The 72,089-nt window shown below is 43.4% G+C and overlaps 1 protein-coding gene and 1 pseudogene across 1 annotated transcript; one reads left to right on the forward strand and one right to left on the reverse strand.

Moving 5' to 3' along the window:
* Nucleotides 1-11,528: 11,528 nt before the first annotated feature.
* Nucleotides 11,529-41,929, forward strand: LOC147896688 (DNA/RNA helicase protein). The gene is made up of 3 exons (XM_087381651.1): nucleotides 11,529-13,324; nucleotides 13,557-13,863; nucleotides 40,973-41,929. The coding sequence occupies exons 1-3, from the start codon at nucleotides 11,747-11,749 to the stop codon at nucleotides 41,770-41,772; spliced, it is 2,685 nt and encodes an 894-aa protein (XP_087237777.1). The 5' UTR covers nucleotides 11,529-11,746; the 3' UTR covers nucleotides 41,773-41,929.
* LOC147896689 (uncharacterized) lies at nucleotides 13,963-25,233 on the reverse strand (annotated as a pseudogene).
* Nucleotides 41,930-72,089: the final 30,160 nt, after the last annotated feature.

Here is a 72,089-nt window from a genome sequence, read left to right on the forward strand (position 1 = left end):
ATATATATATGAAACCAAGCATAAATAAATATCTTATATGACTCTCTCTGTCTCTAAAACAACGCAACACATATAAAACTAAACACAAAATCTAACTACATTCCTTTCAGGCACCATAGATGAAGAGCTAGCTTAGCTAACAGGCTCAAGAAAAGTGGATTTTAGTCAAAACATGCCAGTAGGCCCCATGAATTCTACATTTGGCAACTTGAATTTCCTTATATCTTTAGATTTCTATAGCAATCTTCTCTGCTGTGACATCCCTTCATAACTTTTTTCCAATTGCAAAGCCTCTCTCTCTCTCTCTCTCTCTCTCTCTCTCTCTCTCTCTCTCTCTCTCTCTCTATTTGTAATAGCTTTGGGTTCACCTCCGATTCGATTTAGTGAGTGTCTTCCTCTACTCCAGAGTTTTACTCATCTCCAAGAATTGATGTTTTGCTAGAGATGTGTCAAGTTAGGCCTCGAGATTGTGGTAGGTTTCGAGTGAAATACCAAACCCACTTGGGGTCGAGAGTATTGACTCAAGAAATTAAAAGGATCTAAACTTAGTGATGTGTCATGTCACCACATCATAAATTTTAGGGGTTTGTCATCAAACAAAATATATCTACTTCTTGACAACCTTTCTTAATTTAGACTTATGTAGGGCACAATGGGTTCTATTTATACATCACCTGGTCACACATTTTCTGATGTTATTGCTCATCCCCCTCATGATTTGTGTTTTGCTAAGTGTGTTGCTTTGAACCTCAAAATTTGTAGCAACTATGGGTACTATCATCTTATCACACATTTTTTAACATTGTTGATTAATCCTCATATGATTGGTGTTCATTCGGGCATGTTGTTTGAGCCTCAAGATTTTTGATTGTTAGAGACTCACTGTTCCCACCTGTGAGCCCCCGTTTTGTGGGGACAAGGGGCAGTGAGGGTAAGATGGGATGGTAAAAGAGAGACTCAGCATCATTCTGGGGGGGCTCCATGCCTACCTAGAGGCAAAGGACTGGCTGCACAGGGCGCCCTTTTATAGGGCCCTGTTGCAGGACCAGTCGGTCCAACCAGGGCCACCGACCAGGGCCGACCCTGGTCGGTTTTACTGACTGACCTGGTCGGTCCCCAGTCAGGGAACCGACCCTACTGGTCGGTCAGACCAACAGGCCTGGGCAGTGCCTATAAAAGGCCCTCACTTCCCTTCATTTCAGCCATCCAGTGCAGGACAGAAAGCCTCTAATTTGGGCTGTGCTGTGCACTCAGACTTGGCATTTTCTGACAGAGAGAATTTCTGCAGTTTGTCTCAGCACTTGGCTGAGTTTTGTATTGCTCTCCTGGAGCCAGTTTTCTGCCCACCATCCGGTGGATGAATATATTCTCTCTTTGCCTAAGTTTTCTCTGAGTGAGTATTGTATCTGTGATCAGTTATCTGAGTTGAGTGTTGCTAGAGTGGGAGAGGTCTTGGCTGGAGGTTAGAGTGATTCTTTCCTTCTGTTTTCTAACATGGTATCAGAGCCATAGGCTCCCGACTCTTCCTCATCAATATCACTCTCTGAAGGAAGGAGTTCCTTGGCTGTAAGGCAACTCTGTTTTCAGCTCAGTTCAGTACAGAAGGTCAGTTCATTTATTTCTGTTTCAGTTTTTCAAGTTCTGTACCTATTCACTGAGATGGATCAGCGATCAGAAGCCTCTACATCCATTGCTCGTCCTTCCTCCTTCTCCAGTCATCTTCCTTCTTCATTTATCCCTAATTTCGGTGAAGCTGGAAAGCTTGATGGTACAAACTTTCCAATCTGGAAAGTCAAGATCCGAAGCCATCTGTTGGCATGGAAGTTGTGGAAGATTGTCAATGGTACTGAAGAAAAGCCGGAGGATATTGTGGACAAGAGAGGTGAAGTTCTAGATGAAGCAGATGCAGATGAACTCTGTGCATGCCAAGGAGAGGGATGCTCAGGCCTTAGCAATGCTTATAGGCACGACAGCAGATTCTGTTATTCCTCATATCCAGTTGGCAGAAACGTCTTCAGAGGCGTGGACCATACTGAAGGAGTTGTATGAAACCGATAATACAGCTCGTATCATCACATTGCAGCATCAGCTTTATAACCTTGATATGAATGAGGGTGACAGTGTTCATGATCATCTGACGAAGGTGAAAGTTGTGCGGGACCAGCTCGCAGCGGTTGGTCAGAAGGTGGACTCGAGTCAATTAGCATTATTCACACTCCACAAGTTGCCACGGAGTTTCAAAAGTTTTGTGACTACGGTCACTGCGGGTCAACGGACAAAGCCAATCAACTTTGAGGAGCTTTGTCCACTCCTACTTCAGGAGGAGGCCCGAGAGAAACTCTTTACGCAAAACGACGAAAAGGCATTGGTTGCCAAAGACAAGCCTGGCAAAGGCAAGTCAAAGGATTCCAAGAAATCAGAGGACGCTAAACGTAAGAAGAAAACGAAGTGCTTTTACTGTGAAAAGCTTGGCCACTCTGCCAAAGAATGCCGGAAGAAGAAGGCAGATCAAAAGCGGAAAAGAGAAGCCAAAAACAAAGAAGAGCCTAAGAGTGATTCTGCCAATGTGACAACTGGTCAGTTATTCTTGCTCAGTGAACATTGTTCAGCTTATGCAGTTAGTGAAGGAAAAGAAGGTTGGTATGTTGACAGTGGTGCTTCTAAGCACATGTCCAACAGAAGGACGTGGTTCAAAACCATGGACAGTACACACCTGGATTCCAAGGTTTCTGTTGGGGATAGCCGGACATGTCCTGTGAAGGGCATAGGTAGCATTCCTTTCATTACCACGGCGGGTGAGGAGAAGGATATCTCTGGAGTACTTTATGTACCCGACCTTTGCAAGAATTTACTATCTGTAAGTCAGATGGACAAAAACAACACTTTTCCAAGATGGCAAGGTCACCGTGACATCCAAAGGGAGTGGGCAAGTGGTAGCACAGGGTGTTGAAGAGAATGGACTGTACCGTCTCAGTGCAATGTTGGTTCATGATGATCACGGAAAGTCCAAACTTTGGCATGAGCGCTTCGGTCATGTCAGCTATGGAATCTTGGCTGAAATGTCAAAGTCAAAGATGGTGGATGGACTTCCACCCATTACAGGCAAGGATGATGTCTGTAGGGCTTGTCTTGAAGGCAAGCAGCACAGGGATAAGTTCCCACAAGAAGCTTCATTTCGGGCCAGCAAACCACTTGAGTTGGTTCACGCCGACATTTGTGGTCCAATGTCTACTGCATCATGGGCAGGATCCAGGTATTCACTTCTCTTTGTGGATGATTTCAGTAGAATGACTTGGGTATATTGTTTGGCTAAAAAGTCTCAAGCTTTTGAGAAATTCAAAGACTGGAAGGCTAGAGTTGAAAAGGAGACAGGGGAAGATGTCAAGACATTTCGCACAGACAGGGGGGGAGAATTCACCTCAAGTGAGTTTAATACATTTTGTCGCAAGCATGGGATCAAGCGACAACTCACCACGGCACATACTTCTCAGCAAAACGGGGTAGCCGAGAGAAAGCATAGAATCACCACTGAGACAGGGCTTGCTATGCTCCGAGGGAGAAATCTTTCTAAAGCCTATTGGAGTGAAGCTATCAATACAGCGGTACACATTCTCAACCGGACCAAGACGAAGGCCGTCAAGGACAAGACTCCATATGAGGCATTTTATGGTAAGAAGCCCTCTATTTCTCATCCCCGCATTTTTGGTTCTAAAGCGTGGGTGCATGTGCCCAAGGAAGATAGGACCAAGCTTGATTCTCGAAGCAGACCATGTATCTTTGTTGGGTATAGTGACGAATCCAAGGCCTACCGCCTCTTCGATCCAGTAAAGAAGCAAATACTCATCAGTCGTGATGTTGTCTTCGCGGAAAAAGAACCTAAACCCCAGGAGGAGCCTCAGATTGAGGAGGAGGAGATTGTTCAACCCCCGATCCCACCCCGTCCCAGATTGACCATTCAAGAGGTTACCCAATCAAAAGCTGATATTCCACCCGATACACAGGAAGAGCAGGATGTTCCCGCAGAGGTTCCCGTTCCTTCTTCCACAGAGAAGCAGAAAAAGTTGCCCCAATGGTACCTCCGGACATTGGAAGAGTCTCGTGTCACCTCGTTACCTAAGAGTAGCAGTTCCGGATTGCGTCGGTCTCAACGTCTTCAAAAGACCCCATTCGTGAATGTTGCTTTGGTGGCTCAGATTGTTGAGCCAAGAACCTTCGCGGAGGCGAAAGACAATCCCGAATGGCAGGCTGCCATGCAGGCAGAGATGGATGCTATTCTGAAGAACCATACATGGGACTTAGTGGCCAGGCCCCTTCGACGGAAAGTCATTGGCACTAAGTGGGTATACAAACTCAAATACAAATCTGACCGCAGCTTGGATAAGTATAAAGCCAGGTTGGTTGTGAAAGGTTTTGCTCAAACTGAAGGCATGGATTTTGATGAAACTTTTGCTCCCACAGCCCACATGGTTACTATCCGGACAGTGATTGCCCTTGCTGCCCATTTCCAGTGGCCTATTTTTCAAATGGATGTGAAGTCCGCATTCCTTAATGGAACCCTGGAGGAGGAGGTATATGTGGAGCAGCCACCGGGCTTTCAAGATCCAGTGTCCCCATTAAAGGTCTGCAGGTTGAAGAAGGCGTTATACGGGCTGAAACAGGCCCCCAGAGCTTGGTACCAAAGGATTGATATATTCTTTCAGAAGATTGGGCTCAGTCGGAGTCCTTCTGAGGCAAACCTTTACTTGTTCATTGAGAACGGATTGCGATTGGTACTCATCCTCTATGTTGATGATCTTATCTTGACAGGTGATCATGTCAAGAAGATTTCACAGGTCAAGGAGCTACTCATGTCTGAGTTTGAGATGACTGACCTTGGATTATTACATTACTTCCTTGGGATTGAAGTAAAGCAGGCTAAAGACAGGATTTTCATGTCCCAGGAGAAATACTGCAGAGAAATTCTGAAGAGATTTCAGATGGAGGATTGCAGAACAGCTTTAACTCCAATGGAGGTCGGCGGGCTGAAGCTAAGTGTTCACGACACATCTCAGCTGGTTGATACTCTTTTGTATCGACGATTGGTAGGAAGTTTGCTTTACCTTACCAATACGCGCCCGGATATTTGCTATGCAGTTGGATTATTATGTCAGTTTTCTACTTCTCCCAGGAAGAATCATTGGAATGCAGGTTTACGTGTGCTGAGGTATCTGAAGGGTACTTGCACCTTTGGGATCAGCTACACCAAAGGCATTGAACTAGGCAGGTTTTGTGACAGTGATTGGGCAGGTGATGTGGACACCAGAAGGTCGACGATAGGATATTGTTTCTTACTTGCATCTGGAGCCATCTCTTGGCTAAGTAAGAAGCAACCCACAGTATCCCTTTCATCTACAGAGGCAGAGTACAGAGCCGCGTGTACAGCCGCTTGTGAGACATTGTGGTTGCGGTGGATTCTGGAGGACATGGATGTGTGTCAGGAGGATGCGACAGTGCTGATGTGCGACAATCAGAGTTGCATAGCTATTGCAAAGAATCCAGTGTACCATGCGCGGACCAAACACATCGAAGTTCATTATCATTTTGTTCGAGAGCTCATCATCGACGACGTGATCGAGCTTATCTACTGCCCGACCGCCGACAATTTGTCCGACCTTTTCACGAAGGCACTCACTCGAGAACAGATGGAGCACCTCATCAAACGCATGGGGATTGGCCCACAGTTGTGACATTGAGGGGGGGTGTTAGAGACTCACTGTTCCCACCTGTGAGCCCCCGTTTTGTGGGGACAAGGGACAGTGAGGGTAAGATGGGATGGTAAAAGAGAGACTCAGCAAACAACAGCATTCTGGGGGGGCTCCATGCCTACCTAGAGGCAAAGGACTGGCTGCATAGGGCGCCCTTTTATAGGGCCCTGTTGCAGGACCAGTCGGTCCAAATAGGGCCACCGACCAGGGCCGACCCTGGTCGGGTCCCCACTCAGGGAACCGACCCTGCTGGTTGGTCAGACCAACAGGCCTGGGCAGTGCCTATAAAAGGCCCTCACTTCCCTTCATTTCAGCCATCCAGTGCAGGACAGAAAGCCTCTGATTTGGGCTGTGCTGTGCACTCAGACTTGGCATTTTCTGACAGAGAGAATTTCTGTAGTTTGTCTCAGCACTTGGCTGAGTTTTGTATTGCTCTCTTGGAGCCAGTTTTCTGCCTACCATCCGGTGGATGAATATATTCTCTCTCTGCCTAAGTTTTCTCTGAGTGAGTATTGTATCTGTGATCAGTTATCTGAGTTGAGTGTTGCTAGAGTGGGAGAGGTCTTGGCTGGAGGTTAGAGTGATTCTTTCCTTCTGTTTTCTAACACTGATAGCTTTGGGTTCACCTCCAATTCAATTTAGTGAGCATCCTCCTCTACTGCAGTTCTGCTCATCTCCCTCATTATATAATATAAATCTCTCTCTCTGTCTGTCTCTCTGTCTTTGTCTCTATCTCTGTCTCTGTCTCTGTCTCTGTCTCTGTCTCTGTCTCTCTCTCTCTGTGTCTCTCAAAAGAAAAAAAATTTAAATAAAATGTATAGATATATAATTGAAACTGAGAATGAAATGAATAAATAAATATCTTATATGATGTAAAATCAATCTCTCTCTCTCTCTCTCTCTAAAATAACACACACACATGCACAATATACATATATATGTATATACATATATATACAAATATATACATATATACATATATATATATATACATATATGTATATGTATATGTATATGTATATATGCATATGTATATGTATATGTATATGTACCTCATATGTATAGGTATATATATATGTATGTATATGTATATGTATATGTATACATACACTGACCTAACCAAGGGTCAAGTTGACCTAACCTAGGTTACAGGTCAACCCTGATGATGTGGCCCTACTGACTTGGCAATGATGACATGGCACGATGCCATGTGTCGGTATTGACGTGTCAATGGTGTGACGTGGCCTGGGTCCCAGGGATGCTGATGTGGTAAAATAGGGTGCCATGTGGCACTATTTTGACCAAGCCTAGCGGTGTGTGGTTGAGGTGGTCTCCTGGGGTGATGTGGCAGAGTTATCTGCCACGTGTCTACTTGCAAGTTGTTGGAATCTTCAAGATTTGACAGAATCCTTGAAGATTTCGTCTTCATAGTTGAATCGTGGGGCATTAGTCATTTGCTACTATGAAGGAGCTTGGGCGTCGCTTTGGCCTGTCGACTTTGAGCTCATTCATGGCTGGCGTTCATGGAAGCTTAGAAGGAGCTTGTGCAGGCCTTCGGTTTTGCTAAAGCCGTTATTGGTGGAAGGACCACACTAAGTCGAGGGAGGTGGCTACGTGGAGGCACAGTTGTGGAGCAGTTGGCATTTGCAAGATGCCTGTTATTGGTGCTGTAGACCGGAGGCTATGGAGAGACTGGCCTTAGGAGATGTGATTGCGCTGCAGGGAGTCCGATGGAGGGCGTTGTTTGCTGTGTCGTGGTCGACTTGCTAGGTCCGTCGGCCCTTGTTGAAGGAGCCTAACTGTGGCGTAGTGATCGTGAAGAGCCCATTTGGGTTGGTAGAATGTTGGCTAGGCCATGTTGATTGCAGGGTCGTGGCTTAGAGTAGCTTTGTGGAAGAGCGCATGCGGTCGAGTTGCTTCTTCGAGCATTGCTGGCTGAAGCGTTGTGTGTCCCGTGGGTGTTGGAGCCGAATGAGTTGTTGGAAGCCATATCTGGAAGCCACCTTGAGGTCACCCTTGAGTAGATGGTCACTACAGATGGTCGTGACTATCGGATAGCTGCCCATGTCCGCGTCTATGGCTCACGTAATGAAGGTCCTATGTGCATGCATACGAGCCCTTCACAGTGGTGGAAGAGCCGTTTGTAGGCTTTGGCTTTGCGAAAGGACTCGTTGAAGCTGTGCATGGAGCTACGGCAACTTCTGGATATACTTGCAGAGATAACGCCTCATTGATAGTTGCATGCAGCTAGAAGAGCGGCTGGAGGTTGGAGGCTGTAGTCAGAGTAGTCGGGCTTTGCTTTGGAGCAAAGGAGACGTTTGATGAAGGCACGGTGCTTCATTGCAGTAGTGCTTGGCTACAAGGTTGCTTGTAGCTTCTGTCACTTCATGTTGAACTCCCATGTTGAGCTGCTTGTTGTAGATAGCAAGGTCTCTGGGTGAGGCTGCTATTAGCTACTTGATATCTATGTCTCTATCTCTTTCAAAGGTTCAAAAAAGAACGTCACTCTCTCTGCTCTCAATGAGAGAAGTGAATGGAAATCTTTCAATGACTGAATGAAAGGTTCACTCAATAGTCTCTCTCTCTCTCTCAATAGGTGGAAGAAGTATAGATCTCTCTCACATACAAGAAGCTCTCAAACTCTCTTGCTTTCAATCGAAGAACTCTCTCTCACATAGAGATGAACGGAATGGACGAAAATTCTCTATCAAAGAATGGATGAAGATCTCTCATTGGAAGTGGACTCTCACGGAGAACACTCAAGAGAACTCTCAATCTCTTAGTTACTCTCACTCTCTCAAGAATCACAATGCCTCAGCGAAAGGCAAGGGAGCTCTGATACCATGACAAAATATGAAGAGGGGAGAGGAGAAGAGTAGAGATGAGGAGAGAGGGCACTGCTATAGAGCACACCACAAATGACTAACTGTACAAAAGATTTTGTTAAAAATGTAGAATACATACAAACCCATTTAGGGTTAGGGTTAGGTTTAGGGCATCTAACCCTTTCCTTTATAGCACTCTATATGTGTTAGTGCTATGCACATGTATTCACATGATGTTGAGTGTGGTCTCTCAATAGAGGGAGGAGATTCGAGTCTCTATCTAGGATTCTGACCTTATTCTGCTGATTTTAGAAAGACCAAAGTTACTGAAGCTCATTCGATAACAAGATTTGGGAGTTGAGAGAGAGAGAGAGAGAGAGAGAGATTATAAGATATTTTAATATTTAGTGTTTTATGTGCGTGTATGTGTGTGTCTTGGTATGTATGTATATGTTTTTCACAAATTTTCTCAAACTTCCTCAAAGTTTGAGATTCATAAATGAAACCTTAAATTTTATTAAAAGTAATCTATGATCGCAACTTTGAGACCTAGCTTAGTGGGGCTCTAGCCTGTCGTAGACGAGTCAGGTTACTCGTAGGAGATAATGCACATGTCTCTACACAACATACAATAGTTATTCTTTGAGATAATAAAAGTCTTAATCCACTAAGTAATGCAATCCATATTGGTGTATTCAAGAAAATAAAACAAACGCCTTCATCTAAAAGATATCATGGACATATTAACATAGAAAGATTGCTTCAATCCCTCATCAAATATAGAGAACAAGGAGGCAATTGCAATGATGTGCCAAATAGGAACTCCAACATTCTTCGTCACATTCTCATATGTCAAGCATATGTAATATGTTGTCTATCCACAATGTGTGAGGCGAAATCTAACAACAAGTACTTGCTATTGCTATGTTCATAAGCTTTAGCAAATCTAGTTTGTACTCCTTAATGATCATTTTGTACTCCTTAATGATCGTACTATTCTACACTAAACATGACTATATCTTGTGACATAAATTTGAAACCATGGTAGCCAACACGAATATGGTATTCTTGGCTAGAATTCACAAATATGCAATCACCTTCCCATTGAGAGCATCATAACTTTTGTTGATGAACACATAACATGTGATAAGTACTTTGTTAATGACAATATGAAAGGAATAAAAACAGACAATCACACATCAAGATACACCAAAAGTATACAAAATTTAGCATTTTTGGTAAACTTAAGCTCCCTCACCAAGTATAATTTCACATAAACTACTAGAAGAAAGATAAGAGAGACATACAAACGAATAAACAAAACGATTGTGAACACATGAATAATGTAACATCAAACACATGCATGCAATGGTTGAAGAAGGACCACTGTATCCTCTTAGTCTTTTTTTTTTTTGGGGGGGGGGGGTGCTGGACTTGGGCAAATTTGGGTCCCACTCATAAGGGATTAAAGGCAATAGGATATATTATTCTATTCAATCTTCATTTTTAAGGGCACTATTCGCCTAGAGTTACTTTGCCATATCCACATGCGTAATGTGTCTTCATGAGCCCCTAATAATATGTATTAGGAATGTCCCCTAGCGCACCTAATCACTATCGTGTTGATTTAGAGTATAGACTAACGGTGTTTACACACCGGTTGCGGTGCATGGGAGGAGGTGGATGCCACACTACAAATACCATTGGATGTGCAAAAGAAAGGTGGACAAAATCTTGGGTTCCCCGTCCATAACTCTTGAACCATGAGCAAATTCAACCAATAATCTATTGACAGATGTAAGCCCTGTTCCCATGCTCGTCCCCTTGGTGTGGAAGGCACACCGCCCATCCCACAAGTGGATGGGCAGGCATGAGGGCCCTCTCTAACCACCCTAATAAGATGAAATTTCAACCAAGGGTAGGTACAGACCGCCCATTGCTCGCTGAAGCTAGAAAAGGGATGGGCGGTATGTCTTTACATACCGTGTGGACATTCTAGGGGAAAAAAAGGGATGCATTGTTTGCACAAGCTAAGAAATGCCTAGCAGTTTCTTGGACATGGGCGAGGGCCTTTTTTGATGGAATGTGTAATTTTTTGACGTGTTATAGCCACGCAAGGGGAGTCCCCTAGCTTTTCATACTTAGGTGGTTGGTATGTAACTTGTCTAAGGGTAGTTAATGATTGCCCAATTGAGAAAATGCATGGGGAGGGCCTGGTTACACACTGAATGGACGAGCTAAGTAAGGTGCATTTGCCTACATGGTTTAGGCAAAAAGGGATGCGGATTGGATGGTGTGGGTTTAATTCCTCATATCTGACGCTGAGCGGGCCTTGGGTAGGGGATAATGGTTGCCATGATGATGGGCGTCCCTCATTTTGCGTGGCCAAACTCCTAGCTGTTGGACGCCACGTAGGGACCATCCCTCATTTTGGCGATTAAACACCTGGACGCCGTGTAGAGTGTTGCCCCTTCCAAGCACTGGGCGGGTGGCGGTGTGTAATAAGGAAGGGTTCACACCACCTCGGTGGACATGGGCGAAGAAAATGGAGAGGAGGTGGTCGCCGGGGTATGGTGGTTCACACCAGCTGGTGGACACAAATTAAATTAGAGCTGCACATTGAATGCAACAAAGATGATTGGATTAGTGGTGGAGATGAGGAGTGGTAGGGGTTCAAATCCCACTTCGCGGAGTTCCTACCTCTTTCTTTTGCTCGCTCAAGTAGTTGAGCGACCATCAAGGGCCGCCCATCTATATTCTTTCTCCATGTTCAGGCCGGGCTTATCGATTGGACCACGTCAAACTAGGAACTTGCCCGCCGGGGTGTGGTGTGAACCCACCCTGGGACGCGAGAGAATCATGGACTCACAAGAGTGGCCAGGGAGATAATAGATGCATTCAAAACACACACACACACTCTCTCTCTCTTTCAAATGCTTTTCTCTGTGAACGAAGTTTGAATCTGTTTATTATAAGATGATGATAGGGGGAGATGGGAGAATTCCTAGCAGTTGAGAACATACCAAGGATATGAAGTTCTTTATCCAACAAATTAGAAACGGATTGCTTCATCATAAGAAATCTTGAAGGCGAAGCTTATCGACACATGTCCATTGATTCTGCGGAAGTACCCATTCATCTCAGCCAGCGGAAGCTTTGAGAGCAGAGAGCTTGGCGATGGCGAGCAGCAGGAGACGGGCCGAAGTGAGCACCACCCAAGACGGCGAGGACGACAATTTTCAAACTCCTTACGCTTTTGATAACGACAGAGCCGCAAGAGCAACAGCAGCAGCAGCAGCAAGAGCAACAGCGGCCGCAGGGCACGCAGCAGAGCCTCGCGGAGGCTCTGGCGATGGCGAGCAGGAGCCGGACGACGAGGAGCAAGAGGAGGAAGAGGAGAAGTACCTCGTAGGTTTCGTGGAGGTGAACATCGTCGGGCTTCAGTACTACGATGGCACCGTGAACAACCGGGAGATGGTGCGCCTCATCCGAGAGCCGCACAACGCCTTCGACAGGAACGCCATTCGCGTGGAGAACATCCTCGGACAGCAAGTCGGGCATGTGGAGCGAATCAAAGCTTGCTATCTCGCCCCCCTGGTGGACGAAGGCTCCGTCACCGTGGAGGGAATCGTGCCTCGCGGTAGCCGGAATGTGTACAAGATGCCTTGCCAGGTCTATGTTTTCAGCAAGCTTGCTTCCATGGCGAGCGTCCTCAACCGACTCGCACGCAGCGGCCTTTACGTTGTCACCCCAGACGATGCAGAGTTCGAGGAGAACGCTGCCATGGCTCCCATCCAACCCAAGACTGTCCGCGAGCGCGAGAGGAGCGTCGATGAGGTCTTCGATTCGCTCCTTTCCATTTGCGGGAAGATGTACGCCATGGACCCTTCTCCGCTCATCACAACGCCATTGTATCCTCATCAAAGAGAAGCACTGGCGTGGCTGGTGCAGAGGGAGAATTCGTCGGAGTTGCCACCTTTCTGGCAAGAGCATTCGCCTGCAAGAGGTGGCAGTGCCTCCTTCGTGAACACCCTCACTAACTTTATGACTAACCAACGGCCCGAGCCTTTTCGAGGTGGGATTCTAGCAGATGAGATGGGCTTAGGGAAGACGCTGACGCTGCTCTCCTTGATCGCGACCAATAGGCCTGGGTCTTTGCTTCCTGCGTTGGAGGAGACAGTTGTTGGGTCGAATTCGGAGTCTTCTTCCACACGACCGCTCAAGAGGCAGAAGACAGATTCAGGGTCTCAGCATCATATGTCTCTTGCTGACCCAAATAGTTCCCGATCAACACTTGTAGTTTGCCCCTTATCAGTGATGTCCATCTGGATTAGCCAACTCGAAGAGCACACAACTTTGGGAAGTCTCAAGGTGCACCTTTATCATGGCCCGGAGCGGACCAAAAAGGCTTCTGTTTTGAGCAGTTTCGACATTGTCTTAACAACGTATAACATCCTCGCAGGCGAAGGAGATAATCCCCGATCGCCCCTTCAGAAAGTTAAGTGGCTACGAGTTGTCTTGGATGAGGCCCATCTCGTGAAAAACCCAAATGCCAGGCAGACTAAAGCAGCAGTTTCCTTGAAGGCAGAGAGGAGATGGGCAGTTACTGGTACACCAATTCAGAATGGTGCCAAAGATCTTTGCAGTCTAATGATGTTTCTCAAACTGCAGCCATTGGACGAGAAGTCTTTCTGGAACAGGACTATCCAGCGCCCTTTGTTGACTGGGGATCCTTCCGGGTTCTCTCGATTGCAGGTAAATTAACGGTGAAACGACAGCGGCATTTTTTTTTGGGAGCGAAACTAAAAAAAGGTTTTTTCTTGTAATAAATGTATACATCAAATGGTCTTACTGCTTCGTGGAACCAACATTCTGCCGTGTGCAACTATTCATTATTCCAAGGTCTCGTTCCATGCTTTCTCTATTCTTGATGCAAATACGCATGAAAATGCGAGAATGCATTTGCTAAGTAGAAGTTTTGCTACAGGCGTTGTTGATGGCGATTGCACTTAGGAGGACCAAAGACATGAAGGTCAATGATAAGAGGCTGGTCGATCTGCCCCGAAAAACTGTGACTGTTTATGATGTGGAACTTAGTCAAGAAGATAGACGATTGTACGACAAAGTTGAGTGGGAAGGGAAAAAGTTGGTGGGTCAGTATGTTGCATCTGGAACAGTTCTTCAAAATTACACCACAATTCTACAGATTATCATGCGTCTTCGACAGATATGTGATCATTCCAGTCTTTGTCCTTTGAATGAAGGCTTGTTGGATGCAGTTCCGAGTACTAAAGGTAACTTCTAGAGGCCCAATCTCGGATCCCCAAAAAACCAGTGAGGCTTGAAGGGACTTGGCGTTGTAAATACAGCTCAGCATTAAGGAATTCCTAGTATCATATCAATATTCTAAAAACATTGACCTGCAAGTCTCTCTTGAAAGCATTTTTCTTTTGGGCTGTGCTGGAAAATGTTGCCTGTTGAGTATTAGTAAACGTCTCAGCTATGCGCTTAGAGCTTTGCAGGCTCTCATGAATAGAAGAAGAGCGCTTGCATATGGGACAGCGTTTTGGCAAACAAAGGAGCACTGAAGAGAGATGCCCGGATGCAAGGTGGTCTCCAGGACAGTAATATTGTACATGTAACAATATGCAGGGCCTGTAAGCCAGCTCTCGGCCCTTTAAGTAGGGCACTAGCAACATGTAGGCCTCTCAATTGTATATGTGGCAGATAGAAGAGCTAAAACTCATTACGGATCTTGGCCATAGGCATGGCAAGGCTGGCAAGCTAGTGTGATGCCTAGGTGCATCCATGGCCCGGGTCTGATCTTTGTCTTGTGACGTCTATATTCTGTCGTAATCATGAATCAATAGAGGAACCTATGCCTTGGGTTCTCACTAGGATCATGTCTTAGTCATTCCTTGAGGATGCTCATATTTGAAAGCCACCTTTTTCTGCTGTGGCACATCATCTGATCATTAATGTACTGATTAGAGTCATCACTATCAGTATTATGATTATTCTCCGAGTGGTTGAAACCTTATTGCATATTGACGGTCTTTCTCCATCTCAAGGCTTGCATTACAGCATGGCAGCCTCATTTGCTTACTGAATCTGCTTAAGAAATTTGAATCGGATTTTGTTATGTAACTAGATGCTAATTTCCTCGGTTTAGTAGACTTAATCCAGGGGCTCTGGGATTAAGAAAAGCAGGCTAACGTGGCTCTAAAGAACTTATGCAATAGCAAAGGGCCAGTTGGCTAATGTAGCCAGGGACGCTTTCCATAAAGCGGGATGCTCTTCGATATAAGAGTGGCCAAGGCTATTGTAAATTCATTCAGTGTGCACACACAACTGGATGGTCTGGTCTGGATCATGAGCCTTATATAGATCAGCCCATTGTAACAAAGGGGGTTGTTAGTGGATGTTTTTAAAAGTTGGCTTTGTACATTGTACTTTAGGCTGCTAGAGTGTTGCCACGTGGTAGTCTTAATGTATTACCCCATATTACAAGAATCTGAAATTTAGAAGTTTGAAGTACTTTAAACTTAGCACACAAGTTGAAACTTGAAACTTGAAACTTGAAAGCATCCAATGTCCAGACTCCATAGATGATCATGATTCATGATCCACAAATTTCATGATCATGACTCATGAGTCATGCAAGACTCAAAATAAAAGCACCCATGGATGATATAAAAAAAAGCAGCTGCCACCTGGCACCAAGGTCCAAAGTATACTCAGTAGTAAGTAATGTATCTACTATCATAAAAAAAGAAATAACATAGTCTAGGAATCAAGATGCATCATGCTGCAGCCTGCAGAGTAGTGATGTGCCTTGGTCCTTGTCACTTGACTACGACTGTACAGACTACAGTGCTAGCCTACTCCTAGTCATGACACTTCAGATGCATCATGCATGCAGCTTGAGAAGTGTTGGGAATCATTTGGAGTGATTTTGAAGTAGTTTTGGTGTCTTTTAGTGTTCAAAGTTTGTAGAAAAGTAGTTTAGGTGATTGCGAAGGTGTGTGATAGAAAATCTCAACAAAAACACAAAGAAATGATTATAGGAGTGTAGTTACTCGTTGCAATACTTCTATCTCTCCTCCAAAGCAAGATGGGAGCAACAGGGAGACAAGATGATATGTCAATTCTTTGAGACGACGGGCCCTAGGTCAACAAGGTCTCAGCTCCCTCCAACGGTTAAGAGACAAGGGAGGATAGATGCACTTGAGCTTGAGCGGAGTGGCTTGAAGTCAGCACAGTCCAACCTTAAGGACCTCAAGAAGCTTTGGAGAAGGTTGCATGCGTGATGCATCTGAAGTGTCATGACTTAGGAGTAGGCTAGCACTATAGTCTGTACAGTTGTAGTCAAGTGACAAGGACCAAGGCACATCTCTATTGATCATCTGCATCATCCATGGACTCCTCGTCATCGTCATCCTCTGCCTCCTCAGATGAGCTTGAGGCATCTGTGTCATTGTCTAAAGAAGAATCATCAACATCAGGATCAGGACCATCAGTTGCAACTGAAGTACTAGCACCATCTCCAGATGGTTGAGTGTATGATCGTGTGTGGTGTGCTGGTGCTAACAGCTCTTCATACAACATGGTGTATATGTCCAGCTCCTCCCGTGGGATATCTGGTATGGCCTTCATCTTCTCCACGTCCACCTTGTCTACATTCACTTGGCGAGGTTCGGTTGAACCTCGCCAAGTGAATGTAGACAAGGTGGACGTGGAGAAGATGAGCTTGAGGCATCTGTGTCACTGTCTGAAGAAGAATCATCAACATCAGGATCAGGACCATCGGGTGCAACTGAAGTACTAGCACCATCTCCAGATGGTTGAGTGTATGATCGTGTGTGGTGTGCTGGTGCTGACAGCTCCTCATACAATATGGTGTATATGTCCAGCTCCTCCCGTGGGATATCTGGTATGGCCTTCATCTTCTCCACGTCCACCTTGTCTACATTCACTTGGCAAGTTTCCGAGCAGCTGGCGGCGAACTCAAGGAGACGGAGGTTGCAATGACAAAACACCAACCGCTCCAATTGAGCCGTGCTCAATCTGTTCCTCTTCTTTGTGTGAGAGAGGGCCCAAGTGCTCCAGTTCCTCTCACAAGGACCGGAATTGCAGTCCTGTGAGAGAACACGTATAGCAAGGCGTTTCTGCCATAAGCCAATTAAGCAGAGATAAGTATCAGGAACTTGATAACTTTAAACATATTTGTAGTAGATAAAACTTCAAATTACTTAATGACTAAGCTCTAACTAGTGGCGTTGTAACTTGTCTCTTACCAAAGTAGGAGTATAGTTGCCATATCTCTCCCACCAGGAGACGGGTTGCAACTATGTCTCTCGGAGCCTAGCCGTAGGTCGACCAAAGGAGAGGCTGAGTTCATCCTCCATTCTTCGTTGCATCTCCAAGTCACCACTCGTCCAATTTTGTAGATACTGTTGCATCCCCTCCTCCAACTCGTCATTCTCATATTGCTCTTGATTGCGCCAGAGGGGATGCAATACATGTGCCACCGCATGGATTGGGGGGTGGAACCAATTCCACCGCTTATTCCATATAGCACGGATGGACTCAACCCTAAGTCATGCCACAAGAAATTGGAATGCATTATGCATGCAAAATTCATAGACTATAGATAATAGTACATACATAATATATATCTGAAAATTCTAGGCTTCATGATAACAAATTGCAATTTAGTAACTGCAATAATTATACATATTACAAAAGTAAAAAGTCTTACTTATCAGGCGATAGGGAAGTGTTTCTGTTGAGGGCCTCTCCAATCTTGTCCATAAACTCGTACAAGAGCCCTAATGTGCTTCCCTCCATGTCCGTGATGCGAAGCACCGTGTACATAGTATTAATCGATTTGATTAATGCCTCCACCTGATTCCACCAAGACTCATCCATGATCATGCGAAAAAATTTGATAGACTTTGCTTGGCCTCTATCATCCCAATCTCCCCACTCTCGAGACACAACCGTGCGCAACAAGCCCTGGCGCACTTGCACAAGCCTCTCCACCATTATGAACATGTAAGCAAACCTTGTGGCTGGAGGTTTCAATAGCTCAAGGTCATGTAAGCCCGATAGATGCTGAGGACTTTGGGTCTCTTCGTGACAAACTTCACGATAGTGCGGGCTGTGGAGAAGATGGCATCAATCCAAGGTATCTTCCCTAGGTCCTCGATCAAAAGATCAAGGCAATGTGAGGCATAGGGTGTCCACACAATCTTAGGGAACTCATCTTCTAACATGGCACCGATTGACACACAATTGCTGCCATTATCTGTCACCATCTGCACCACATGCTCAACACCTATCTCCATAATGGCTGCCCGTAAATGCTCCCAAATATACAACCCTGTAATCACTGTACCTATTGTGGAAGCATCTATGGCTCTCAAGAACATGGTTCCCTTGCAAGAAGACACTAAAATATTGTACACATTCCTCCTACGTGCATGTGACCATCCATCGCATAAGAGTGTGCATACATATTTTTTCCAAGTCTCTTTCAAGGGCTTCATTTGGTCTTCCACACATTCCCTCTCTCTTCTTAGCTCTCTTGTCCGCAAGGCCTTATATGTAGGCCCTTCCCATTCATACCCAATGCGGCTTATGGCTCTCATGGCCTTCCTCCATCGTGTAGTCTTCGCCACATGAAAGGGTATTGCACACTGTATGAAGAGCTTTGTGAGCTCACTAGTGGCCTCCTTCACTGCTTGTTTTTGCAAGCGTGCTTGAATGCTAGACTTTTGCAATGAACCTCTTTTTCCCGCACTAGCATCCACTCTAATTGATCCATGTGGCAAGGGTGTTCTTGTAGCACTAGGACCTGCGCTCGATGTAGTTGATGCCCCTCTACTTCTCTTTGCAGAACCCAATGTGCCGGCATCATCCAATGGCTAAGTGTCAGCAGCCTCTTCTTCATCTTGCAGCCCTTGCCCTCCACTTTTTGCAGCCAAGGCTGCCATACGCACACGCTTCCATTCTGTTAGGCCACCTTTCACTGGAGTAGGCACGAACTCACAAGGTCCTACATCCTTGCTGGGAACACCTGCTAGATGGTCTTTCACCCGTGCAACAGACCCCGTTTTGCTTATGTCGCAATAGTTGCATCTCCACTTCTTGGAGCCACCGCCTCCTTTATAACTATCCAGGAGGGAGACATGGACCCAATAAGCATCTCTCGGCATTGAGGAGGATGGAGAGGTCACAAGTGAGAAAGGATGGAGAGGTAGAAGGAGGATGGTGAGCTCAGAGGTAAAAGAGGATGGAGAGGTGGAAGGAGCGTGGAGGATCTGAGGTAGAAGTGAAGGAGGATGGAGAGGAGGAGGATGGAGAGGTTACAGGTAAGATTAAAGAGAGGATGGAGAGAAGAAGGATGGAGGGATGGAGAGTAGGCTGCCAAGCTGTAGCTTGCTGGATGGAGAAGATGGAGAGAAGGATGAAGAGGATGGAGAGAGAAGGATGGAGGTCCAAGGAAAACGGGATGGAGAGTCCAAGAGCAAAGGATGGAGGGATGGAGAGAGCTTAGAGAAGGTGGAGAGAGCAGCAAGGATGCACAGGAGGAGTGCAATGGGCGGGAGGCGGCGAAAAAAGGAGCCAGGCGGCGAAATCGCGATTTTGGGGGTCTAGGGCAAAAACAGGTTTTACGAAACGCCGTTTCCGTTTCGCCATTGCCGTTTCCTGCCACGAAATGGCCGTTTCGTGCAACTATGCTCGGGGGTGATCCTGCACCATGTGTCCCTGCGGTTGTATACTGACAAGTGATAAACTTGCTAGTTAGCATGGAGATCCTAGAACCCCCAGGTTAGTGGTGACTACCTTGTAGGGGCTGTTTCATTTGGTATCAGAGCTGTCTCTATCAGTTTCACTTGTTTTCTTGATTCCTACAATTGAGTGCTGTTGAGTGCTGAGAATTTGTGGATGCGTGAATACAGCTTGTGTTGCATTGAAATTTGGTAGTAGTAGTTGTAATCGAACGTGTTTCCTAGGGATTGTTTCAGGTGGCTGGTATAGTTTTGGTGATTGCATGTTGGAAGTTTTTGCTAGGGTAGACAATAAGTAGAGGTTGGAGTAAAGAAAAATTCGAGACCTTGGAAAGATTCGCAGCTGATGTAGCTGTGAAGAAGTCGCTTCATGCAAGCTGGAATTCACTTCATACAAGCCTGAATTCGTATGTAATTCTACTGTTGCTGGTAATATGTAGAAGTTGGCGACAGTTCGTTGGGAAAGGAATCAGTTCGCAGGAATTGGTAGAACTGATTTAGCTGGAGGCGATTGTCAAAAACAAAAATCTGCATGCAGACTAGGGGCTGATTTTACCTGCTTGCAGCAGATGGACCAGTGTGGAACAGTCACGAAACTGTTTTAGGGCTGTGCGGTGGAGGAACATGGAGCGATTTGAGTTTGTGTGCAGTATGGTGCAGCTGTGCGCAGGTCTCCTAGGGCTGAGTATGGCCTCGTTGGAAGTGAAACATCGAAGAACTAGTGACTTGCAGAGTCAATGGGTAAAGAGAGGTTGCATTTGTGACGTGTTTACTTTTATAAGCTGCAGGCCTTTGAAAGTTATGGGTGCATGCATGTTTACTTGCTATGGAAGCTATTGTGGGAGTGCTAGGTGAGTTGTAAAGTGACACGTTGCTACATGTGCGTGCATGTAGGAGTGTTAGTATGCAAGCACATATGCAAGTGCCATGTGGGTGCATGCATGCTAAAAGTACGTCCACTAGAACTAAAGGTAAAGTTCTTTTTCACCTTTAGTAAACTGCCATTTAAAGTTCTAAAGGACCTTTCTTAAAGCACTTTGTGGGGAGACTAAGCCTTGTGGAGTGCTCCAAAAGGCAAGAAAGACTTGTGGCTTGCATCCAGCCAGTATACATTGAAAGACGGATTTCTCGAGAAAGATGATCATCTTTGTGTGACCCAAGACTTGCAAGCCAAAGTTTTGGAAGAATGTCAGGCTCCTCCTTATGCAGGGCATCGAGGGTCTACTACACAGGCCATTGAGAGATATTCTTTTGGCTAGGGATGCGGAAAGACATTCACAAGTTTGTAACTGAATGTCTTACGTTCCAAAAGGTAAAGTATGATGGGCACAAGACCCCAGGACTTCTCATGCCGCTGCCCATACCGCAGGGACCATGGGAAAGCATCGCCATGGATTTCATCTTTGATCTTCCTAGATCCAGATATGGGAATGATGGGATATGGACCGTCATCGACATGTGCAGCAAGGAGGCCCATTTCATTCTAGTAAGAAAAACTATTAAGGTAGATGACATGGCCCGATTGTTTTTGGCACAGATCTTCAAGCACCATGGGATGCCTAAGTTGATTGTTAGTGATTGAGACCCCAGGATGACTAGTTTATTCTGGAGAGCATTATTTGATAATATGGGGATGAAGCTAGGCTTTTCATCTTCTTTTCATCCTCAGTTAGACAAACACAGTGAGAATGACAATTCTACGGTATTGGATTTTCTCAAGTGTTATGCATCTGATTAGAAGGTCGAATGGGAAAAGTATCTTCCTCTTGTGGAATTTGCATACAATAACACTGTTTATAGCTCCACAGGAAAAGCTCCATTTGAATTTATTTATGGAAAGGTGATTCTACCACCTATCCTCAGAACAAAGGACGAGATATTTGCAGCAGACCAATATGTTCGAGACTTAGATATAGCTTTCTCTCAAGTATGCACAGCAATTGAAAGATCTCAACAAAAGCAAAAGAAGGCAGACAAGCACCGGAGGGAGATGAATCTCCAAGGACACTAGGTCTTACTAAGTTTGAAAAAGCACGACTCAAAAAGATGAAAGGAAAAGAGAGAGTATACCCAGAGTTGTCTCCTAGGTATTATGGACCTTTCAGAGTGAGTGAGGTCATAAATGAAGTTGCTTTTCGACTAGAGCTGCCCGAGACTTGGAAGATTCACAATGCTTTTCATGTGAGTCTTCTAAAGAAGTTTCAAGGACCAAAATCCACAGAACCAGTTCAAGAAGAGCGACCTGAGGTGGAAGAGATGAAGGAGGTCCTCCAACTAGAACAAATTGTATATCATACAGAGAAGAAAGGACCCAGAGGCAACGTTATCCGTAGATACCTTGCCAAGTTTAAGAATTATTCGGCACTTGATGCCAAGTGTCTCAGAGTATCCTCAAGTTTTACAGTTGTATGAAGAAGGTTTTTAGTTGAGGACAACTGTTCAGAAGCCGAGGGGATGTGACCATTTGGGACTTCTCCTAAGAAAATAAAGAGTAATCTTTATTAGAATTGACTTCAGTCAAAGAATGGTGAAGTCGGTTAACCAGGAATAAGTTTTATTGTTTTACTTTTGCCCTGCATTGGTAAAAAGAGAACTGTGGGGATGCCCACAAGAGACTAGAAATAGTCCAAGAACTAGGAATGCATGCATTTTGCTAACCTCTAATGGGTTAAAGGAGGGGAGAGACCTTGGTGGAGAGGGAGAGGGGGTTTTATATGCAGGTTTGGAGGAGAGGAGGCCTGCAAACGGGCGGAAACATGCAAAAAGCGGCTCTCCAACGAGCATATTTTGAATTTGCAATGGCTATATTCCGCGCCAAACGTCACATATCTTTTTGAAGCTTCGAGAGCACTCCATTTAGAACCGTCTACTTTTTCGAAAGGGCAAGGCTTTGTACACAGGGTGAGGTACGAGGTGTCGTATCTTGTTTGAATGCCATGACAATACTAGTGCTGGACAATTGGCTATACAAAGGACTTTGGATCTAGTCAAAAGAGACTTCTTTTGGACTAAGCTTAAGGTTAATGTGAAACTATATGTTCAAAATTGTCAACAATGCCAATTCAATAAAGTTGAGCACTTGAGATGACGTGGATTGTTGCATCTTTTGAAAATACCTGAGAATAAATGGCAAGTATTTCCATGAGGCTTACGATAGACCTTTCGTGGGCAGTATGAAAGAGAGACTGTTACAACTAAGCTTGCTCAATTGTTTGTTGAGAAGCTGTATGTCTTATAAGTTTATTGGGCATTTTTGGCAGTCTGTGTTCAAAAATTAGACACTTAGCTCAACATGAGTTGGGCTGATCATCTAGAGTTGAATAGACAAATTGAGTAGGTGAATTTGAATTTGGAAGACATGCTGAGAGCTTATGTCTCCTTAAGGCACTCTGATTGGGAAGATTACTTTTCTTTGCGTGAGTTTTCTTACAATAGTGCTAAGCATTCAACAATCCGTTCATGCTTATGTATGGATACAAGCCTAGAGCCCCTTGGGTAGTTGGCTTTTAAAACGTCTTAGGCGAGCTCTCTTGCTAATTGGTTGCAACGGCAACAAGATATGTTGCAGATGGCAAGGAAAAGCAAAAAAAGTGTTCAAGATAGAGCACAATTTTATGCTAATCAAAAGCGGTAACCTTGAGTTTTCTCAAAAGGTCTGCGGTTTACTTGGGAATCCCAAAAGATTATCAGATAATGCACACTGGCAAAGTATACAAGGTATCTCATTGCTATTGTAGTTTGTTCTTGATTTTTAAAAAGATCAATGATGCGGTTTACAAGTTGCAATTGCTTGATGGAGTGAGTTTGGGTACATTTTGTCTTTCATGTCAGTAGATTGAAAGAGGCACTGAGTGTTGGTCTTTGAGATGAACTCATACGACTGCAAGATTCGATCACTTATATGACCCATGAATCGGAATGCCTTGTGGATTTTAACAATCGACAACTTAGGAACATGGTGTTCCAGAGATGAAGGTTAAGTGAGAGGATCCTCGAAAAAGGTTAGTACATGGAAAAGTATTGATTCTTTTCGATGCCAATCTTCAGAATTTATGTCTCATTCCTTCTCTGAATAAGTGGGCAAGAATGTTATGTTGACGTGTGGACATAACGTGGCTCGTGTTATGGAGGTCAGGTGAACCTATGGTTTATAGGCTAGGGCAAGCAATGGAAGTTGAAGAAACAAGGGAGAGAAGACAAAAACAAGCAGCTGTAATGAATTGCAGCGAAAGCCAATATAACACAACCCTAGGGCGAAGTGCCCTAATTGGACTAAGTGTCCTAAGTGGTACATGTACTAACCGTACCAATTGACCTAACTGACTGTAACTAGGCCTACAAGCCACATATCAAGGAATGAGTGTCACCTATGGATAGCCTATAGAATGGCCTACAAACCCCCCTCCATGGTATGGGATGAAGTATCATGGACACATCTCAAAATACCTAAATCTCTAATGTCATGGTTGCACATGTTTTCACAATAGATACTAAGTTTAAAGCTTGTCGAAAAGCCTCAAACTTAGGTCCAGGTAGAGTCTTCATAAAAAGATTTGCCAAGTTGTCTTCAGTGGGAACATAAGACAACTGAATATCACCTGCTGATAATCTCTCTCTGACATAGTGATAGTGAACCTCAATATGCTTTGTGTGAGCATGGAAAAATGGATTCCGCGCAACAACCAAAGCACTTTGACTATTAGTGAAGATGAGGGTAGGAGCAATCTGACATGCATGAAGATGTGCGGAGCAAACACACTCCACGGTTGTTGTAAAAGCTGCTTTGTACTCAGCTTCACAGCTAGAAGGAGCAACTATAGTCTGCTTCTTGCTAAACCAGGAGATGCATGAAGTACCAAGCATGAAACAGTTGCCTCTATGTGACACACAGTTGTCCGAACAGCCAGCCCAATCACTATCAGTGAATCCATGCATAACGAGTGAGGAATCAGCCTCATAAAGGTGGCCCAAAACCTGAGTGCCTTTGAGGTACCTGAAGACCCGTTTCACGGCCTGCCAATGGTGCGTAGAGAAGCTGTGCATAAATCTGCTCAATTGTGAGACATCATACCGAAGATCGGGTCTATTATGGCATAAATAAATTAAACAACCAACTGCCTGTTGATCGAGAGTGACATCACAAGCACCGTTGCCATCCTTAGATGAGAAGTGAAAACCAGGCTCTAATGGTGTGGATATTGCCTTGCAATCCTTAAACTGAAAACGCTGCAAAAGCTGTCCAATATTTTGGGATTGTGACATCAAAGTGTCCCCCTCACTGCTAGCAAATTGAATGCCCCAGATAGTAATGCAAAAGACTAAGATCAAACATAGCAAATGTCTTCTGCAAGTCAAGCTTAAAAGCTGCAATTTGCTCAGCATATGTCCCAATCACAAGCATGTCATCCACATAGAGTACTAAAATCAACAAATCTGTCCACTCTTTCGGATGTAAAGAGTAGCCTTAGTAGGGCTGTTTTGAAAGCCAAGGGTAAGCAAATGAGCATGTATCCTGGAATACCAAAACTGGGGTACCTGCTTCAATCCATAAAGGGCTTTCTTTAAGCGGTATACCTTACTTTCAGAACCTTCAAAATCAAAGCTAAGAGGTTGGGTAACATAGACCTCTTCTTGCAAATGCCCATGAAGTAAAGCTGTCTTAATATATTGATGTACCTCCCAATGAAAATGGGCAGCAAAGGCACTAACAATCGTGATAGTAGTGATCCTTGAAGTTGGGGAAAAAGTCTCCTGAAAGTCAATGCCTTGTTGCTTAGCATAGCCCTTAGGAACAAGACGGGCTTTGTAACGGCACTGAACCATCACCTTTTCGTTTAATCTTATAAATCCATTTAGTTCCAATGGCATTCTTGCTAGGAGGCAAGTCACATAACTCCCAATTGTTATTTTGATAGATAGAATCCAATTCAGCTTGCATGGCCTTCAACATTCTGAAAGGCATCCTTATGGCATAATGGCTCTTCATTGCATGCAGTAGCAACCGATGCACAAGCAATTAAATTAGCATGCTCTTTCCGGACAGCTGCTCTAGTATGGACTAGTAGAGTAGTATCCTGTTTGTTGTCTTTAATGTGTCAAGGAGCCAACATGGACCTTTTTGGGCTCTTATATTTCAGCTCTCTTGGTCAAGAGCCCTGTGCACAATATACTGATCAAGCTGAGGCATATCAGGCTGTAAAAGAAGCTGAATCTGCACATGTGGCTGGAAATGACCAACAGATGAAGGAGGAGCAACCTCAGATGTGACATCATCATGAGAATATGACGCAAACAAAGGCATCAAGCTGTCAAAGAGATTTGGTGCATCAACAATGGGCTGTTTTTGACAGTCCAACAAAGGCATAGAGGAAGATTCATCAAATACAACATTCCTACTGACAAAACACTTACCCGTGCGGGGTTGGTAGAGCGTATAGCCCTTGCTCTCTGAGCTATACCCAATAAAAATGCACCTGACAGCTTTTTCATCCAACTTTGTGCGTGTTTGAGAAGCATCCAAAAGTCCTCACGCGAGAAATTTTGGGCTTATGACCTGTCCAGCCTGATCTTCAATGCCTTGGTGGGACATTTGTTCAAAATGTAATTTGCACACATAACGGTATCCAACCACAACTTGTTAGGCAAATGCTTGCCTTTCAGCATACACCTGGCCATCTCCATGACATATCTATTCTTTCTCTTAGCCACGGGATTTTGTTGAGGAGTGTAAGGCACAGTGCATTGATGATGTATGCCACGTGAGGCCAAAAGAACAACAAATTCCTTTGACATATATTCAGCCCTCTGTCTATATTAATATGTGGGAAATTTTCAGCCTGCTTTCATTCTCAACCAAGGCAATAAAATGCCTGAAGCATGCCAAAACTTCAGATTTAGATTTTAAAGAAAAAATCCAAGTACACCGGGTGAAGTCATCAATGAGGATGCGTCAATTTTACGAGCAAAAACCTATGAGCAAGTTTATACGAGCGTGTTTTTCAAGAGATTTTAAAAATAGTATTTGTTTAGGAAACATGGTTTTTACACTTTTATTTTCATTAGAACTAGATCCCTTTATCATAAAAATATACAAACTAGTCACTCATTCATTTTTACATAACATAAATCTTCTTATTCATAGACATCCCTTTGTACCCTTGTTATTACCTTAAAAAAGTATTGAAAAATAATTCATTTAAGAAACGTCCCTCATAATCACTCTCAACATAATAATATTATACATAAATAATTACTTATTAAACACATTTATATCATATGGCAATATCTTTCAAGTGTTTTTATAGTATTAATAACAATATATTTATGGACATGTTTCTACAGAAGTTTAAATTACTGTAAATAAGTATTAACTTGGGCTTATATATCACTCTCATAAAATACATGTAATATTTAATACTATATATGCAAGGTTTTCCAAAATATAACCCCATAGATGTGCTCAAATGGGGTTTTCCGATCAATTTGAGTGGCTGAATGACTATATTTGGACATTGGATGTGAAAGTTATGTCACTTTTAAAAGTGCTGTCCAAGGTAGTTTCGCCAGCGAAACTACCTTGAAAGACCTTGTTCAAAGGGGTTTCGCTGGCGAAACTACCTTGATGGCTTGCTTCAATGAGTTTTCTTTGGAGAAACCCTTTCATGAAGATAGGGTGAGAGAGGTTTTTCATTTCACCCCCTATTAAGTAAAAAGTTGTAAGAAGGATCATAAGGGAATTTTCATAGAGAAGTCTACTCTGCATGTGGGTTTCTTCAAAAGCCATCCCATTATGTTCTCACCATTCCCAAAGATTCACATAAATATTCGTGTATAAAATAGGCATTCCTATAATACTTTTCATATTTCTAAGTGAAACTATGTTTTCTTCTGATCCATTTTTGTCATATTTTTGCATAGTTGGAAGCTTTTTTTTTCCTTCGCTCGGACGCTCGGAAGATTTCGCTCGAAAAATGCTCGTCTCCCATCAATGAATATGACAAAATAATAGAATCCCCCAAGAGTTGCAACCTGCATGGGTCCACAAACATCACCATGAACCAAATACAGGTTGCGTGAGGCACCAACTCTCCCATCCTTGGGAAACACAGAATGGTGCATCTTATCAAGCACACAAGGTTCACAAACATGCTTAAGGCATATGCATTTTTGGAAGATCAATAACCATACCATCCTTATGTAACTTCACCAAAGCCCCAAAGTTGAGGTGTCCAAACCTCTCATGCTACAAATGGGTATTTGCCATGGTAGAAAAATCAACAGAATAGGCATCTATATATGCAAGTCCAGCATCATCCAAGCATTTGTCATAGGCATCAAGCCTACATAGCCCTCTAATCAATGTCCCAGTCAAAACCATGGTAAAGGCATGTGTAGCATCATAGACGGCACACCGAACACCATTAAAGAGGTTCTGATAGCCACAAGTAGCTATGGTTGACATACATATAAGGTTCTTGCAAATTCTTGGAACATAAAGCACATTGTCTAGAGTGACGAGTGTAAGAAATCCTAGATTTACTATATTTAGAACTGTGCTAAGGAACAGAAAAGAGACTGAGATAGCAGAGAACAAGGAATATTTATATTGCTTGAATGTCCGTAGGGTGGATGTGATTGTGTCATCCATACAATTGGGCCTCTCTTATATAGAGAGTGAAGAGTCACACGTGAAAAGGTGTGTACTCCAAAAGGTATGTGCATGAAGAGGTGTGTATCCCTTGTGAAGGGTGTGACCCTTGATGAGAGGGTACATTACAATAGGAATGTCTCTTTATTAGAATGCCTCTTGTGAAGGGTTATGCCTCATTAGGAAGTGTCCCGTCGAAAGGGCAAGTGTCCCGTCGAAAGGTCATACCCTTCCACAAGTGTCCATTCATTAAACCATCCATAAATCTAGAAAGAGAAAGGAATACGTCACAAATCGTGACATCCCCTCCCACTCAAAAGAAGACCCTGGTGGAGATAATGAACTGATGTAGAAAAATATCATGGTAGATGCTGAAAATACTGATGTAAAAGATCAGGGTACTGCTGTAAGTCTTCATCAGACTGCCAAGTAGCGTTGGAGTCGTCCAGATCTCGCCAAAGAACAAGGAATTCCGTGATAAGTCGATGTCGAGTCTCTCGCTGTCGATGGTCCAGAATACGCTCAGGAATAAGGAGAACATAATCGTCTTCGATTTCTGGGACATAATCACCTGCAGGAGGAAATGCTTCATCGCTTGGAATATACGTCTTTAGCCAAGAAATATGAAATGTTGGATGGATTTTATCCCATGATGGTGGTAATTCCAATTTGTAACTTAAAGGTGAATTTTTCTTGACGATCCGGAAAGGTCCATAGTATCTTGGTCGCAACTTAGGAAACACAGACTTAATCGTCTTATAGCGATGTGGGGCTACAAATAATAGCACCATGTCACCAGTGTTAAATTCCAGGTGACGTCGATGTTTGTTGGCAGACCGTTGATACCGCTCTTGCGCTTTTCGCATATGATCCCTGACTTGCAGTAGAATGTCTTGCATTTCTTGAACCAATTGATCAGCTAGGGCCACTCGATGTTGAAGTACAAAATTTGTTGGTACAATCGGAGTGTGTCCATAAGCTGCTTGGAATGGAGTCATGCTGATGGCACTATGGAAAGAGTTATTATAAGCAAACTCAAGGAGTGGTAGATACTCTTCCCAGGCTGCGAGGCGTGACTGAACATAATGTCGAAGCATTTCTTCCAGAACTTGGTTGACTCTTTCAGTGTGGCCATCTGATTCTGGGTGGTAGGCTGAACTGAACAGTAAAGTTGTACCCAAAGATTCGAACAGTGAAATCCAAAAGTGACTGGTAAACTTAGGATCTCTGTCGGATATGATATTCTTGGGCAATCCATGGTGTCAGAAGATGTGTTGTATGAAGAGTTTGGCTATGTCCGGAGCCTGGGCACTGCTTTTGCAAGCAACAAAGTGTGCCATTTTGGACAAGCGATCAACAATTACCATAATCTGAGTGTTACCTCTGGAAGATCGTGGTAGTGTTGTAATGAAATCCATGGAAATACTTTCCCACCTTTCAGTTGGAACTGGAAGAGGCTGAAGAAGTCCTGTTGGAAGTCGTCGGCTTGCTTTCATTTGTTGACAAGATAAGCAAGATGTAACCATTTTGATGACGTCTCTTTTCATCTGAGGCCAGTAGTATGTTGCACTGAGTAACCGATAAGTCTTATTGATGCCTGGATGGGCAGCATAAGGAACTACATGATGCTCTTTTAACAAAAGACATCGAACATCCTTGTCATGTGGTACACAGACGCGATCTTGATAATACAGAAGGTCGTCTGAATAAGAATAGGATGAGAAAATCTTCTGTTCAGAAGTCGAAGGTTGATCTTTGGAAAGAACCTGTACTGCTGTGCCGAAGTCTTTATCATTGAAATACTTTCCTTTGAATGAATTCGGAACATCCACAGATAATGTAGAGATTACCATGGCTGATGCTAGAGGTAACCTGCTGAGAGCATCTGCAACTACATTGCGTAGTCCTGGTATGTACTCAATGGTCATGTGAAAGTTGGCCAGAAACTCAACCCAGCGTGCTTGTCGAGCGTTCATGACTGGCTGAGTAAAGATATACTTGAGAGAGTGATGGTCTGTCTTGACCACAGAGTCGGCACCCATGAGATAATGTTTCCAAGAGCGATAAGCATGTACAACAGCAAGAAACTCCTTATCATAGACCGGATATCGGGTTTGGATATCAGAATGTTTATGGCTGTCAAAAGCAATAACTCTGCCTTCTTGCATCAAGACTGCTCCTGTAGCGATGCCGGAAGCGTCGGTCATGACCTCAAATGGGAGATTTGGGTCAGCAATAGCCATAACTGGTGTGGTAGTGAGTGCTTGCTTGAGTTGTTGGAAACTATACTCTGTTTCGGGAAGCCACTGAAAAATTGCTGTGCTTTTCAATAATGCGGACATAGGAGCTGCGATTTCGGAAAACTGATAGACCTTTGTATGGTAGAAGTTTGCCAATCCGAGAAAAGAGCGGACATCATGAACATTCTTAGGAGTAGGCCAGTTTTGGATTACCTCGACCTTCTTGGGATCCACAGAGATACCTTGAGCTGAAATAACATGTCCCAAATATTCAAGTTGGGTCTTGAAGAACTCACTCTTCTCAATGTTGATGTAGAGAGAATTTACACGGAGAACTTCAAAAACTTGGTGAAGATGTTGTTTGTGCTCATGTAGGGATCTGCTGAAAACGAGGATGTCATCAAGGTAAACGATGATGAACTTATCGAGGAAAGGCCTGAAGATGTCGTTCATTAATGTCATGAATGTGGTCGGGGCATTGTTTAACCCAAAAGGCATGACCAAACATTCATAGTGTCCATACTTTGTTCGAAAAGCTGTCTTGTATTCATCGCCTTCTCGTATACGAATTTGATGATAACCTGAACGAAGATCAATCTTGGAGAAGTGTGTTGCATGTAGAAGTTGATCGAAGAGGTCATCAATGCGAGGCAATGGATACTTGTTTTTGATAGTGAGCTTGTTGAGGGCTCGGTAGTCGATGCAGAGGTGCATAGACTTGTTCTTTTTTTCCACAAGTAGTACAGGAGATCCGAAAGGGCTGCGACTGGGCCGAATGTGACCTTTGTCGAGTAGTTCGGTGACCTGTCTTTGGATTTCTTCATTTTGAGTGTGAGAAACCCGATAAGGAGGTTTCGACGGTGGATTACTGCCGGGAATAAGTTCGATTGGGTGATCCACTGGTCGTCGAGGTGGTAACTGCTTTGGCAATTCCTGTGGAAAAAGATCCAGGTAGGGCTGGAAAAAAGGTTGGTTGAGGTATTCAGGAGGATCCTTTGTTGGTGTCTCCTCTACTGCCGTAACCAACAGAAGTGAAGTCTTTGCTTGGCGTTTACGAACCCACTTCTTTACTTGTAGGGCAGAGGCAACTGGGGTTGAAGGAGAATCCCAAGAACCAGTTAGCTCAATAAGTTTGCCCTGGTGGACAAACTGGATAGTATGGCTGCGAAAACTGATTGATGGATCAAAGTCGTAGAGCCACTGTTGTCCGAGTATGACATCGTACCGAGAAAGAGGCATAATGTCGAAGTTCAACTTGTCCGTATAATGTTGGATGCGAAAAGACAAGTTTTTGATCCTGGTGTTGCACAAGAAAGTTGTTCCATTTACGAGTTCAATCTGATAGTCCATGAGACTAGGACTGGTGGTCAACCGAAGTTTATCGACCACAGAACTGGCTAGGAAATTATGAGAACAGCCACTGTCGATGAGGATGGTGACCGTTGTTCCACGAATCGATCCTTGAACACAAAGTACTTGAGTGGCCAGGGAAGGTTCGAGGTTGCTGGCAAGGCTCAGGTGGATGGTATTCGCCATTCGAACAGCTTTGCCTTTCTTGTCTTGTGCTGAGGTAGCATCTTCTTTTTGGGAAGTGCTAGGTTCCATATTGGAATTTTGCTTTGGTCGCTTGGGACAATCGAACCATCTATGGTCGCCGGTACAGATGGTACAAAGTCCTTTTGAGCTGGAGTTGTTCTTGTTGTCAGTGGCCGCACCTTTATGTTGGGGCTGTCGGTAATGACTTTGTGAAGAAGAAGAAACACGATCCTTGGGGGAGTGCTTCTGTTGGAATCTAGCAAATGATCTGAGGCTTCTGGGGATCTTGAGACTGTCGCTGACCTTGATTACCGAAGTTTTTTCGAAACCTGGTGTTATCTTGAGGGCGAGCACCTTTGGCCATAGGAGAGTTCTGTGTGCGATTAGCACTCTGCTTCCCTGTGTTTAGGAAATCTGTAATGCGCTCTGTGTAAGCAATAGCGCCATCTGTGGTGGTGATATTGGCTTTAAGAACATTAATGCGTAAGGAGGGTTGTAGGCCTGAGATGAAAGCATGAAGGCGATCATCCTCAGTTAAACCATCAATCTCTAGCACCAATGTGGTGAACTGAGAGATATAAGAAGACAGGGAACCCGTTTGCTCCAACTGTCGAAGTTTTGATCGTGCTTGGAAGTCCGCATTGGCAGGTACAAACTGCTTACGGAGCACGTGTTCAAAACGTTCCCAAGTTAACACACTTTTTCCATCCTTTAAGCGTCTTTGCCACCATAGAAATGCTGTATCCTTCAGGAGGGAGGCTGCCAAGGCGATCTTTTTGCCTTTCGTGAGGTCAACAGTGTCAAAATACATGCGCATTTTAGCGAGCCATTGGTCAACAGTTCGGCGATTACGTTGACCAGTGTAGGCTTCCGGAAGTTTGATGTCAAGTCGTTTTGTTTTGGAAGCTTGAAGTAATCGGTAGAGAGTACGCAGTTCAGTGTTTTCTACCTCTGGTGGGAAAGAGTCCGCATCGTCACGTTGTCCTCTGTATGTGCTGGACTTCGAGAATCTTGGAGTTGTTGAACTTTTTGAACCAGGTCGGAGATGCTGTCCTGAAGCTGAGATATTTGAAGTTGCAATAGAGATTCACTTTGGATGTTGCCTTCAGGGGTCTTTTTGGGACTTGATTCTTTAATCTCTGGAGAGGCTTCACGCGAGCGGTGCGACATGTCGGATATCCCTGTAAGAAAAGCGCGAACTTGCGCTCTAGTTTGGACCATTCCTGGAAGAGGATTCAGGCTGCTCCCTGAGGTTGCTCATATTGGAGGGGGCAGGCGAAGCAAGATGGAACCACCCGTGGAAATCTGGTAAGGGACGTCCTGTCGGAGGTAACACTGGAGATTCTGAAAAAGGTGTTACTGCTCGTGATAAGACAGGGGTAGGTAGCAGAGTCCACGGATTTGAAAAAGGGTAAGGAGCTGCTGTCGGAAGAGGAGGATATCCAGGGGAGGGAGTGCCTTCAGGATGTAAATACTGACTTGGAGAAGGTACACCCTGTAGAGGAGGATATCGGGGAGCTGAAGGAGGTGGAGAGTACCCTGGGGATGCCGAAGGTGAAGGGTAAAACTCTCTCCAAAAATGAACAGCAAACTCCTGAGGAATATCGTGTTCCGGATATCTGCGTGTCTCGTGGAACACAACCTGTACTGTCCTGAGGAAATAATGTAACTGAGGTGCCTCATGCAGAAGGTAGAGGATGTGATCCAAGTCACTCGGAGGGCACGTGACACAGAAGACCCAAGATGCAAAGGCTCCAAAATGGGCTGGCTGTGCAATTTGAACACGATATTGTGTAGTAGCAGGTGCCTGAGGTGTCCTTGAATGGCCGGGTGAATTACCAGGGGTTTCCATGCTTTAATGTGGATTCTTTCATTTGCTGTAATTTGTTAAAAAGAATCCTGAAAAAGCAGATTGGAAAGACTCCACCTGGCAATACTTTAATCTGCCAAGTGATTGCGTAGAAGAAGGCTGCCAATCGTTGTCCGGAGGTCCATGTTGCAGTGTTTTGCGAAGAGTGCTCGAGGCTTGTCTGGTCCGGGCTGTCAACGGGCTGTCTTCATTGCGAGAAATGTGGCAACTGGTGCTGAATTGGCAGGGTGAAAATGGCGAAACAAGGAGAGGGCAGCAGACTGTCAGGAAAAGTGGTATCCAGGGCTGCAAATAAGGAGTGGACTGTCAGCGAAAATGGCGAGGCAAGGGCTGGCTGGCAGCGCAAATGACGAAACAGGGCTGGGCAGCGTAGGCTGAAGGATCTGTGCTGTCCGTACGGCGTGTACGGGACAGGCTGTACGGCCTGTATGGCTTGTACGACAGGCAGCGAAAAATCGTACAAAATGTACGGACTTCCTGCGCAGGGAAGTACGGCTGATTGCGCAAGCGTACGGCTGGCTGCGAAGAGGCGCAGGAGGAGACGGACGAGATGGCGCAGGAGGGTACGGCCGTGATGACGCAGGTACGGACGTCCGTACGGCTGACGTAGGCTGGTACGGAAAATCCGTACGGCTGACGCAGGTATTGCGCAGGCTGGCTGACCAGGAATTCGTACGTTGCAGTTTTGTGGGGAAAAATGCTGCGATGATTCGTTGGGCTGCCTAATGGGTTATTTGCCCCAAATTAATTTGGGGGTTTAGTTAACCCTAGGATAGTTAGGGAAAACCTAGGGGTAGGGGATGGGTTTAATTTTTGTCCCCTTTTTTACCCCTCTAGGTACCCTTTTGTAGGTACTTGGGGCCTAGGAGGTGTGCCTATTCGAAGGGGTGTGACCCTTGGAATAGGTGCACCTGTTCATGACAGGATATGTCCCTATTGTTAAAAGGGGTGCGACCCTGCATGAATAGGTATGTCCCTTTGCCCACGATGGGGTATGTGCCATGAGTGAGGAGTGGAGACTCGTCACCAAAAGGTGTGTCCCATGGTGGAAAAGGCGCGTCCCTTGATTTTGGGACAGCCCAAGCACCTGAAAGGACACGATTTTGGTCGTGTCCATTCACATCAACTTGTGATGTGAGGGAGATTATGAAGGTGGGAAAAAGATGGATTTTAAGGGGAAAATAGATGGGAGAATAGTAGGGAAATGTGGGAACTGTGGGGGACTATATAAGTCAACCCAAAAGGATTGTAAGGGGCTATTGATTTGACATCTAATCCACTTCTCCTTGCTTCCTTCATCACTTGTGTACTTCCAGTCTTGTTCTCTCTACTCTGAGTAAAAATAACTGTCCAGTCGTCACATTGGCAGAATCATTCTTAGGCTCTTCTTTGTTCTTGGCTTCTCTCTTCTGCTTTTGATCCGCCTTCTTCTTTCGGCATTCTTTGGCGGAGTGGCTAAGCTTTTCACAGTAAAGCACTTCATTTTCTTCTTGCATTCAGCGTCCTCCGATTTCTTGGTATCCTTTGGCTTGCCTTTTCCAGGCTTGTCTTTGGCAACTAATGGCTTCTCGTCGGTTTGCGTAAAGAGTTTCTCTCGAGCCTGGAGAGGCCAGGATGACTTTAGGCGTTTAAAAATTTTACGCTCATCCTCTCCATCTCTTCCATGCACAATGTGTACGGATGTCCTTCTAGCGGCAAAAATATATCAGAACAGCGCTAGAAGGTGGAGGGCATTTCCTACAGGCAGGAGCGAATTTTGCTCTGATACCACTGTAAGAAATCCTAGATTTACTATATTTAGAACTGTGCTAAGGAACAGAAAAGAGACTGAGATAGCAGAGAACAAGGAATATTTATATTGCTTGAATGTCTGTAGGGTGGATGTGATTGTGTCATCCATACAATTGGGCCTCTCTTATATAGAGAGTGAAGAGTCACATGTGAAAAGGTGTGTACTCCAAAAGGTATGTGCATGAAGAGGTGTGTACCCCTTGTGAAGGGTGTGACCCTTGATGAGAGGGTACATTACAATAGGAATGTCTCTTTATTAGAATGCCTCTTGTGAAGGGTTATGCCTCATTAGGAAGTGTCTCGTCGAAAGGGCAAGTGTCCCGTCGAAAGGTCATACCCTTCCACAAGTGTCCATTCATTAAACCATCCATAAGTCTAGAAAGAGAAAGGAATACGTCACAGATCGTGACAACGAGGCCACCATAAACAGAAGTAATAGCAACTTGTCCAATGCCTTTCACTGTATATGATGCATTATTGGCACATGTAATTATCCCTCCCTTAGATGCACGCTCAAGTAAGCTGAATAACTTCCTGTAGGAAGTGATGTGCTTGCTAGCACCACTATCAAAGAACCAGGCATCAGATACATCAGAAACTATGATGCAGGCATCATGAATATCAAGATTATGCTGACATGTAACAAGAAAAGCCCAATGTTTGTCTTGTGCAAAATTAGCTGGCTCATGTCGATCATTTGGATTAGGAGAACCAGATACTGTAAGACTAGACTATTTCTTCTTCTTCTCAGATGCAATTCTCTTCTTGCATTCAGAAATGTCATGCCTAGCTTTCCTGCAATAGTTGCATCTCTTGTTCTTTTTCTTATCCCCCGAAGAAGCATCATGGGAGTGACCAGTATGGGAATGAGGGGGTTTACTAGCTGAAACCTTGCCTTTGTCTTTGTTTTTATGCTGGGCAGCAAAGGCTTGATCACTAGCCATAAAAGCATTGCGGTTTACATGGTTTGTTCCTCTTGAAGTAAGAGGGCAACCAGCTGGTCAAAGGAATAATGGTTGGCATTGCTACTTGCAACCAGCCTCAATGTAGTAGCAAAGCCTTGATAAGAGTCAGGAAACCCATCAAGGGTATTAGAAACAAGCTGAGAATCAGGCACCACCTCATCAATGTTAGCCAATTGCACTTTTAAATCCTTCACACTGGTAAGATAGGCATCCATATTACCACCCTCTTCAAGCTTCAAGTCCTTCAACTGCTTTCGGAGATAGGCAACCCTCACCTCATTCCGCACCTGGTATAAGGATGCAAGCTGATCCCACGCTTGATTTTTTGTCTTGCAAGACCAGATATGAGGGATAATGACCCTTTTGATTGAAAGAGCAATCAAGGCATGTGCTTTGGCATCACGACCATCCCACTGGATCTGCTGTTGAGTAGGAGGCAAAGTACCTATAGTAGAAGATGCAGTTGCTCCAGAAGTAGCATTAGAGCCACCACCAAATGAGCCTGAAGCAGTACTTGCAGTTGTAGCACCAAAAGCAGCATTACGTGTAGGCCTGGCCTCAATGCCTGAACAATATTGTGCAAGTTCTTGGCAACCAAAACATGGCCCATCATGTATGGCCACATGGGGTTATTTGTGCCATCAAGGCCTTTCCACAATGCAAATGAAGCAAATAAAGGACTGTTTTGCAGAAATTGGAAGGAACCAATGCAAGCGAGGCTTACCCAATGATGTAGCCCAGAAGTACAGCAGAGAAAAGGCTCCAAATGTGAGCATAGGGATTTACCCTTTAAGGAGAGATGAAAAGGACAACAAATGGCAGTGAGAGATGCCAAGAGAAGGCTGGAAATGAGAGTTACAGCAAAAGAAAGTGCTCCCACGAGGAGGAGAACTCTTTGAAGTGAGAGAAGGGTGATCCAATGGAGGGGAACTCGCAGCCCGAGGCAAGGGGATGCCAAATGAGAAGAAAATGGCTCAAGGAGAAGCCTCTGGATCACTGCAGCAAGCTCCAAAAGTCTCCTAAGACCGGCATGCAGCATGAGACAGCAAGAAAACACATTCGAAACATGGGCACGAACTTCGAGGCAACTCTAGAAGGTTTAAAAAAAGCACCGAAACACTTAGAAACTATCCATACAGAACGTACGGAAATCTGTCAGGTCGAACTCAAAGCAAATGCGTCAGTACAGCATTTATGATGTCTCTGACAGGTCCGTACAGGTCTGTGCTGACATATATTGCACCGTACTAGCCTCTATACAGTCCGTATGTCATTAATGCATTAAATACAGTCGCAAATTTTGTACAGCATTATATGCTGTTCTGACAGGACCGTACAGTACGTATGGCTGTACGGATCCACACGTGTGGCTTCTGTAGCTGAAAATGCTTCGAAACAGGTATTCCTTCGCGGCAAATGCTCCAAAATGCAATCTTCACGTGCCAAATGCGGAGTTCTCAGGAGTCGCGATGGAAGAGATTGGAGAGGCCACAGATGCTCACGGGCTTGTAGAAAACCAGCAGACCAGCAAGAATGAGGGCAATGGAAGCTCAAGAAATGTGGGAGAGAAGACAAAAACGAGCTGCTGTAATGAATTGCTGCAAAACTGAGTGGAGGCTCAAGAGAGAGCCAATATAACAAAACCCTAGGGCAAAGTGCCCTAACTGGACTAAGTGTCCTAAGGGTCCTAAGTGGTACATGTACTAATCTTACCAACTGATCTAACTGATTGTAACTAGGCCTACAAGGCACATACAAAGGAATGAGTGGTACCTATGGATAGACCATATAGTGGCCTACATGGTCTTGCGTTCTAACCTTGAAGGGTAGTATTAGACTTGAGATACCTAAGACACCTTGCATCTATATACGAAGTCCAAATCTATAAAGTCCCTAACCCTAAACACAATCCAAAACAGCAATCAACAAAACAATAAGATTATTAGTAGGCGACTCACCTCTCAGCCACCTAGTGGGCTAAGAGATCAGACTCCCACAAGCCCATGCCTATAGCTCTGACGTCACATACCACTAGGCTACGTTCTGAGGGAAGCTTCGGCATAGCATCTTGTGATCCGCCTTGTAGATAGCAATTGTCTAGGCTCATGATCCAGACTAGACTATCTAGTGGGGTGTGCACATTGAATGAATTTACAATAGCCTAGACCACTTTCATAGAAGAGCATCCCGCATTATTGAAGGCTTCCTTGGCTAGAATTAGCCAATTGGCCCTTTGCTATTGCTTAAGCCCTCTAGACTTACATCAGCCTTCTTTCCTTAATTCGAGGATCCCTAACCCTAATCCTAGGATTAGCGTATAGGTACATGACATCCCTTCCCCCTTCAAGCGTTTACTCTTAAACAAAGTTCTTCTGCAAACTAGTTGACTCCCAAGTTTAGTTTTTCTCATAACTATCCTTCCACTTAGCTTTGAACTTTGGAATCTACCTATCCTGAGGTTCCTTTTCCTGAAATCGACAACTCGTTTGGGGTCATGTGGAATATAGGTCGAATCCAAGTTTGTTTGGTGAATGAGACTATCTCCAACCCCAACACCTCTTTCAATTTTTTTACATGAAAGACTGGGTGGAAATGGAGGCAATTCTAGTTTATATGCAACTTCATTAATCTTTTTCAAGATTAAGAAGGGTCCACAGTACCTAGGGGATAACTCCTTCACCAACCTTGTCCGTAATGTTTTTAAGTTCTTCAGTATGTGCAAATATACGAGCATTCCCTCAAAACATTTTGTGCGTGAACGGCTGCTATCAGCATAAAATCGTCCTCTATTTTAAGCATTCCCAATAGATTGTCGCGCAATCACTAACATCTCTTGCATATCTTGCAAGAAATCCTTAGCTGCATCTAGCTGAATACCCTTCAATCCAACCATCACAGGAGATTTGGGTTGAACGGATTGTAACCAGTAGCAGCTGTATGCTTAGCACTATTATAGGTTAATTCCATCATTGCGATATACTTTTCCAATAAGGTTGCCTCTTGGAGACGTATCCTTGGAGCATATGTTCCAAGACTTGGTTCCCCCTTTCTGTTTGCCCATCAGATTGAGGACGATCAGCGGAACTCATACTCAAAAGTGGTTTCTGATTTTTGAAACACTTCCTACCAGAAGTGCCTGAGAACTTCGAATCTCTGTCACTGAATATGTCACAAGGAAACCCATATGATTTAAATAACTACTCGACAAATTGCAAGTTAGTCACCACTAACTGGGGAGTTCTAGGATCTCATCTATCTTTGTGCTATCCAACATGCTCATCAATCATCAGTATATAAACACAGGGACACATATAGTGTAGGCTAGCGCGTCACCACCAAACCTTAGATCCCTCAGGATCACACCCGAGCTAGAGGTCAGGAAACTCCAACCATGTCCTGTGAGAAGTGCATCGGATCTGGAAAAAAATGTAGAGAGAGAGCACATCTCACACACACAACACTGAGAAGGAGAGGAGAAACCACAAGAGACTGCAAGGGATCTCAGCACAAAACCCTCAAAACCAGTGGAGAAAACCTCTGCCTATAGATAGGCGCAAATGCTCCAACTGAGGTGCAAACAAGCTTATATATAGGCAGCCATCCCCCTCCCAACCAAAAAAAAACCCCCTGTAACTAGCATGCTGGTCTGTGGGCTGACTCTTGCTGTAGGTGGGCCGACCCCTACAGTTAGTGGGCTGATCCCCTACCTGCCCATGGGGTCTGCCACACAGCCCTATAAGGGGCTGCTCCCTGTCCTACACAGCTCGACCACCAAGCCTGCAAATATGCTGCCCTATTGGTTTTACCAATGTACATATGTGAAGCCCCCATAATGATCCTGGCCTAGAGCAAAGGTCTCCTAACAATAGTATGTTCTTGTCTTGCATCGTAGGTTGGTGTAGGCGCCTGAGCTTGTTTTGATCAGTGTGGACTTGGTGCAAATTGACTTTCTTCAGTTATGGAACTGCCTAATAGGAATTACAGAAGATTCCTTCAGAGTCTGGGAGTATCTTGATTTCAGGCCTTGGTGATTATGAAAGTTTGGTGATAGTAATTCTGTGCACAATTGATATCCACAAGCAAGCTAGCTTCAGCCCTGCGCTCAGTGATGATATTGAGTTAAACTTAAGGGCTCAAAGATACCAGATTCTCAATGGAGAGGTTATATATTGCTTAATAGGATCATCATCATTACATTGGAAATACGTGCATCTTTTTTTATAAATGTAATCTGTGTAATCAATCTGTGAAATGGGATTGAACATTTCACGAGAATGGGATGAAAAACCAAAGTTATAGCTGTTGTAAGATTCCTTGTCATCCCACTTCCTCAAGGCATATTGGGTGTACTTTATAGCTAGAAGCAAATGTTTTTGGAGCCATTAGGTAAGGATGCCAGAATGCATTTTACTGAATATAAGCATATACAATGGATCCTTGGTGTTCTGTTATATCGTTCATGTACAGCCTTCTGCATGCTATATTTTTGTTCTCATAGATTTCAAGTAATTTCATGTATGTATGTATTACTGACCTGTGATATTTAGTGGCTTTACAGATCTATCCTCTTGTCCAGAATTGCTTCAGAAGTTATTATCCGTTTTGCAGAGTGGGGATGACTTTGACTGCCCCATTTGCCTTTCACCACCTAACTCAGCTGTCATAACAGCATGCTCACATGTATTTTGCCGGAGGTGTATTGAAAAAACATTGATGCATGATAAGAAACAATGTCCACTGTGCCGTGCTCCTGTGACAGCTTCTGATTTGTTTTCATCGCCAGTAGTGGAGTCGACAGAAAGTTCAGGATCAGATATGCCACAGGAATCAAGTGCCAAAATACAGACACTTATTGCCTTGCTCACAGATGTGAGAGAAAAGGACCCCACGGTCAAGTCAGTGGTATTTTCACAATTTTCAGGTATGTTGAACTTAGTACAAGGTCATTTGCAAGCAGCAGGTTTTAACTACGTTCGGCTGGATGGAAGCATGTCGTTAAAAAAAAGGGAGCAGGCGTGGAAGGCATTTGTACGTGATGAGCCAAACAGTCCATCTGTGTTCTTGTTAAGCTTGAAAGCAGCAGGCGTTGGGCTTAATCTTGTTGCTGCATCACATGTTTACATGCTCGATCCCTGGTGGAACCCGGCTGTAGAGGAGCAGGCCATGGATCGGGTGCACCGTTTAGGTCAAACAAGGGACGTGGAAGTCACGAGATTAATTGTGAAAGACAGCATTGAGGAGCGCATCTTAGAAATGCAAGAGAAAAAAAGGAATCTGGCTAGTTCTGCCTTCAAGAAGTCAACAGAAGAAATGCGTAAAATGAGAATTCAAGATGTACAGCTTCTAATGCAATTGTGATAGCAGTTCTGGTAATGTCCAGATCTTGTGCTACAAGGTTTTTTGTTGGGTTATGGAGGGTGCATTGCTAAGGGGTCTAAAGGAGAAGCTTGCTTTTTGTTGTGGTAAGAGAGACCAATGCATTTGAAATAATATAGGTCAAATTAATTTGGATGTGAGGTGGAGTGTTTGGGTTGCAATATTGGTCCCCATTCAGCTTACAGCTTCCATTCTTACTTCTTTGACAAAAGATAGGATTTATTAATTTGTTTCGAACTATCATGATATAACCAATCAAGTGCTGATACACAAGGGTGATTGCCTTCGGGGGGGGGGAAGAGAGCGAGAGACACAGCTCCATGATAGTTGTGGTACATTGTCGTCGTGTTACGTCCATAGCTAATTGGGGTTAGCTTATATTGAGCAGGTTTAGGGATTAGCACGGGTTTGGGTAGGATGAGGCTCATGTTAGGGGTGAGTGATGTGGACATGACATTGTTAGCCTTCAATGCAACTCGAGGATGTCTTGGTAGTAGGGGATGCCAAGGATTTTGCAACTATATCTTGGTCAGACCATGGGATTCTTGGCTTGGGGGTGAGCTTGGATCGTCTCTACGATTGGATGGTCTTTGTTGTATATTCCTTTATAAAGCTTTTCTCATGTAAGTAGTTATCATTGTGATCCAAGATATGAGTCGTAATGTTATGTATCAGAGCCAAATAAAGTTGAAGCTTGAGTGAGGTAGTAAGTGACATAGTTTGGATTATTGTCTTTCATATATGAACCCATGAGGAACGAGGAGGAACGTGAAGAGGGACATCTTGATGGATGGCTCAATCAATGGACAAGCTTCTTTGACTTGCATCAATTTTCGAATGGAAGACAAATCACTGAAGAGAGCAAATTTACATCTACCAGAATAACTAGAAGTGTTGATATTGAACGAGAAGCAGGCTATCCAGATGGCAAAGGCAAGAAATAACAATTGTATCATCATTGTTTAAACTCGTCAATCATTAAGCTTTGGGTAAATAATTAATACACGCTCTCGAGTTAACAAATTCATTTCTTCTATTGAAATCCATAATGTTGAGGGTAATAGAGTCATCAAGCGACAAGAAGTGTGGTTTTGTTTGATAGTAGACCTACTCATAACTTTTAAACTCCTCGATTGGTACAAAGACTTTGACTTCACCACAAATATGTGCCTAACTTGGATCGAGTAGATGCTAAAGTCCTAGTAGGATCGTTTTAGAACTAGAAGTTCAAATTCAAGGATATGAGGACTTTCTACTTATGAACTTCTTAGGCATGCTGAGTGCGATTGTAAATATCGACTCTAGAGATTATCTTGTCTTTTGTATATTATGGTTGACCCATCATTTTGCATGATGAAAAGTAATATTCACTAAAAAATCTAATAATTGTTGAAGTATTTAATACATTTCTTATTGATTCTGAGTATGACACATTTTGTTGCTGAATTGAAGATTTGTATTGAAATGGTAAGTTGTTATCCTTGGTACTGAGGATTCCCAACAATAGATTCTATTTGAACATTATGATCTTTCTAGTGTAAGACATCTAAGGATACATAAAACTTTAGCCTTGGTCACAAATGAAATCCTATGTGGACGATTATGTTAAACACTACCAATAGTATGTCTTCCATAGTTTTAATACTCCATCGTGTTACTCGATTTAGGATGATCAAAATGAGGACAAACCAATTTGTTTTTAAATTTAAGAAAAACCATCTAAAAAAAATTTGATGTAAAAGTTTAAACCTCTATGATTGACAACAAAATTGGAAATTTTATTACTAAAGGGATGTGTACACTCATAGCCCTTAATATCTTATCATAAGCACATCTAGCCATCTCAATATATTGACTACTACCCATCTAGCATTATGAGCCCTATTAGTACATGGTAATCTCATCACACATTCCATAGAGATACTATGCCATTTGACATTTAGAGACAATGTTAGTAATTAGCACTCGGACATAGGCTTTAACCCTTTTATGTTTATGTATGGGCATCAACAAAGTCACCCACTTTCATTAGACTTAAAAATTTGAAACCATAAGCAACTACCAATTTTGTACATGCAAAAAATGATGCAATGCTAGGAAGATGCAATGAGTCTAAAAGGTGGTTAGGATTGTAACTTTATGCTAACTAGAATAAAACACCTAGAATTCTTATGGAACATATACGGGCTTATCGGAAGATTAACAAAGATTAAATGCGATGATAGTTTCTGAGCCTACCTCTCAACCCCTTCCCTTCCCCTTCTTTGCCTAGCTTAGTGGAAAGTAGCAACCTAGAAAAGCAGTTGATAGTTCATTTTGCGTCGTTTGCAAACAGACTCCTTTCACATAGGCACCAGGAGTACTAGTCCAGGTTGTTTAACAGGCCCTTGCCTCAATTCAGTTCGCACATAAGTCACAGTGCCAACTCTTTGTTTTGTCTTCTAGTTTAGTTCAGTGATCTTTCAATTCAGTTTAGCTCAATCCCTCATTACCTCGGTTGGGTTGAAACCCCAACCCAACATGGGTCTTGTCCTAGTAGTGGGGTACACGTGCATGTATGCCACCATGAAGTTTTCCAAGGTGAAATGACCGTGGCTAGCATTTATTCTCTAGAACTTGAAGTACGAGAGCTATAAGGAGGGCAATGGAAAGTAAGAAGTCATTCATGAGGTACTAGACAAATGTAATGCATTTCCATCAATGTCACAATTGGTTTCTAAAATGCAGGAAATTCACCATTTAGGTGAAAACAATGAAGCAAGAGATGCTTGCTAACGTAACCAACAAAGTAAATAAAGTTGATCTTTACATAGAAGTGAAAGAGCAAGAATCTAGAATGAATAATAAAATGATATTACGCATTGGGGGGTTGAAAGATGGACATCTTCATGATGATGTGGAGAAAGACATAGATGACATGATCATATCCCTTAAGAAGGAAGTACCACAGGTTGAATGGGACGAGAATGATATATGCAATATCAATAAAAATGGTACGCAAGCATAGCTCTACTTTAGAGGGAGGGTAATAAGAGTTAAGATCCTTGGACAAACATATAAGTTGAGGGGTATAAAAGATTTGGGTACCTCAGGATCTCATTCTGATCTAGTTCAAACAAAGAGATAGTGAACTCACCAAATTAAAGGAAGCACTTAAAGCGAGCCAATGGATGGTTTATCGAGATGGGCAAGCATTGATTGGCAACTTCAAATCAAAACAAATGATTCTCTGTCTTAAACTGATGTTATAAAGGCCACCATATGATAGTATCAGAATGTAGTTATGCCTTATAATAACTCGAGAGGAGTTGAGCTTTGTGCACTCCCCTGATCCTTTGGGGCTATCCAGATGCAGCAAAAATCACTTTTTGGTGTTGTACTATGTCTCATAGACCCATGAGGTCGTTTGCAAGCGTTAATGGATCTCTCCCTCTCCCTCTCTCTCTCTCTCTCATGCTTCACTCATCAAGGTGCTAGAGGCCCAACTTGCCACTCTCAAAGTGGAGAATGAGACATTGAGAGCATGCACACAGCGGGAAGAGCATTATTTTAGTCACCCCTATATGAAGAATTGAATATAATTAAAGAGCAAGTCAAATCCCTTCAAGCACAAGAGGAAAAGAAGACAAACAAGGCACTAAAAGAGCTTAAATTAGTAAGTAAGACATTTAGAAGGAAATGGCTTCCATTCCACCCGATGTGCAGAGAAAGTATCAAGAGCTCACTCAACAAATAACCAAAGCTATGGAGAAGATGCTAGAGTGATAAAGAAGGACGCATCATCCTGAAAGAAGATATTCACCTCCAATACCATAAAGAAGGAGAAAAGGCAGAGCAACAAGGTCCTAAATGTCTAGTAAGAGGCCTAGCAATGGGCGACACCTTGATGGATGCAAAAGTAGTCATTTCCAAGATGGGTGTCAACCTCACCTTTGAGGTTGCATGGAAACTAGGAAGGATGATGCACCCACAAGGACGATGGTACTAAAATTCAATACTGCTATGGATAGATCCACCTTTATGTGCATGAGGGCCATGCTAAAGGGAACCAGGACATATTTGGATTTTTTCCTCATGCCCTTGCAATAGAGGAGCATCAAAGAGAGGGAATGGACGCGTGATGGCATCTAGAGAAGAAGGGAAATGGGTTGTCTACAAAAATGGGAAAGCCATTAACCAAGAGAGGGCAAAGAGAGGAGGAGAGAGAGATGTGGACAACACATGACGGTGTCAAGGCCATGGGGTAGGGGGACATCACGGATTGAAAATGGTGGTATGGAACTAGAATTGCACCTTATAGTCTGATCCAGGGAGATTTTCGGTGACCTACACAAATAGAGAGATGATATTCTACACCAAGACACATGAGATCCCATAGAGAGGACTACCCATAGTCATAGGATATACTTGGGATTCAGCCTTCAGATAGGAGACAAGGAGAGATAGTGGGGTAGGAGGTTTTGGAGGGGTGGCAGTTTTTTTAGACCACATCTGAGAGTGCTTATTTTTGTGATGCGGAAGGAGGAGCACACACGACACATGTGGGTGCAGTTTTAGCCACCTAAGACATAATCGCTCTTTTTTATAGTATGTTACTTCCCCTATGAACACATCATCATACATGCATGAACTCACTATAGAGGGTCATAGTCCCCATGAGATGATATATGCTGATATCATGCAGTTCTCCAGGTAGGGAGGGCCACTCCCCCTAGGTGACTTCAATGCACACACATGGAACACGCAGGTGGAATCGCTTGATTTTGAGTCAGGCTTGCTTAGAATGTGAGAGGTGGACCTATTGAGCTTGGGATGGTGAGACATTCAGAGGATGCACCGCATATGACAAGATATGGAAGACACCTATTGGAGATGGGTGCAGTACATGATCTCATCATATATAATAGTCTTCAGCGGTGGCTGTTGTCTAGAGGGCTTACCTTCTTCCCCCCACACGGAGGGGGCACTAGCACTATGGACTACTTATCGGGCTCCTCGATTTTTCTAACATGGGTACATGACTTTATAGTCCCCCACCCTATTGGTGCTGACTGCTCATACTTGTTGTTTAGCATCTCAATTGCACTACCAAACAGAGCGCATGATCCCCTTGCCCCCACCAAGGTTTGGGTGCACTTTGATCATGCTCTTGATGTAGTATACATGAGCCACTTGTCCTATTGGCTAGCAGTCCCCTTTGGAGATAATGTGGACCTAGCCCATACCTCAAACACACTTGTATCAGTGATCCATGATGCTACCACCAGATCATTCCCCATGATTGGATCTACAATATGCCCTTCAAGTGGGATGATTCCTCAGAATCCATGGTTTGATGAGGAAACACAAGATATGAGACATCACCTCATACCGAAGTGGTCTTTGGGACATTTGATGAGGTTTGAGGCATAACGGATCTTATGACATCTGACACGATATATGAGTTAGGCATTCCTCTCACATAGAATGGTTGAGGTGAGTGAATTTTTTGGTGGAGGTGACCCCACCTTTGCATGGGGACTCCTAGGCTGAAGGGAGGCCACCTATTCCCATTATAGATCCAGATGTATGTCACACCTATGCAACATCCCTCTATGACATCCTAGTTAAGGCACCACCTAATATGTCCGCCCTTCCCACACCCACCACATGCATTTTGTTCACCAAACAGAATGTGCATGTTGCATTACATCAGCTCCACAACAAGAGCGCCCAAGACCATAAGGGGCTATGGATTGAGCACTTTGCACATGGACAAGAGGTCTTAGCCCCGATCCTAGCACAGATGTTCAATCATGCCATATGCCACAGCTTCTCCCCTGCTTGGAGTACCACCACGATTGTGCCGATACACAAAGCAAGGGATCCCATGGATACTAGGAACTATTGCACTCTCATGTTTGGTCAAGCACTGGCCAAGACTTATGGGTTAGTACTAGAGAGAGAGAGAGATGAACTCCTACATAGAGACACACAAACACGGTCATTGGGAAGGTTAGCTTCTTGAGACAACATTCCACTCACGATCATATCTTCACTCTGTAAGTAGTCATCGAGGAGGCGAGATCGAGATCCCAGAAATTCTATGCTTGCTTTGGAGACTTTGGGAAAGGCCTTTGACACAATCCTATGATCTCGCATGATTATGGAATTTTAGGAGATGCAGATCCCAAGAGATATGATTTGGGGGGAAGATGAGTTTGTATGATCAAATTAGAGGGATATTACATTCCCTTGGAGGCCTCTTAAATTGGATTGAGAGCATGCTAGGAGTGAAGTAGGGATACCCCCTCTCATTGATGCTTTTGTAGAGAGAAAGACCTGATAGTCAACCTTGGCAAAACCAAGGTTATGATTTTCAACATGTCACGGGTAGTACTTCATCGCCATAGCTTCACTTATCGAGGGAAGCTAGTGATTGTGTAGTCATACACCTATCTAGGCAGTATTTGCGAGGCCAATTTTCATGAGATGACCCATGCAACCAGGGCATGACTTCCACTAGGACGGGGCTCTAGCCACAAGCTAGAGAGATGGTGCTTTTAGGCATACTTTTGATGAAGGGATGGCTATTTGACACACTTGTGAGACCTATAACCATGTATGCAACATCCTTTTGGCGGAGTAACCTATCATTGATAGAGTGGCAACGTTTTGAGAGATTGTAGGTGGTTATGGGATCCAAGGTGAGAGACTACACGTGGTTATGGGATCCAAGATGATTTAGATAATCCCTCAGTCCCCCACCAGATTGTACAAGTAGAGTTCACGATGACACCACTCCAAATTGATGCCATCTTCCATCAGGGTTTGGGCCTTAACCTAGGTGGAACTACTGAGGTTGTCACTAGGGTCATCCATATGACTACAAGAGAGCGGGGTTGGCCTAATACCCACACATATCTACATGGTTTGGTAGCTAGGGTATTTAGATGTATTGTCTCCCTGCCCTTTCAGTATAGCTTGGATGCCTATGATCCCTTAGCCCCACGAGAGGAGATCAATTGTATTTATGCAGTTGGATATACTCTAGCTCTACATGTCATGGACTTAGGGAGGGGGGGGGGGGAGACCATGAGTTCCCCAACAAGATCCAATTCTAATTGACCACTTGATCCCAATATCTAAAGGATAGGCAAGTCTCACATGCGTAGAGGATTGCCATTGGATAGATGCAAGTCTCATCCCATCAGTCGAGGATCGAGGCAAGGAGAGCCACAAGTACACCTAGAGAGCAATGGATCTACAGATCATGCACATTGGTGGGGGGTAGAGATAGAGGAGCATTTATTGCATACTTGCCTAGTTTACTATGATATTCGAGGATGATAAAACTGTCTCTTTGATGAGAGGCACGATTTTGGGCCTTTCTCATGGTGTGGCTGACCTCATTTCCATGACTACGTATGCATTGGCCTCCATCTAATGCGGATGCCATGAGATAGAGAGACTCTATTGCATCAGATCAGATAGTAGGAGGGAACTTTGCCACTGGAGACAGAAGCTCAGCATCATGTCATAGACTTCTATGCATTTGGGTCTGCCCTTGGACATAGTGGAGTAGACAAGGAGGATATATATGATATGAGGGAAGCATGGAACATTGGGATAAGATGACGAGAAGAGACACAACCAGAGATACATGGGCTACACATTATGCAAAGACGGGGGCTAGAGAAGCAACAATGGAGGTTCATCCCATCACAACTCAGCTAGGAGGGGATCACCCAAGCATAGGTATCAATCTTGATATGGATCACTAGATACAAAGATCACGGAGATTGCATCCCCTGCCACAACAAGAGACGACCCGATGGACACAAATACAAGATATTTTTGCAGCTCACAGGAGAGCCACCATGGCACTTGGTAATGTGTTTTGACTTTAAAATTGAGTAGTAGTATTGAGTTTTGAGGTTTGAGACTTGAGTTTAGTTTAGCATTCAGCAAAGGGTCTTATTTCCATGTCCTCATTTCCACCCTCCTTTTGCTCCATGTCCTATAGTCACAACCACCATATGCTCCATTCATTAAAAGTCTGGCGTCACAAACTCCACACGTCCACTCCCACCTTATATTCATCACAACCTAGATTTGTACCAAAATTCCACGTCCCATTGTACCTCCTGCTATCTAGCCGGATTATTTTCCCTCTCCCACACACTCACACAAACTTGCACCTAATGCCGCCTAGCCTTCACTACCTATAATACCAGTACAGCCTACTGAAGCCGCAACACATTCATAGCCTACTCATAATGTAAAGCTAGATCAACGTGAGCTTACATTTCTCCAACAATGAGGTGCATTTCACACCTCACTTGACAGTGGATAAGCTAGTGTGCAAACGTAAGCTTATGCAATATCCACATCCCCCCATTTGACTCCAGAAAGGTTGCAAGGTGTTGAAGCATGGAAAGACACTTGACAAGTTGCAAGCAAAATATATAGAGGAAGCCATGTGCTTGAGAGACACCCAACATCTGGGAATCATCCAAGCTATTGGTCTCATTCAAGATAGGGAACCAATGATTATATTTCCTTATTAGAATGGGAGCCATTTGAATAGGTGGTTTGTGTATCTCAAACATGATGGGAAGAGACCATCTTTGGTGGAACACTGAGCTGAAGTGACAATGCTCAATATAGCTCCATGCATTCAAGAACATGTTTTGGATGCCTTCAATGCACTTATGCACATGGCCCACTTCATGTACCAACACAATGTCTTGCATAATGATTTACATGCCAAAACTTTTTGTTACATTTCTTTGAGTCAACCTCAGAGAAATGTACTTGGTCATTTGTGATTGGGATATGATGACACTGATGAGCACTACAAAGCATCATGCACCTCTAAAGAGGATTAGTCTCACTAGCTAGCAAGATTTCCATAAAAAATATTGTCATTTGGTACTGGAGTGTTATGGCACGGACACCCTACCTTTTCTATTAAGCAAGATGTCTACACAAAGTCGTACCACATCATTTAATATGATGGACATCTAGATATCAAGTACTCGGACTAGTCCTACACAAGCTCTATTGATAAAATTTGATGACTAGCCCAACATGGAAAGTCTGTAGATCCAAGCAGTCGTCCTTCCACATTACAGTTTTGTAGTGTTTTTGATATTGCAGCAGGGAGATTCAGAATCCATCTCAGTTGCAATATTCAATCCTTTCAACAAGCATAGGTTTTTGAAACACTAAACTAAGTCATCACCTCTTGATAGTTTTAACTGGTTGTGTCTCTTGGAATGATTAAAATTGTATGCACTCCAATTTCACTCACATGCACTAGATGATGCAGCAACAAAGCACAAGTGTAGGCTCATGCTGCAACTCAAAGATCTCTCCACCATATTCCTTCCACCAAGGAGGTACAATGGTTGTCTTAATAGCATCAAGATGCCAAGGGTCTTTGAACCTTCATGGTTGTGTACTTTACTCATTGCTGGTGGGCTAATTTACCTTATTCTCCTCGAAACAACTTCTTACAAATCTCTCAAAATTTGCTTATGAATTCTAGATTTTACGATTTAGTATGCATTTGATATTGTGGATCTAGTTCTTTTACTCTTGAAAGAATATAAAATACATTCATTCAAGAAAGAATGCGAGTAACTGCACTTTCATTTACATCCAAATGAAATAATATATGTATTCTTTCAAGACAAAGTGTAAGAAAGTATATTGTTAAACATGCATTAGAATATAGAAGATATTCACTCAAATTCTATTGAAAGAATATAAAATATATCCATTCAAAAGGTATGCAAATTTATGCATTCAAAAGGAATGCAAAAAGTTATGCATTCATTCACATCTAATTGAAAGAATAAATATATTCTACCAATAGTAAGTGTAAGAATGTAACCTTTATCCTTCGTTCAAGAAATGTTAGGAATAAATATGCACAGCCCAAGTTGTTAGACTTGTGGTACAAAATCCTAGCCCACATCCTTCTCCAATGATTCATAGAGGTGGAAGGGAGCATCCCTAACAACCAACAAATACCCATGTATTTCATTCAACGGGTGTATGTCTATGATGTCTTGCATTGACATGTGGATTGGAATGACAAGGATCACTTGTCCCGAATAGGAAAGGAACGTCCTACAAAGTGCAAGCGAGCAAGGAAAGAGAACAGAGAGCCCGTGTCTTAGGGACCTCACGTGCTAACTCTCCAGGCACATAGTGATCGTGTTGACTTGGCCACATCTACCATACCTCTCTATCAACAAGGTGTTACTACTGCGGAGCTACAAGATCGCGTTGCATCACAAGCCAAAGAGGTCGAGGACTTGTAGGCACGTGTACAAATGTTGGAGTCTGAGCTTGCATGCTACAGACATAACTTTGGAGATTTGGATGCAGCTGAGGATACCGACATTTTTTATTTTGAGGACGATCACCTGCAACGCTCTCCCAAGTCTTTCTTGATATAACAGGATTGTTGAGGGTGAATGGACGATGTAGCTTAGGACCTCATCTCAGTGAGATATGTAGGCTTAAGCATGGTAAGCAAACATAGTGCAAGCATGGGTGAAAGCAACACGCATCATCATGATTGGGGTAATGAAGGCTTTTGCCTTCATTGGGGGTTGAAGGGTTTAGGAGGAGTTTACAGGTTAGAGGGAGGTTCAGGGTTCAAAAGGAGGTTCCAAGGTTTAGAAGAATGTTCTAGGGAGGATCCAAGGTTTAGGGAGAGTACATAGTGGAGAACTCGTTTCCCTCGCACATCATGGAAGTCAAGGGTTGAGGGACTAATGGTTTAGGGGGAGCATAGGAGTGGGAGAGGAAGAAGGTGTAGGAGTAGAGAGGAGGAGGAGAAAGGAGGAGGAGGAGGAGGGAGGAGGAGGGAGGAGGAGGAGGGGGAGAAGGGAGGAGGAGAAGGGAGGAGGAGGGTGACAAAATATGAAGAGGGGAGAGGAGAAGAGTGGAGATGAGGAGAGAGGGAGAGCACATGCTCTCCCCGCAAATGACTAACTGTACACTAGATTTAGTTGAAAATGTAGAATATATACAAACCCATTTAGGGTTAGGATTGGGGCATCTAACCCTTTCATTTATAGCACTCTACTGGGTTAGTGCTATGCACATATGATCACATGATGTTGAGCGTGATCTCTCAACACCTTCCCTCAAGATCAACATCATGAGGTAGGCCTTCCCTCAAGATGATGATTCTGGGGAATCGAAGGACTAAAAATTACATTCCATCACACCCATGTCCTTCCTCTACATATGTTTCTTTAAAAGCTCTTTACCAAGTGGTTTGGTAAAGATATCTGCAATGCTCTCTTTGCTATGATATACTAGATTCTTGGCCAACGCTTGAGCTGATTGATTATCACAGTATATTGTTGTTGGCTTTGACTCATCAAAGTAATCTGTTTCAGACAATAGTCTTCTAAGCCATATAGCCTCACATGCACCTGTAGTGAGAGCTATATATTCTGCTTGAGTTGAAGACAAAGAAACAATTGGGTGTCTGTTTGACAACCATGATATAGCACCTTGACCAAGGAAAAATGCATATCCCTATGTGGATCTCTTGGTCTCATGATCTCCGGTATAGTCACTGTCATAGTATCCATTCTATCCTAGGAGGGAAGAAAGAGGGTATGTGGGGCATGAGGAAAGAGGGAGGGGTGTTTAGAGAGAGTGTGTGGGGGATGAGGGTGGAAAAAGAGAGAGAGAGACGGGGGTGTTTAGAGAAAGACTAGAGTGTTGAGGGGGGAGTGAGGGGGCATAGAGAGAGAGGGGGGTTGGAGAGAAGGTTTGGGAGGGGGGAGAGAGAGTGTGTGTGTGGTGAGGGGGTGTGGGGATAGGGAGAGTGTGGAGGGGGGTTTAGAGAGAGAATGTGTAGAGTGTGGGGGGAGAAGAGAGAGAGTGGTGTGAGAAATCAGGGGATCGAGCTCTCCTAGTCATGAGACAACATCCTAATACAACACTAATCTAAGGAGGATGCAACCTAAGTGTAAACATGATGAAGATTTAGCTTGGACTCATAAAGAGAATCTTGAGATAGTGCAAAGTGCTTGATTGATATTACTTCAAATGAACCTCCCTTTTAAAGGTGAGGGTACTTACATCCATATGCTTGCTCACATGTGGGATATGTCCTCCATGCCATGTGGCAGCTTGCCCTTTACTCATATCTTTGCTCTACATGTGCTCATGGCACCACAACTCTCAACCCCTCCCCTTGGTGCCATGATCCTTTGGCTACTGCAAGGTGGTCAGATGTGAGTTACAAGATCAAATCCTCCCTTGGGTGCTTTCATAGCTACTCTCAGGTGGTCAGGTTTAATTTACAAAATATAGGCAAGGTTGGCAAGGTTTTTGTTTCTCAATACATTCCATTGATGTCACCTTTTGGCTCATGGCTTGATGAGGATGCTATATAGTTGACCTACTGGTTCTTCAATCTGCAATCTTCTTCCTTGTGTAGCTTCATGCATGATGCTTTTTTCTTCCATGTGCCTTGATGCTTTATGTGTGGATGCCATGTTCTATGCTATGGTCATCTCATGCACTTGTGCTTCCGGCATGCTTTTTGCATTCATGCATTGTTTTAGCATTTGTTGCAAAGGTCTTACCAATTTATTTCTTTCAATATTGGCAGTGTCTAATTGCTAACAATGATTTTGATCTAACAAGCGCATAGAGCTCAAAATGACGATCACTTTTCCTTTTTGGAGCATGTGCAAATTCCTCCTGGATTGCAAGTTACACCTTGTCAAAGGTTTTGTGAAGAAGAGGGGCCTTGATGATGTGGCACATGGATTCACATGTAGAATTCAAACTATGCTTAACAAGAGGTTGTGTGCTTAGAAGGCACTATTGACTGTGCATGCTGATGTGGCATAACTAACCTTAACTCTAACCATGGTGAGCTAAGTTAACCAGACCTTGATTGCACCTTATCTGCCACTTGGCAAAAAACTGACCAAGCCTTTACCTGACCTTACCTCAGTGGGTTTAGCTGACTAACCCTATCTACCACGTGTCATTTTTCTTGTGAACCTTGGACTTTGAAGAAAACACTCTGTGATGGCATTGAAGCGGCGATGCGATGGAGACCATCTCGCTGCTGCGCGAGGCAATTGCAAGCATCTTCGGAGTTCTTGCATTGGTACAAAGACAGGAAGCTAGAGTGTAGGGCGACCAAGGCGTAGCTTCCATTATGATTGTGTTTTTCGTAATAAGCTTCGTGCTACAAGTGGAAACGAGTAATATGTGGTGGCGACTAGTTCGTTGTTGGAGTAGTCGCTGCTCTTTGTTGGAGGCATCAGCTGGTTGGAGTCTTCCGTGAGGTTGTTGCTGTAGAGGGTTGGAGCTAGTAGTCAGAGGTGATGTCTGCTATGAGACCGTTGGCAACTATGGAGCTTTGTTGCATGCAGATGGTGCATGGGTGTTGTAGTCATGCGCATTGAAGCATGTAGCATGTAGCTTGGCATAGCTCATTCAGAGCTTTGGCATGGAGAGGCTTCATTGTGTAGCAGCTTCCTTGCAGGGTCTGTTGATGTTGTTGAGAGTTGCGTAGGTAATCATCACTATGGAGTAGTTGGTTGCTAGTTAGAGTCAATGGAGCTCCTTGCAATTATGTTGGTCATTGTAATTGTCGTAGAAGCCTGGTCACTGTTGGAGAGGCTGGCTATAGCTAAGAGCTTAGCTGAGACATGGTGGTTACTAGCTGGATGAAGCTTCAGAGTAGTTGGCCTATGGGCTTCTAAGGAACAGCCGCTCTATTGATGAAGCACTTGTAGCGGGACGTCATGAGCTGGGAGAGCTATGGAGCTTTGCTGCCTTGAAGCATATGTAGATAGAGTCGGCTTGTTGTGGTAGGGCCTTTGCTGCTGTGTAGCCGCTCTTGATGGTGCTTATGTTGCTGTCCTGTGCAGAAGGATGCAGTGCAAGCAGGAATCATCAAGGAGCTGCATGATTGCATAGATAGAGCTAAGATGAAGGCCAGGAATCTATTGAGGCACCTTCGAAATGCTTGGGCCAATAAAGCATTATTCTCTCGCAACTCTATTCTCTCTTTCTGACACAAAATAAAGAAGAGTAGACGGAAATGAGACTAACAAAAATTTCTAATGCATGACAGAAATTTCTTGAGGTAGAAGAGAACTCTCAATCAAAAATTTACATCTAATCTAGGAGAGCTAGGACCTAAGCTCTGATACCATGAGAAATTGAGGGATCGAGCTCTCCTAGTCATGAGACAACATCCTAATACAACACTAATCTAAGGAGGATGCAACCTAAGTGCAAACATGATGAACAGAGTGCTCATGACATGTACCTCAAGTCAATTAGGTTCCAAGATAGATTAGCTTGGACTCATAAAGAAAATCTTGAGATGGTGCAAAGTGCTTGATTGATATTATTTCAAATGAACCTCCCTTTTATAGGTGAGGGTACTTACATCCATATGCTTGCTCACATGTGGGATATGTCCTCCATGCCATGTGGCAGCTTGCCCTTTACTCATACCTTTTCTCTACATGTGCTCATGGCACCACAACTCTCAACATGGTGTTTAGAGAGAGTGTGTGGGAGGTGAGGAAACATGGGATGGTGGGGACAGAATGGATGGGGAGGGGGTATGGAAGAGGGGTGGTAGGAGAGAGGAATGAGGTGGTAGAGAGAGGGAAGGGAGTGGCGGTGGTGGAGGGGGGGTAGAGAGAGGAAGGGAGGTGGTGGAGATGGAGGGAATGGAAGGGAGATTGTGGGAAGAAAGTGGGTAGTGGAGGTGGTGGATGAAAAGAGGAGGACAAAGAATTAAGGTGGTGGTGATGGACAAAAAAAGAAGTGGTGATAGATGGGATGCAAATGATGGAAGGTGAAGATGGAAAGTCGGGGTGGAGGATGGAGGACAGGAGCTTGACAAAAAACTGGTGGTGGTGGTGGTGGAGATGGTGGACGAAAGGTGGAGGATGGAATGTGGGGGATGGAGGGGTGGAGCTTTTTAAAAAAATGGTAGTAGAGGTGGTGGAGATAGTGGATGCAAGGTGGAGGATGGAAAAACGAGGTGGACAGATATTGTGGGATGGAGAGGAGGATCTTGATGGAAAAGTGGTGGTGGAGGTGGTTGAGATGGTGGACGAAGGCAGAGGATGGAAAATCGAGGTGGATGGACAATATGCAGGCTTGATAGACTTGGAGATGGAGAGGAGATGGAAGTGGCTTGCAAAAGTAAGGGGAAAGAAAATGAGGGGGGTTTAAAGTTTAATTTTTGTGATTAGTGGATTAATATGCTCATTAAGTCAACATTGTTTGGGATGTAAATCTCATCCTTTTGCACCAATTGGAAGAATTTTTATACTCCTTTGATTTGTCTCTAAAGGTTCTTTGAAGGGGGTTCTTTTTCACACATGCAACCACGTGCTCCACTTTTGCTTCAGGTGCTAACCTCCCCGGCAACGGTGCTAAAATGTTGTCACTATCTCCCCCAAGTCCACGTTCTAAGGGTGTTAGTGGTCACCTATAGTTGTGTTGTTGCTTGTTGTAGAATAGGTGTTCACAAATGTAGCATAGGTCCTCAAGTAATATTCTAGAGAGAGGTGTAGGCTGAAGCATGGAAAGCAACTCTGGTACTTAGGTGAGAAAGAGGGCTTGTGGAGGCTCTTGCCTACATGGTAGTCCAAGGGTTCAAAAAGAGGTTGAAGGGCTAGGAAGGGGGATAAGTTTGAGAGAGCTAACTAAGAGTTCCAGGGTTCATAGGGGGTTGTAGGATGTAGGAGGAGTTCAAGGTTGAGGAGTGGACAGCTAGTCTCCTTCATGACTTCAGGGGGGGTAAAGGGTTGAGGTAGAGGGTCAAGGGAGGGAGGAGGAGGAGAAGGGTGGAAGAGGATAAGGGATGAGGAGAAGGGAGAACAAGAAGAGAAGAAGGGTGGAGGATGGGAGATTGCAAGATTACAACATACTATCACACAATAGCATTGAGCTAGCATGGACACAAGGAGAACAAGCACATGAACACAAAAGTGTAACAAACATTGAACCCCAAAGAGTGGGAGCTTCATTCCATTGAGAGATATTTATACATTTGTATCTACACAATCCGTAGTAGGAACCTCTAGGGTGGGACCTCTTTGTAGGGGACCTCTTGGACAAGAGTCCCTCCCCTCTTTGGGGGGATCTCTTGGGTCTCTACACAAAGTGAGGGAACCTCATGAGTCCCCCCATAAAGTGGGGGAACCTCAAGAGACCCTCCACAAACTAGGGGAACCTCTTGAGTCCCTCCATAGAGTGGGGGGACCTCAAAAAGTGTAGGCTTTTAGTCTTTCTCTCTCTAGTTTTAGCCTTTATCTCTCTAGATCCAAATTTTGCAAGTATGATTGGATCTCTTCTAGAGAGGGTTTTGGATATCCTCATCCTTTAAGATTCATTATACCATCTTTGAGGGTCAAGATCTCCTATGCTTACACATCTTGAACCGAATTCTAGCGATTTTAAAGAAGAGCTGATAGTGTGATATATATTGGTATGTGCTAATACATACGTAGTGTGCTAAACAATGATAATATGTTATGAGTTTAATGTTGGATGCGACATGTTACATTGTGTGGACGTTGCAAGTAAAGCACTCCGAAGCACTCCTATACATTCTTGCAATGCACTATTGTTTTTCATCCGCAATTATGCATGTTGGCAATGCAAAGATCAAAGAATACATGTCTTGTACGTCCTTGCATGCACACATTGATTCTGCAAATGAGATATTCATCATTATTTTTTATTATGTTATAGCAAATCAGATGAAAATAATGATGGTACTTTGACAATGTTTTCAAGCAAAAGCCCTATCATTAATAGGTGCACAATGGAAATTCAACCAATAAACAAAAAGAAAAAAAAGAAGAAAGGAGCTTTAAAGAAAGGTAATGTGAATGTGCAACCAATTGATGACTCCGAACCAACCCTCACAAATGAAGATTTCCCAAAGCAAGAAGAAATCCAAAGCATTGCACCAAAAGCTTGTAACACATGTCCTATGGATTTTAGCTTAAATCCAAATGCTTGGTGACCTTGATATTGGCACATTGCAAGGTCCTCAACCATTGCACAAAAGTTTCTTTGTGTACAATCAAATACAAAGGAACTCATAATTATGCTAGCTCTCTCTTTCAAATTCAACCACCAACTAGGTGTAGTATATGTTTAATGTATAAGCTTTACAAGGATCATGTTCCTAGCTTGTTCTTGAATTGTCAATGTTTTCTAAAGATAAATTCCCTTTGGTATCCTCCTAAATATTCAAGGGATCAATCAACATCGCTCAATCATTTACCCCTATTAGTTATGCCAAACCATTGCATAGCAGCACTTGTATGCTTAGTTTAGCCATGGCATAACCTCTAGCATGCTTTAAGTGAGAATTTGTTCAACCTTAGGTTCCACTAGGTTAAGGCTATATAACCTTTAGGCATCGGCCAAATGCTATCATTTTGCTCAATATGTTTAGGTGTCAATCACAATGCCTATCCATTGAGAACCCTACAACTTTTGTGCATTCCTATGTCTAATAAAAAATCATCATGTCAAACTTGATTGACTCTTTGATGTCCACCAATGTCCCTTGAACATGAAGGTGTTTCTTATGAACTCCGATGGACATAGTCTCTATACTTGTCGAAGAGAGAGTGGATCACCTTGCATGGTATCATCATCATTCAACCAGTAGTGAAAATACCTAGCCCCTCTCTGCCCAGCATCTCTCTTTGTGCTTGTAAGATAGCCTGAGCCTCAGCGTGATTTAGCTGGTCTGCTAAATCAGCCTCTTGAGGCACAAAAGCACCTTGTGGGCCCTCTTGGACTAGAGGTTGTGCTCTAGTTATGGAGGATCTTGTGGGAGAATGTTGTCTAAGTTCTCTCCCTCCATGCTCATACTTAGCCTAAAAAATGACAAGAAGATAGAATTAATTTATAACCACAAATAATATTAAACAACTAAACAATATTAAACAATTAAACAATATTAAACCTATACAAATAATATTTAAATATTTATTATTGCATCATTTATCATATTTTAAAATTGGACCATCATTTTTATCGCATCATTCACTTATACAAATAATATTTAAACATTAATTATTACATCATTTATCATATTTGATGATTGGATCATCATTTTTATCGCATCATTTACTTATACAAACAATATTTAAACATTACTTATTGCATCATTTAGCATGTCATTGTAAATATACAAACTTGAACAATGGAGTGGGATGATATATAAAAATAATAATGTTACAAGTATTCATGATCGGTCACTCATGTTACATCCCGTCCAAGAAAGATTGCTGGTCTAAGTCCTTGGTTTGGCCTGAGATGTATACCACATCTTGGAGCAATGTCAAAAACCCCACAAAAATCAATAGTACTTGGACATCTATTCGGTTCGGTTGACTTTCCCTGAATTGCAAATCGTCATAGATGCTCGATTAGAGCTTCTGTAGGTCTCGTACTTGGCAATGGTGCACAAATGTCCAAGATCTTTAGGATGTGATGAGACATGGCATACACATCTTGTGCAACATCGAAAGGTAGGGGATTGGTGTAGAGGCACACTAGAGCAACGTGGCAAAATCTAGCAATGGAACCCCGCACAGTGTTGGGGCTATCACTGAGTAATGCGGGATAGTGCTTCCTAGTGTTGCATGGGGTCATCATTCCCCAATTACATAAATGCCCAGATACACTTCCTTGGATGACTCCGAAAAGTGTAGCATAATGTTTTGTGCATGCAAATCATTATGCAAGACATTGTGTTGGTGCATGTAATGAATAGTGCGAACTAGTGCACTTAAAAAATATCAAATACATGCTGACAGACTCGTGGAGCTCTAGCAGGCATTTTCGCATCATCTCTGTGAAACACTAGAGATGGTCGCTTTCCATCATGTCTGAGGTAGGTTAGCCATCTTTCCAAATGATTTCCATTCTAGAATGGAAATAGTATTATTGGGTTATCATCATGGACTAGACCTATTGCTCGGATGATGCCTGGATGTATGACATCACCCAAGCACGTGACTTCTTCCAATGTTCTGGCCTTCAATGCATCAGTGGGCACAAAAACCCTTAGCACCTTACATGCATAAATCTTGTGCGGATCAAAGGGAGTGACAAGAATATTGCACATGTTGACTATTCCTTTCGTGCTTGTGCCCACAACTGCACTAGGCATGAATCAGAAGTCTTGTCCACTGAAGCAGTATGGGCCACATGGGTCTTGGCATTGCTACATGATCACGCAAGCCATGTGATGTGCGTGGTGCTTGTGTAGGCAAGAATCAAGGAGATGGGAATGTATCTGCTTATGCAAATAGATTGTGCATTCTTGGTGCAAGCGAGTATGTGGGAGATGGAAACTGGTCTGCGTGTGTAGTAGGAGGCACAAATGGAGAAGCAAAATATGTGGCGAAATGTGGTCATGCATGTGGTGGGAGATGTGGACCAGGAGGAGGAACTTCTTCTGGGTATGGAAGATCTTGGAAAAAAGGGATACAGGGAAAGACATGTTGTGGTCGATGTACTGGTGCATATGTGTGGCATGGCTACAGTGGTGCTTGTGGCTACGTTGGGTGGAATGCAGCATGTGATTAGGGATGCAGGTGCATTGGTGCTTGCGATTGTGGTGGATGCAATGCGGCATGTGAGTGGGGGCGTGGGTGCATTGGTGCTTGTGGTTGTAGTTGTGCTTGGGGGCATGGGTGCATTGATGGAAGGGATGTCGAGGTAGCTCCTTTGCCTTTGTAACCTCACCACGCATTCTTGATGTACGTGACCCTAGCATCTATAGTAGGACCCTCCCACTTTGTGTCACAGAAGTTTATGTCTTGATCTATTTGACCAAGGCATTGTCGATCCTCCATCACTAAGTGGTGCAAATACTAGTCTATAGACTCTACTGTGAAAACATCTCAAAATCGGTCACGCAAGGTCCTCCCTCCATGCTCTGCCATTGTCTCACCAAATTCTATACACTACTTTCACCATTTTGGAAAGTTGTCTCAATGAGGTCCTGATCGACATTCATTAAGAAGTCTACATTCTCATTTTTTAGCACCTTCCTCTGAATCTTAGTGAGATTAGGTTGCTGACACTTCCTCTTCTCACCTGTGTGAGCCATCTCGTATGTAGTAAGCTGCAACACAAAATTCAAAAAAGAATTCAGTGCCAGGTGCAATAAGAAACTGATTAAGCCATAACAATTAACAATGCAAGTAGTCTAAGAGATTACCTAGATATAACCTCTCACAACTCACATCATGTAACAAACTACAGAAAATAAAAACACAAAAAATAAGCATTTAACTTGCACAAAAGATGACCTAGGTATAACCTAATCATGGACTTCACCATCTAACACTAGGCTTCAACTGCAACACACAACTATCAAGGGATAGTTGAGTGCTAGACCAAGTGTCTAAGAGCACATCGCATGATATCTAACTTAGACTGAAACACACAACTATCAAGGGACAGTTGAGGGCCAGACGGAGTGTCTAAGAGCACATTGCATGATATCTAACATAGACTACAACACAGAACTATCAAGGGACAGTTGAGTGCCAGACTAAGTGTCTAAGAGCACATCGCATGATATCTAACTTAGACTACAACACACCACTATCAAGGGATAGTTGAGTGCCAAAGTAAGTGCTTGAAAACATCTCTAAACTTAGATTGTAACACACAACTCTTAAGAGAGAGATGAGTGCCAGAATAAGCATCTATGAAAACATCACTAAGCTTGGATTGCAACACACAACTCTCTTAAGAGAGATGAGTGCCAGCCCAAGAGTTCCTATAAACAAACATTTTTATGCAAACTGAGACTGCAACACACAACTCTCTTAAGAGAGATAAGTGCCAGCCTCAGGTAAAAAACAATTATTTATATTATAAGTGAAATTGCAACACATGACAAAAACAGACTGCAACACACAACTCTTGCAAGAGAGATGACTGTCTACACACTTAAATACAATACAAAATAAATATTAAACAATTTAAAAAGACTGCATCACACAACTCTCCTAAGAGAGATGACCGCCAGTCCTAAACAAAACAAAACAAAAGAAACATTAATTACTATAACGAAAGACTACAACACAAGCAAGGGTGTAGTAAGGTACCTATGAAGAGAGCTAGTAGATATGGAAGCAAGCAGGAGGTAGCAGGTAGGCAAGCAGGAGGTGGTAGGGCTAGCAAGCAAGTGGCTGAGGTGACAATGAATTTTTTTACTCCTAAGAACATAAAGAAGTAATAGAAATCTTGCCAAACTCACTAGGAAAAAAACTCGCCTAATAGAATCCCGCCTAGTGGGTATAAAGAAGTAATATAAATGTTGCCAAATATAATCCCCCTTAAATGGTAAACATAAACAACTAATAGAGAACTTGCAAACATAAACAAAAAAACCTTCTTAAACATAAACATAAACAATTAATAGAGAACATGAAAACATAAACAACTAACAGAGAACTCACAAACTCGTAGTAAAATACTCTCCAAATAGAACCCCTCCATAGGGGTACTTCAAAACATAAAGAAGTAATACAAATATTGACTTCACGCATGTTTGCATCCTATTGACCCTTCATCATTTAATAGATAAGGATACCACTCTAAATTTAATCTAAGTGTATCCCTTTATTCAATTTAGAGTGGTATCCCTTTTAGATGTATTTAATAATGAGGTATTGAAAAAAACATGTTCTAGGAGACGTGTGTACAAGGCGCTCAAGAAGTTCAACTTCATAAAAAGTGACTATTCAAATCCATGACTTAGCAAATTGTATCAAGGCTTCACCACATGTATGTCATTTAATATATGTCAAAGGGATACCACTCTAAATTGAATCTTATAGAGGCCAAAAGAGAGATGCATGTCACATCATTGATTCAATTGACAACTACAAACCAAAAATTCAAAATTGTTTAGGTTATATGAATGTTATGCCAAAAAAAAATATCAAGGGAATCTGATGACTCCGACTTGACTCTAACATGGGCAAAACAAATCCTGCATGATGTCACTTGAAATATGGGTCTGAAATTTATCTTGAATCTACATTGTTTTATGGTTGATGTAGACTCTAGGAGAAGTTAGCAACTAGAAGATCTCCATAGCAGTGAACCAAGGTTGGTGAATTGCCATGCAATCCATGTTCTGTCCCAAGACACGAACATAAACAACATACATGTACTTGCATGGAACAAATATTCCTTGTGATGCATAGAAGAAACCCAAATCTTTGTAGCTTCCTTACTTCTACACTTGTCAAACATACTCCTACTTGCACTGGCCACTTTTCAGGAGCTATTGGAGCACCAATAATCTTGTTACTTGGAATCCATGAATGTGTTACATCATCCCCACAAAACCAAAAAAATTGCACTCGTTGACCATGGGCATGGTTCATTCTTCCCTTGAAACTAGGTGTTGGATTTCTTGCAAGCAATTCTCATTAATTAATTTTTCGCATTTGCGACTAACACTTGAAAGCCATGCTTGACAACGCACCTTGCTTCCTCACTCTACCCTACGAATGGCCTAGCAAACATCATGAACATCATCTTCATGCAACTGCATGTGCACATCATTAGCTTGATGTGTACTCTAAACATTGGGGTGGCATGCCCAACCTGTCTTCAAATTCAGAATCTCTTTTAGTGAATGCTTGGAAGGTTCTCCATGCACGTACGGACGTACTCAAAGTCATGGCGATGAGAGTCATCAATGCCCGAGGGCTCGCCCAATCTTTTCTTTCATCTCACAGTCTCCACATCTCCCACAAGGTGTGGATCATCTGCTTCTATCCTAGTAGCATTCATTGCAAAATTTGCAACTCTCACTGCCTGTTGAGGGCTAATGTAACTTGATCTTATGCTGCCTATTTGTTGAAGCAAGTTCTCCAATGAAGGACCATATCCAATATGCAATCCTTGGACATGTTGTTCAAACCTTGCAATCTAGAACAATGCAGATGCCAAGTTCCCAACACAAGCATCATACAATGAGATTTGCCTTATGTATCCTTTAGATGCCAACCAACTCCCATGTTTTGACTCTGCTAGATTTGCATGAGGAGGATTGGCCAGAGCTTTTGTGTCCATTATTTGATCCAAAGTAATGAATTAATTTTCTACACAATAAACTTAGCTACAAATGCAATGAAGGCAAAGTTCATCATATAGTTAACTCAAAACACTTACCTGTACCATGAAGTTATCCCAATGAGCTATCCTATCCTCCCACCATGACATCCATTGATCCAAGAATGGAATGTCACTTGAACTCACATGGTTATTTCTCCACCAGGTTCTAATGATTCGGGATTTGCTCTTGTGCAATTTCCCTTGTTTGTGCATCCCTCCATGCTCGGCATAGCTGCAAGTGGGTTTCTCTGAATCTTTGATACACATATTTATTGGTGATTCTTTGGAGTCCTTGTTCCCAATGGAAAATGCATGATCTCTCTCATGCCTCCATGACATTCTCAGGGCCACCATTGTAGATAGTGCGAACTGCTCGCCAATTTGCTGGTGCCGATCAGCCATAAACCCAAAGAATTTGGACTTAGAAAATCCTTTTTTCTTACAACATCATTTAACATTCTCCAAAATTGAACCTGAGCCTCTGTGTCCTCTTTCTTAAACTCGCAGGTGGCAATTGTCAAAAGTTCTGTCACACTGCAATTCAAAGATCTGTGGTGTGGAGATATCATTGGGTACTTAATGACAGGAAGACCATGTGGGGGAAGAGGGAGCACTCAGGAAGGGATAAGAGGAGACACCAAAAGTGGTGGAGCAAAAGCTACTCTAGCTTATTCCTCTTTCATATATATATGAGTATACATGGGCACTATACAAGTGGGTGGGCACACTGCCCTTTACCTCTACAACCTCCCACTTAAAGGTAGTGTGCCTTTAAAGGAGTATAGTACACATAATACAATCAGCCATAGGCTGAAAAACAAGATGACCAGACTGTCATCCTATGCCCATTGACACTTTACAATGTGCAAAGTGCATAGAGGATAAGCTGCTAGCAGACATCAGGTTTGCAGGATAGAAAATGACAAGCTGTAGATGCCTGTCAACCAAGATCTCATGCCAGATCTCACTGGGAGAGTGAACTCTCACCACCACGTGCTCCTGTGCTAAGTCCATAGCACCCGAACTGTCACTGTGCAAAGAAAATGTCTCTGTATCACCTGTGACCATAAGCACATGCCCTACAATAGACCTCTGCTGGTCTACCCAACCTGCATCACCTACATGCTGCTCCTGGAAGCATAAGGACCTGATGTCCACAACCACTTTCCTACTGCCAAAATCTACCATAATCATGCTACCAACTCTCACTGCAACGGAAGCAAGAACCGGAAGTGTAGCCCCAATGGCAAACATGTGAGAACCAAGTCTCAACATAGTCATGGATGCATGAAGTACTATGGCTGTCATATCAACCATAACTTGTTGCTCAACGGATCTGTGATCGTCAAACCTGCTGTGTTTCAAGTATGGAGCCAATACAAGCAATGGAGTACTCATTAACTTCCCCCTCTCCATACTGAAACAACCAAGTATCTGGCAAACATCATAAAGACCATGCAGCTCCCACTGCAAAGCATCCCTGTCCATAAGGAACCATATGGCAAGTAACCTCAGAAGGATAGAAACCTCCTAAATACTGAGACCATAACCTGTCTCACTATGCATCACATCCTGAGCTCTCATAACGGTATCAAACCTATGAAGCCAAGCTCGAGGGGATTGCTTCTGGCCATGGAGGCACTTACGAAGCAAACATATCAATGATTCCTGCCCATGCGCAATATGACCCGAGTCAATAACTGCAGAAACCACATCTGTCGTGGCATAACCAGCCAATGGATCATATCGGGCATCATTAGCCAAGATGCGTCAACAAACTCCATAGGAGTATAAACCTGTGGAATACTCGAGACATCTGACCGTCTCTGACCAAAATCAGGAAGTAATCATGGCTGTCCCAAATTTATAACCTGCTCACCATGGGAAAAACCTCCCACTCAAGGGATATGGGCTGCCCCTGCAAAGAATTCGGAGGTATCAGTGCACGTACACCCTCCTGGAACACCACTCTCCTGCTATTCACAGTCTTGGGCTATCTAAACATAGCATCCTCTCTGAAATAGACATTATGGCTGCGTATCAACTCTCTAGTTGAAGAATCCCATAACCTGTAGTCCCTACTGGACTCAATGTATCCAAGGAAGATACACCTCCTCGATCGGTAACCATGAGCATAAGCCTCGCAGCCAAACACACGTAAATGCTCATAACATGGTGCCCTGCCTGTCAAGAAGTCAAATGGCACTCTACCATTCAGAGATCTCCTGGGTGACCTATTAAGCAAGTATGCAGCTGTCTTACATGCCTCAGCCCAATAGCTTCGGTAAGACCTGCGTATCGTAGCATGCTACCAATCCTGTCCAATAGAATCCGATTTATGCCTTCTACCAAGGCATCATGAGCAAAAAGATGAGGAGTGGTCAACACCCTCTTGATACCAAGTGTATCACATAGATGCTGAAATCTAGGAGAGGTAAACTCTGCATCACCATCAGTCATCAAGCTCAATAGCTTCTTTGCTGACTGATTTTCAACATTACCCAAGAAGCACTGAAATGTATCATATACATCATGCTTTTGACGAATCGGATATACCCATATGTACTTTGTAGCAGCATCAATAAATGTCACAAAGTAAGAGGCACCACCCAGTGAAACAGTAGGCATAGGCCCACAAACTGCACTATGAACCAACTGCAATGGCTCAACGTACCTCTCACTGACTGTCTTCCTCACAAAAGAGGATCTTGACTTCTAACCATCATCATAATCATGACATAAAATTTGAGAGACATCCATAACAGGAATGTATCTCAATGTTGTAAGGGCTTCCATACCTGCAGCAGACATATGTCTAAGTCTGGCATACCATAAACTAACTGATGGCTGCTTATTAATCATAAGCATCTTATCCTGGACACTTGATACATGCAATGCATAAGAGAATCCAACCCGTGATCCCCTAGCCATAACCAGATTGCCTCTAGCAATCTTCCATGCATGATCACCCAAAGAGACATGATAACCTGCCTCAACCAACTGTCCAGTACTGATCTTGCTCGTAGCAAGTCCTGATATACGTCTAACCCTCTATAGAACAGAAATAGAGCCACTAGGCATAACAAGGTGGATATCCCCATAACCATAGACATCCATAGAATGATCAATGCCCATCAAACCACTCTGCATAATGCATTCCTGATATGCACTGAACCATGACCTATGAGGGGTCATATGACATGAAGCACATGGATCTAACATCCAATCACCGAGAATGGGTACATCAGTGGCCAAGAAAGAGGTGTCAGACATAGACAAAAGAATGCCTTCATCACTGCTACTGTCAATGGAAACTCTGGCATCCACGTCTTGAAGCTTAACATGTTTCTTCTCCTTCTTCCTATCATTCTTAACCTTGCTCTTCTTCTTGTATTTTCTCAGCCATTTCCAGCATACTTTTTCATGTGGCCATACTTTCCACAATAGAAATATCTAACAGAAGTCCGAGAGCTAGACTTGCTCTTGGAATTCCCTCTTGAACATGACCTGTTTCTACCAATTGATCGACCTTTGGAGTGCATCTCAAGGCTGTATTTCAGCCCATCATGTTGTAACATAACACTATCATGGTCATACATCTGGCATATATGAGTATAGAACTCATATGCATGGTAGTCTACACCCTGTACACCATCCTGTACCTGCAAGTAGACTGACTTCGAGAGTGATGACTGAATGATAGAGCATGCTTGCTCATCCATGTCATCCCAATCACTCTGTTAAATGCTATTAGGCTTGACACCTTTGCATTGAATGGGCTTATGCTGCCTCTTCTGCATTAACACATCATAAATCTGCTCTTTCCAATACTAAAAGTTTGATCCATCCAACCTCTCAATATCAAAGAGGGCATTACCAGCTGTAGATGCCATATTTGTGGCACAATAGCTCACAACCAAAGAATAGTATAGTGCAATAGGCAACCCAAATGACCAAAAAATAGTGTTGTCCAGACCAATCAGATCTCCAAATAAACTGGCTGATCTAATGCTCAAAAGCACTCAGTCATAAAGAGGCATAAACAAGAATATATGCAGCCCAGTAACCTACCAATGCCTGGCAATCCAAGTAAGAAATGCACTGAACCAAATGAGCAATGCCTGCTCAACCAATGGCAATAGGAGCCCAGCTCAACTATCCATAAACATCAGTGCGGCATCCACCAATGCAAATCCATAATGCATCGGAATGGCATTTACTGCATCACCTCAAGTGTGCAATCCTTTGGCAACAAAATCAAGCATTCACCACTTGCCAAATGTGCCAAAGTGACTTGTCAAAATGCCAATAATGCCCTTGGACTGAAGTGAGATCCCAATCACTTTCTGTAATTTACTGTGAGTTCCCAATTCACTGTTGTGCAAGAGAAATTCCTATAACAATACCTCACAGCCACTTTGGACAAAATAACACGCTGTCCCTGTATTTGAATAGCGATATCTTTTCACTGAAAGATCAAATGCCAAAGTTGTAAACAGCAAAGTTGTAGCTTGTAAAAAGATCTACAACTTATCAGATGATCTCAAGAGCCAAATCGTTGTGGATTCTCAGATATTCTCACTTGAAAAACAGCTTCCTACACATTGGTCACAAATAGACAGTAGACTGCAACTTTTTGTGGTTTTCCAGAGGCTGTAACTCCTACAGCTTATACCGGATCAACTTGCTTCCAAAAGCAAAGTTGTAGTATGTTCTGTGAACTATAACTTTCCAGCTCGGCACAAAGTGCAATTCCGCACCAGGAAAGAGATATTCAGTCCTGAAAATGACTGTTTTGTCATAAAAAACAGCAACAACAGCAATTGTAATGTCCTAACCAATGGCAAACAAAATGCCATAAAATCAGCCCCGAATACGGTAACAAATCAGCCCCAAAATGCTGACAAACCAGCCTTGAAATAGCTCCAAACAATGCTAATCTGATAGGATCTCAATACATCACCGTACCACCGTATGTATCCAACATAAGCAAATAACCATGTATCCAACAAACTGTCAATGCATCTCAACCAGGCATGTACCACTGTCAAAGCATGTGTCACTACCACTGCCAAACTGATGTACCTGCAAGAAAGATATTCAACCCACTGACTAGACAGAGAGAGCCGAGCTCTATGATGAGGGAAAGAAAGAGGCCTGGGAGATGATTATATGGTATGAATGCAGGGTGCTCGAAAAGGAGAGTGCTGATGAAGACCACTTGCTGGCCAAAACCACTCAATTCCATAGTATAACCAATGCCAAAAGCATCTTTAACGAAATAGCTTGGTTGCGTGCTCCCTAGCTTCTTCAATAGCCACCAGGCGGCTCACAGCCAAATTGAAACTATACCAGCAACCAGTCGCTCCATTAATGTTGCTCAAGCTCCACAACCTTACGAGCCCCCCCAAGCCTCACAGCCCACTGTCAACGTTCTCTAACGGGAAGCCATCTCAAGCTGCGAATGGCTGCCAACAACGACCACTCTACTCTCATGTAGAGCCAGCTACAACGCCACAACCATAGAGTGTGACGGGACTATAGCGACATACTCCCAGCAGCGACCACGAGAGGCCTTCATGATAGCAAACCTTCAGCTGCCATCTTCATGGCTGGAATGACCTCAATGTACAATGCATCCAAAGCCACCATTGGTTAGCCAGCAACGAGCAAACAATATTCGAACAGCCTTGAACTTTTAGCCTGCCAAAGCAACGTGCATTTGCAGTTGTCCTCTCCATAATGCCTAGCGCAATTGCATATCCCAGGCACTAGCTGACTAAGCACCAAGTCGAGCTACCTACATCTTCATGCAACAGGCAACGCATACAATGCCACACCCATCTCCAAGCTCCCGGTAGATCTCTCGAAGCAGTGCCCGTTCTCCTCTCACCGAGCTCCTCGTAGATCGAATGCCATGGGCTCTGATACCAGTTGTGGGGAAAGAGGGAGCACTCAGAAAGGGATAAGAGGAGATACCAAAAGTGGTGGAGCAAAAGCTACTCCAGCTTATTCCTCTTTCATATATATATGAGTATACATGGGGCACTATACAAGTGGGTGGGCACATTGCCCTTCATAATGCATGGGAGACCATGAATCCTTGAAAGAAAGACTCTATTAGTTGGAGAAGCATACAAAGACAAGACTAGTCACTACCATGTCATGACAACAGAAAAACACAGAACAAAAGGCATGGTTTGATAGAAATCTTAAAGTTAAAGACATCAAGGAAGGTGATTTGGTCCTGTTATACAATGCCAAAGTACACGAGGAAACTTAAGTATCTAGGTCAAGGACCCTATCAAGTAAGAAAGATGAATCTTATCGGAGATGTGCTATTAGAAACATTGGATGGAGTCCAAATTCAACACAACAATAAATGGGAGCCGGGACTAAAGCACTACTACTTCAACACGCAAGCCATGCCCGACAAAAATGAAGATTTAGGAAACCAAGTCTTCCTTAGTTAGGATTATATTGTATCAAGAGCTTTCACTAGCATATGCACGTTTTTGCACATATAGTTTGCACTGGATTGTTACATGCACACTCACTAGCATATGCACATTTTTACACATTTAGGAAGACCTAATCAATTTCATATTAGGGATGATTGAGTCTTAGTTTCCCTATTAAATCCCACAAATAAGCATATAGTTAGACACATCAAATGCACTCACATGATTTTGCATAGGCACATAATAGATTGCATCAATAATAGTATCACACGCTTTCATTCCATACTCTCAAAGCATGCAATGAATTCACAAGCAGGACAAGAAGCTATGCCAAAACTCAAGATGAATTGACAAAAGAGTCTGCAGCCTCAACAACGAGACCCCCGCCAAACATCACAGCCGTCTCCTAAATGCAAAAATATCAGACTTTCATACAAACTTATCTATACAAGCTCAATGATATGAGTGTAATTGCATCCGACATGTATGCAAGATAACAAGAAATACCAGGCTCAACAATGAGACCCCCGCCAAACTTCTTCCCAAGAAGATTCGATGGCAGAGTCCACAGCCTCAACAATGAGATCCCCTCTGAAATTCACAACCGTCTACCCCTCCTCAAGAGAAGATAAGCTTCCTGACTAC

This window comes from Dipteris shenzhenensis, chromosome 11 (assembly GCF_047967505.1).
Source record: "Dipteris shenzhenensis isolate YYH24624 ecotype China chromosome 11, Dip_SZ_1.0, whole genome shotgun sequence".
Lineage (NCBI taxonomy): Eukaryota > Viridiplantae > Streptophyta > Polypodiopsida > Gleicheniales > Dipteridaceae > Dipteris > Dipteris shenzhenensis.

Coding starts and splice junctions, on each gene's coding strand:
- LOC147896688 (XM_087381651.1), top strand. CDS start 11,747: ATGGCGAGCAGCAGGAGACGGGCCGAAGTGAGCACCACCCAAGACGGC. Junction 13,325..13,556: donor CCGGGTTCTCTCGATTGCAG/GTAAATTAACGG, acceptor GTTTTGCTACAG/GCGTTGTTGATGGCGATTGC. Junction 13,864..40,972: donor TGCAGTTCCGAGTACTAAAG/GTAACTTCTAGA, acceptor GTGGCTTTACAG/ATCTATCCTCTTGTCCAGAA.